Raw genomic sequence first — 72089 nt, 5'->3', positions numbered from 1 at the left:
ACCAATTAGCATCAAATGTAGATGAGTGGTTTGAAAACGATACTAAAATGAGTGTATACAATATATACAAGCTTCAAGTTCCATGAACCAAAGATTTTCAGTTTTGGCTTCCCTGCAGAACTGAGTTTTAGATTAACTGCCCATACCCACGCCAAACTCCTACCTTTTTATTCCAGCTGGATGGCCTTGCAGGGGAGTGAGCAGATATTGTCAGCTGCCAACACAGCCGTGCTTTACAGTAATTCAGTAAATTTTCATAGGCAGTATTTCTTCAGTCTGCACTTGGACTAGGCTAATTAGAGGGAATTTAACGTAGATTGATACTACAATGAATACAGCAAAGCTGAAGGAATTGCAGATACCATCATAATTCATCTGTCTATGAATAAACTAACAAACAAGGCACTGAGTACACTCAGTGCTTACCAACTCCAGGCTCTTAAGACTCATTTCTAGTGGCATAATTTTCAGACAGATGATATAACATACAAGGAAATGACTGCATGGAATGAAAGAGTTGTAGATGGGTTTTACATTACTTATCTAGGAAGAGTGTAAAAAATTATGTGTTAAAGTTATGTCTTAATGAAAATCTTGGGTGAAAAGCTGACATCCAACTTTTATAAATAAACCATTCATGACTGTTAGCAGGGGGGAAAAAAAGCAAAAAGCATTTTATAAGAGGGAAAAACAGAGTACAAATGGTGCGAAAATTATGCTTCTAGACTTTCTCAGTAGTGTCCCATGGCATATGAGACATTCTGAACAAAGCTGAGTTACTACATTTTAGTTTAATTTTTTACAATTCTTAGCAGAATTCTAAGGACAGCGTGATAACCAGCACAAGGACGGTAATCTGTTCTGGCTGAGCAGCACTGAGCCTCCCTGAGCAGGCAGCTCCCTCACCCAGCATTATAACCACTCAGGAATGTGTAATTCCCCATGTAACGTATATACAAAGCTAACTTGTATACATTACAATGGTGTCTGCTTGAGATGGTTCTGAACTTCACCTCTAATTTTCCCACTAACTCTACTCCAGCATTACCAGGAACGAGAAAGGGGCCAGATATCGAAGAGGACAGCAGCACAAAGAAGGCCATGCCATCAACTCAGATATAACGATGCGTCACTTGTGGCACTTTAAATAGATCTTAAAATTCATGAAAAAAAATTTGCTGATGTGAAGTTTCACTTCTACAGTCTTCTGTAAAGCATACGTCAGCGGGACTTCTGTGATGAGCAGCTCTAGTAAGCGGGCACTCCAAAGGTTCCGCTCTACTTGTGCTGTGCCGATTGCGTAGAAGCCTGACAGACCGCCGAGGGATGACTGTAGGTACTTAACACTGGAAAGGGGTAGGAGATAATTAATTATTTTCCACAACCTTTCTCTCCTTTCACTCCCGATGGGACGGTTTTGCGGCGACACAATGCAGGGTTTGTACTCCCCATTAGGAGAGCCTGGAAGAAGCTAACGGGCCGCTGGGTACCTAATCAGCCTCTCCCAGAGGCGAGCAAGGGACTTCAAAGGAGGAATGCAAAAGGATGCAAAAGGAAGAGCCCTGCTTAATTAGTGTGCAGCTAGGAGGGGGGCAGGCTTGCTGGAAGACACAAGGCTAACTGCTCCCTGTTAAAGTCCTTTAGTGGAGAGGTAAGCCTGGCAAATACATTCGTTTTTTTGGCTGCCAACATTCAACTTCAGCTTGCCTGAGTCCTGGCAGCATGGAAATTTTTTCTGTATTAGTCGTTCACAGAAAGGAACAAAGAACCTGCTGTCAATACATCCCAGAAGCAAACCAAAATGGAGCTGCTCTGTACATGTAGGTCAAGTTTTACATACGCCAAGTGGCAGAGGCTACACATTTTTAAAATACAGCTTTTTTAATCCCTCTGTCTGGTCGTGCTGGGAGGTGCCCAAGGGCTGGGCGGGCAGTGGAAGGACCAGGGGAACCCTGGCAGAGCTGCAGGTGGCGGTGTGCTGGGAAAGGGAGTGAGGACACGGTCCCAGGTGCACCCACTGCCAGGCACACTGCACCGAGCGGTGACCATTCAGGTGTTCTTCTAATGAACAGTGAGCAGCAAAGGGTTTTTAAGCAATATCTTCATGTAACCTTTGTGCTTTTTTAATAAAAGGCATGGAAAGGTTGGTTTTTGTCTTGATAGATTTTCTTAGATTTTTTCCTTGCTTTCTTTTTCCCTAAGCAGTATCAGAAACTAAATCTGGTCCTCGGGGACTTGCCTGTGAGAGCTGGATGGCAACCGAGAAGAGGAATATGTTCTAAGATAAATATATAATCCTAAGAAGCTCATAAATAAATACTTTATAAAGTACAAACTGAACCTGAATTTTTCTTACAAAATTCATAGTTCACAGAACTGTGAGCCACAGACACTTCATCCGCATCTTTGCAAGTAATTAAAAGATAACCAAGATAATTTTTAATGCATATAGGAAAACATGCCTGCAACTTAACTGTCTTTAGCAGAAAGATTATGAGAAAAGATTGTCCCAGAAGAAGCTTGTAATAAAGAATGTCACTACCAAAACAGCTGTTTTCCTCCTAAGTGTTTTAGGTACGTGTATAAATGCCTATATTTAAATAAAAATATTTGTCCTCTTTGTGCTACAATCAATTTTAATTTCAAGTGTTCTCCCTCCCTTTTTCTCCAACTGCATCTCAGATCTAAGTTAGTATAACTACCTACACCGCTGTTAACAGAATATACCATTTGAGTATAGAGACCAATACTTTCTTAGAAACCTTTTAATTTCTTGCTTGCATCGTGCTGTGTTGGAAACAAAGGAGATTGATTTGTCATAATGCCCAGGAGAATACACGGCATCAACAGCTGAGGAGAAGGGCACAGAAGCTTTGGAGACATTGAAATAACAAACACAAGAGCTTAAGAACTGCATCTATACAGTCTGCTTGTGTTATGAAACCCACTCACGTCTAGAGGATACCACTTTGTTTTCAAAGACCAAATGAAGTGCACAGTCAGATTTATTATATGCTTCAAAAAGAAGAGAGATGCTCTCTGAATAGGGAATCCATGCTCAAACACAGCAAAACAAATGTACAATTTTGCTTATTTCACATTCTTCATACTGAGTATGAAGTATACACACGAGCCTTTCTATGCAGGTTAATTCATAGGTGGGAAAACAAAACTTGTGTTAATAACAGAAATTTTAAAAGCTCAAGCCCTTAGAACAGAGGCTTTAAAAGCAAAAAGAATCAAAATTTGCTGCTAACCACAGGGTAACAAAGAAAGAAAACATAATAGGGATGTGGTGACAATGTCTGTTTCTTCATCTTAAGTCTAAACAAGTAGGGCATGATCGACATATTAAAAAAAATAAAGAACACAATAGGCAAAAAAAGGCTAAAAATGGAAAGATTAATTGCCATCTCTCTTAATATTTACTATAAGCTTTTTGACAATCAAGGGCTTTCTGTAGAAACAGCCAGCTCTTGGGTCTTAAAACACAATGAATTTAACCTAATTTGGGAATGTATGGTCTTTGTGTTAAAACACAGAAAGGAAGGAGAAAAGCATCATGATCTAAAGAGGGTAAAGGAAAGATAACATGAGGGGAGTACTGTTAAAACTGGATGAATTATATTTTCATTTAGTACAGACATAAATTTAACATGAAGACTGCCTTTAAATCATAGCTTATAAGTAAAGGGAACAGGCAACCTCTTAATCTATATTAGCTTCAGGTTTTTCAAAAGGATATTTTTACCATTAAAATTTTAACTTATATCCTTTTGTATTCCCTCTTCACTTTATTCATTTGCTTATACTAAATAGTGGAGAAAAACTAGAGTGAGCATGTAAAAAATCAAGATGGCGATTTAACATCTTTTCCTGAAACACTGTCTTGTGAAAAACTACACACAATGTAAAGCTAAAATCTCCCAATTTAAGAATGTATTTTGCCACTTAAACAAAATGAATATAATATACACAAAGTTGTGATATGAGATTTCATTTAAAAAAAACAGTGCTTTGCTCTCCTAGCTGTGTCTTAGGAGGGAATCTACTTTCTTTCATAGATATGGCTCCTTCAGAACTTGCCTAAAAAATTAAGGACCTGCACCTTACTGGAAAAGTCCTTCAGGGTCCCTTGGCAAGCTCAGTAAAACTAGGAAAATTAAATGCAATACCCAGCAAAGTTGCAACTCCAGTTATTAGAATTTGTGCATTTAAAATACCAACACACTTTCAGTTTGGTACAGTGATGGTTCCTGAAGGTCTGTTCCAACAGACTGCTGTCAGCACCGTGTATTTGTTGAAGGCCACCGTGCCCAGTTCCCACCGGTGTTTTAATTGGAAGCAGATCCGCTTCGGGCTGCTCCTGGTAGCATCGCTGGAAGCACAGGCCTCTCTGCTTCCCATTTCCTGTTCTGTTGTATTTCTAGCATCAATGCAAGGCAAACCTTAAACAATCCAGAACTTTAGCTTTTCTAATCAACTGAAAGCAATGTTAAGAGTAAAAAATTTAAATGCCTTCCTGGGGAAAGCCTTGCTTGCATTTCACTCCCCTGTATTCCTCAAAAAAGGCATCCATACACAAGCACACAAAATCAATAAATACATATGCAGAAAGAAGAGCAAAAATATACGCAAAACACCAGTGTCAGCAAATGCAAGTAAGAAAATATGCAACTCTTACTTGGTTAAAAAAAATCAGATCAACATGAAATTTCTTTTTAACAGCTTTTTAGATGCCTATTACTTCGGATTACAAAAGCTGTAAAATTGTTGAAGTAATTCCTATCATTAAAACATATATTTAAATTTATATTTAAATTTAGAACACCCATTCAGCCACCAGCCATTGTAGGTCTTTAGTCTGCCTAACTATAATGAATGACTATTTAAATACAACAAAAAGATAAAACTGTATTGGAAAGGATCCTTGTGCAGTTCATTTGATGCCATGGCCCACTTCCAACTAACAAAAGGTTGAACAACTAACAGCACCCCCCAGAAATAGTGCTATTTCACAGCTTTCAATCCCAAATCCTGCCTTTGAAAGTCTGGGATAACAATCATCACAGCGTGGCCTTAAAAAGATCAAATCCAGTCTCCAATGGCAGAGCTGGGGAATTCTCAGCTGTATCACAGCTCAAGTGTCCTCTCTCTTGTACAAATCACTGCTGTCCTAGGGAAATGAAATCTTTCAGGTATCAAGGTCAAAATACCCGGATTAACGCAGTAGCTAACCATGTTACATTTCACTGGAAGGGCACAGGGGAAAAAAGGCATCATTGACCCACCATTTCTTCAGGGTGATGATCTTACATAACTCAAAGTAACCCATATTTTCCAGAAATAACCATAATTCTTGATTGCAAAATGACGACTCGGTCAATGAACCTGTATTTCATGCTTAAAATAACTTCTTTACGAAGCGTGTGCTTCTTTTGTGATTTCAAGGAAACTCCGTGTAGAAGAGTGCGAAGATCAACAAACAGTCAAAAACTTTCCTGATGATTAATAAGCACCTTTGAAGTGGCCTCCATCAATATTGTTATTTCTGGAATTCCAAGTATGAACTCTGCAAACAGCCAGACTACACATTTCTATTCAGTGGCAATAAATGTCAGCTAATTTGGTACCAAGTACAACAGGATATTATTGTTTATGTATGGTCTTTATCTCACAGTTAAGGGAAAATCTGCCAAATTCCACAAGTTATTTCCCCATTGAAAGGAATTTTAGAAATAGATGGAGGCACTGTGTCAGTGTGTAGTTTTCAATTTTTTTTTTCATTGGAATAAAAATGTCATCCTTGCAAAATATACTTCAGTTCTGAATAGATTCATTAGCCTTTCGTGTTTGATCTTAATTTGATGACAAAGACATTAAATGGATGTTGCATTATACTGAATGCAGTTTTGACAATGGGTTCATTCACCCATTGTAGTTTCTAAGAGGAGGTCCTTGTATTAAAATGGCTTAAAGATTCAAAAAATCATCTCAAAAGGCGATTAATTAACACGTTAGCTTAAAGAAATCCTGTCACATTCATTTGAAGTTTCTTTCTTAAAAAAGAAATCAAAACACATTTGTGCATCGCAACACCACTGGCTGGCCTCTGCGAAATCGCAGTGTATAAATTACAAAGCAAGCTTTTTCACAGTAAACACAGAGCTGTGGACAAATCACAACGATGTCCTCTTCGTCCCTAGAGCAGAGCAGAACTAAATGCATATTCAAAATATTCGAGAACTGTTACTTTTTTTATTATTTATTTTAACTATACTGCAGCAGTAGTTGTTTCAAACTTCCTATCGTACAATCATGCTGGAAACTGACTATTGCAAATAATACCTTTATCAATTATTGGACTATATAAGCTACTATTTATCTTTCATTGCAAATTGAGATGGATTTTAAAGTAGTAAAGTAATCAAGCGATATTAATGAGAAAAATGCTGATTTAAAATAAAGTGATTTAAAAAAAAATCTTGCTTACATCCAGTTCCTCGTTTTTTTTTTTCCTTTTTCACTCAGTAGCCCTAGTATGAGTGTCTGAACACTAATGCTGTAGAGCAGTAAGTACCAAGTTTATTCTCCTTTTAAATACTTTGAGCTAGATTTACACTTTTGCAGCCTATTGTATTTCAAAATAATACAGTCAATCAATATGGCTTTGGTTATAAAGCTTGATTTGAGTGAAATGATCCGTCATTGCTATTCATATTAATCCATTCATGAAATTACTTTATTTCTATTCCTAGAAATAGCCAGTTGCTTAACAGTATTTAAACTGGCATACAGTAGCACACGTCTCATATACTGTACCACCACCTGACATAGCATGCATGCAAATTCAAAATGCTTTTAGTTTTTATTATTCAGACACTCATTTTGTATTTCTAACTTTGCTTTTTTTCTGCAGCATAGGAAATTGTTTGATCACAGAGATTAAAGAGCAATATATGACCTGGGAATAAATACCCTAATACGATCAGGACAATATCGAAGGTCTGCCTCACTCTTCATTCAAGAAAAATAGAAAATTTTGTAATGAGGAGGTATTACTAATGTGCTCATAACTTGCAATTATAGCCTCTGAAGTAAGATAAGATTTGGTGGCATTCTAGCCAAAGCACAACTGAAAGGTGAGGCTGTGTCCTGCATCTGTTAGACCTGCAGCTTGCTTCTTTCAGAAGACATTAACATTCCTCGTACCCACTCTGCTTGATATATTTGTATGGCAGTCAGCTCCCATATAGCTGGCACCATAAAGATCAAAACAGTTGCTTATTACAATATGCAAAGAAAAGGGAATTTTCTTATCTACCCATACACTACTTGGAGTCTGTACCACGAGAGGTATCTCTCAATTAAATATTACTTTTTCCTTTTTTCTTTTTCCCTCTCAAAGGTTGCAAACCTTGTATGTGATTTTTGTTGTGCCTAGGGGAATGGGTGAAAAATTACAAACATTGCCCAATGTATAACTAGAAAAACTGCCCTACAGTGGGTGGGGGAGTTCAGAACTTGGCAGCTGCTGTGTAATCAAAAGCTTTTACAAAAGCTAAAATAAATGAGGCTGACTGATCCTGGGAGTTATATTCCTGCAGACATTATAAGATGTTCAGCTTTTCAGACAGCATTCACTGTGGTAACTGTCTAGAGGGAGTGCACTGTACATCCACTGAACAGGAATAATTCACAAGAGCTCAAGACATTTGAAGCAAATTTGAGTCCACACTTGAGAAAGCATGACATGTGGCTAAGAACTGAAACTCCAGCTATTTGTGGGTTCTGTTTTCTAATTTCTTTGAATCTAAGTCCTGTTGACCAAAGAAATGGGTGTGGTCTATAAGTCTAACTTCCACAGGTGACAGCAATATGTAAAGCATCTTTATTGATTTATATATAATGGCAAACTGCAGATATTGAATTGAATCTTAATATAATCTTAATTTTTGCCAACTGCATTTGACTTTTGTTGTTGTATTAGGAGAAAGGAAGGAAAAATAAACTCACTAGAAGGAAAAACAGGATTAAGTTGCACCTTGTAAGACTGTAATACCTGCTCAGTGATGTCCCAAAAGGCTCCTGTAAGGCTTTACAGACCATTATTGGTTTCACTGATGTCACTAAGGAAAATTCAACTTTCATCCAAACTCTTGTCTTTCAAAACATCCTTCCTAGCTTTTGGGAAAGTACAGCTCCAAGACGCTGTCCCTGCTGTTTGGTGTCAGGCAATGTAGTAATGGGGAGCTGCTTCCTCAGGTACACCGGCACCTGATTAGCATGGAAAGCGCCCCCAGCACTCCTGCAAGCTTTAGCACATGCTTACAGCAAGAGTAAGGCTTCACAGTAGAATGTGAATTTTCAGTCTTGTTTTCAACCCATGGTTTAATGGAACTTCAAAATGTGGAAGCCATCTGCACCTGGGCAATTGGACAGAATTTGGACAGAAAACCTGTATACGCTGCCTGTGAAGAATTGCTCAGCATCAAGCAGATTCAAGCTTCTTCTTTCTGCTTTGGGACTGAAGCTAAACAGCAATAATAATAATGCAAATAACTTAAGCATAATCATGAATAAGTGCTTTTTAAAAATAGAAAATGAATCCTCTCCTAAATAATGGATTATAATTTTTGTATTTATAAGTCATATGTTTATTTTCAGGTGTTTCCTGTGGTTCATACTGAGTCATGTGGCTCCTATACCAACAGGTGTTCACACCAGACCAGACTTTAAAAATATATATTTTTAATCTGATATGAAATGCATAACAACTCCCAAAGAAAAATCCAACAGTATGACTGGAACACCCACGTAACTTCTTTTTTTCCATGTAAACAGAGACCTATGATTAAAGTCTGAGCTCCCATGGTTCTGATGCGTACAAGTATGTATTACACACACAGGCTCAGCAGGCTCTCATTATGCAGTCACAGCAAAGAAAAAGTAAATGCCTCAATGAACAAGGGAGAGGGGGGAGATTTTTCAATGGTTCTGTTGAAAGGCTGCATCAACTTGGGGAAAAGAGAAATTATTGCATTCTCCTTTTTTATCCATGATTTGGGATAAAATTATTTGTTGATAATAAATAGCGGAAACACTACTTCAGCTAAAAATGGTTTCTGGAAGTCATAAGCTTCAAGAATTCCTTGCCATTCAAAGAGTAACTACACAAGTATATAAAATTAACTAGGTAATGTAAAACCTGAGTAAATTATTAATTCAAGTTAAACCAGAAATAACAACCTGCTCTTTAATATTTTGGGGTAAATGATAAATGTCCAATTACCCCAGACACACAGTCACTGAAAGGTAGAATTAATCCAGGAGACATGGTCTGGTTCTTTATTTTTCTTCTACAGAAGACATAAATTAACCCATTGGTTTTAGCTACCATAAATAATAGAGATTATGTCAATATGCACACTTAAAAGAAAGTTACTCTCACGCTATGTCCTCCATTCTTTCTCCAAAGCACACAGCATACATTATACTTTAAGACTTTGCTCTAGTAGTGTAGAAAAAAACAAGCTACACGCTCCATGTATCCTGCTGCATTCAACTTTAAAGTAAACGTACTTGCCTCATTCACCTGATTGCCAGAGAACTGCTAAGTGCCCAGTATGCCAACAGCTACCAAGACATCCAAGATAAACACAGCCCTCATGTGGTCACTGGTATCCTGAGAGCTCCTGCTTGCATTGTCCCAGCACCTGAACGTCAGGCTGGGAAAGTCAAAGAAGTGAGGCTGGATTCCACTGCAGTTTATTTCACTTGATTCTCCCCCTACATCAAAATCATAAAAGTCTGAACCACAGATATTGCATTGCCTGTAGTGTAGTGTGGAGAGCGAGAGCCAAATGAGAAACAGTTGTTCCTATCTCATGACAATCAAGATTTCATTTATTTACCTACTTAGCACTATAATGATTTTTTCCCCTCAAAAAACACAGATGAAACCAACCTCCTTTTAGAATATGTAACAGTGCACTGATTAGGACATTTGACTGCTGTGATAAAAATAAAATAAAATAAAAATAAAAATTCAAGCCCCTAACTCAAATAATACATTAAATAATAATAATAAAAAAATCCAGCAGTGGAAATTTGGAAATTTCCTGCCATGTCTGAAAAGAGAAGACACCCTCAGCACTCGAGTCCTATCACAGGCATGAACCTGGAGTTCCCAGCACTCCCCCTGTGCAACTAGTTCTTCTGGAGCATTTTCTCCACTCCTGTGAATAAACAAGTACTGACAAGTTTCTACTGAAGCTTTTCAGAAAACATTGCTCCCGTTTGTAATGACAGTTCAACGCTTCGGTTTAGTGAACTGCCTACTCCAATTATACTTGAGAGTGTATTTTCACAGAGTCAGACCTCTCATGTAAACCAGAAATCTTGGTCTTGACAAAAGTGCCTCTTAGTGGCCTACAAACAGCTCTGGCTTTAAGAACTCTGGCCATTACAACACCCAATTAGCCAATTCCTGACTAACACAACCAGAATTACCTAGCAGTTTGGCGGCTTGCATCGTGTGAAACCAGGCCAATTACAAAGAATATTAAAAATGGGCTCTTTTTTTTTTTTTTTTTTTTTTTTTCCTCTCCTCTCCAAGGACCTGAGATAACCAATATTTGACATCTTCAAGGAAGCAGGTTAAAAAGATATAATAATCACTTACTATAGTCAGGACTGTACTTCATGCTCACATCTACAAGCAATCCCTCCTGATATAAATGAATGCTGTTTATCCATACCTGAGGGAAGACTTTATTTTTAAGAATGCACATACAGATTATATATTTAAATTAATGAAGCTTGTAATGTATGTCAAGGACAAATTGTACGGACTTTTTTTAAAACTAGTTTTAGTGCTATCTGCAGCAGTTTTCACACATTCTTAAATTAGTCCGTGGACATTTTGAAGGTTAAAGAACAATGAACTCTGAGAACGTTAACATTAAGTTCAATGTGAAAAACAACATAAATCATATTCTGGCAGAGCGGCATTTCATTTTTGCCAGGGGCAAGGCAAAAAGCGTAAAAGCAACTGTGTTAAATGGAAACTTGTTACGTTGAAAGTAAAGGGAAGGAGGAAATAGTAAGAACTAAAGCTGAAACTGAAAATTACACATTTATCATGGCTGTTTTCTGTGGTGTCTCTCCAATGCAAGCTTTACAACCAAAGGACTCCAAGACAGAGCATGTGGTGATTGGTAAATTGAAGAAGCGGTTGGCAATAAGTTAACTCCAAACTTTGGAGGTGTGCTCTCAGTATGCTTCTGGAAGAGCAAATGCTGCTCAGCACACCAGGAACGTCCGCTGCACTCATTAGTGCACACCGAGTACTCCATAAATTATTCCGCTGCCATCTTACCGCTCATAGACAGGACTAAGACAAACAAAAAAAACCAACACTTAACTGTTGGCTTTTTGGTGCCTGTTGTTGATGTGTTTACCTTTACCTCAAGTCTTCTTTTTATTAACAACATAATTGCAGAATTATTTCTGGTTACTACTGACCACTCTTGCTAAATGCATTGCTTTCTGAATCTTCTCCTTTCTTAGTGCTGTAATATCCATGCTTTGGGTTGAAAAGAACCATTGGAAGCCATTTAGCCAAACACCCTGCTCCAAAGAGGGCTAAGTGTTAGTCTAGTTTGCTCAACTTGCCTGTCCAGGCAAGTTTTGAGATACTCCAACAGCAGAGAACCCACAACCTCTCTGAACAACCTCTTCTACTGCTGAGTACCATGTTGTGAAGGTTTTGTTTTGGTTTGGTTTTGTGTAACTGTTGTGAAGGTGTTTTTTTGTTTGGTTGGTTGTTGTTGTTGTTGTTTTCTTTTATTTTCTTTTTCTTTTCCCACCAACTCTAATCAAAACCTTCCTTGTTGCAACTTGTGACCTTTGATTCTGGTTTGTTCTCATCTTAACAATCTGAACCGTTTTCCACCTTGTTTGATTCTTCCATGTGTTAAGAGTCCGTATGTTTACATTTTTATAAGAAAAAGGTCTGATCAACTGTTGAAATGCAACACATGTTAAAGCTGCAGCATGTTTCCATCATACAGTTGCAGGAAGTTTTGCTGCAGCCTGGCAAAGTAGTAGAGCGTGCACAGTCTTAAGCACTTGAGTAGTCCCACTGATCTTCAAAGGGATTATTCACATACTTAAGTTAAGCACATTATTAAATATTTTGATGGATCACAGTCTAGGTCACTGTTTCAGTATAAACTTGGGCCAGGTTTATATACCAACATCAGAAGATATTTTTTTCGAAGACTGTACAACACCTAGAGTTGAAAGTTAGTGACTACATGTACAACTACAAGGCACATTCTTCATAAAAGGGATTTGTTCTAGTTCTCTTGCATTATGGATATGTAACAGATATATGCAGTTTTATCACACTGTAACTGTAGTAATTTGATTTCAATATGTATGTAGACAGATATACAAAATAAAGTAAAGCTTGCTCGTTTAAACTATTTGCAAGTATAACTCAGGGAAGACTTTAGCTTATTATCTGTACATATTCAGTAGCTACTATAGAGAGACCAAAAGTACTGAAAGCAAATCTACCCTAGGTGTGTAATGAAATTTTAAACTTATAAGCAGCTAAGCACTGTCAAATAGAAAGACCATAATAAAATTATTAGTGTACTGCAAGGTGATTAAATTTACATAATGATATTAATGACTGGCTTTGATTAAGTGCTGGGGTGGGGGGAGGAGGGGGAGAGAATCCGATAAAATACAAAATCCCTAACTCTCATTTCTAACTTCATCATACTTCGTGCTTAGATTCAGTTGCAGTAGTAATAACAGCTGCTTTTTCATCACTTAAAATATGGGATAGCTGTAAATCAAAGATCTTTGAATTCTCACTGTGTACCCTCATAGTAATTCTGGAAAAAAAAAAAAAAAAAAAAAAGGAAAAAAAAAATAGAAACATTACCCTTACAAGTGTGTTTTTGTCTATTATTTTCTATGTGGTTCATTCAAATAACATCATCCACAATAGCACAGTCAATGGACAAAATTCACAGAACTGAAAGATTTCTTCTATGGTCCAGACTTCATTGAAAGGTTTAAGCTTTCTTATATTCTATATTTCACAAAGAATTTCAGATTACAAACTAAAGTAAGATTATAAAGTCTTTGATTTACTTGAGCAAAAGGGAGTGGAACACAATATAGGAAAAATACACCAATACCACATGGCATGCATAATTCAAGACAAGAACAGGATCATACTTTTAGTACTAAACATGTTTTTGTTCAAGCAAGTAAGCAGTTTACTTGCAATAAAGTTGTCCTATCTCATGAAACAGTTTGCATGCAAGTATTCACCTTGGAAATAAAAGGCAATGCTTTTTCAGTTAAAAAGTATGCACAGCTATTTTAAATATCACAACCAAAACCATTATGATTAAAGTAAGGAATCCGATTATCTTGTTTTGACTAAACAGAGCAAAAACTGCTTAATCACATCACTCAAGTAGGAGAAAAATGCTTGAAAGAATTTAAGTGCTTTTAAAAAGGACTAGTAAAACCATTCTTACCACTTTGAAGTGAAACTGGAAGAGAAGGGAGTGCAGCATAAGCATATTATCCACTAAGTCTAGGTTGCTTTACTCACTGTGAGAGTACTAGTTTCCCTGACATAATTGAAGAAGAGTGCTTTATTATATGCATTTTTATGAATACGTAGCACAAGCACCATCAAGTGCCTTGCACAGATCCCCACCAAAATATGAGCTGTTAATGCTCTGCAGGTTTTGCAAGGTAACATCACATCCATTCATCGTCCCCAAGACATCCTACTGGTCAGTTTCCGACATTCATAATTTACTGCCAGTCATTTACAGAGATCAAAGGTAGCTGCATCGTGCCAAAAGCACTGTATATGCACACTAAGTAAAGTCTCTCACCAGAAATTGTGCCTGGTATATAAATGATCTAGTAAAAGTTCCTTACTAGTCATTTATAAGCAGTTCTCTACTTGCAATTCAGTAATTACTTTGGTATATTAAGACAATATGAAATAGATTCTATTTCTCTTTCAATTGAAACATCTAAAATTCCTCCTAATTTTCATTTTAAAAAAGCTAAAATTTACCAAGTCATAATTTGAAAATCACAGTGAAAGAGATGCCTTGAAATAATTTTATTAAATTTTACAAGATAACCTGTCTTCATGTGGGAAATAGCTAACCTAAAGTGTGTGTGTTGCTTGTTTGTGCGTTCCCAAAGGATGTAAAACAATATGTTCTTCATTCTTTGATGCTGTCACACACACAAAAAAAATAAAATAAAGAAAATGCCAGCAAGATCCTGTAATTAAACAAATAAGAGCAGGTAAATCTCAGCAGTGGCTTGCAGAAAACCACTGGTATTGCCTTGTTGCTGTAGTTACAACTTCTAGCAAGGCCACAAAAATTCATCAACTGTAGGTCTTTCCAACAGAAGTATCAGCCAAGTCTAAAAACAATACTGTACCTTATTTTCATACAGTGTAACAAGAGCAATACCAGTCACATTTTCCTCTTTTCCTTACAGATGCAGACAATGCTAAAAGCATTGTCAGACCAGTCAGACCACACGTAGATTCCCCAACTGCCACCAATAAAAGCTACGGCTAAATCCCCTGATAGCAACTTGCTGATATGAGCAGTTCCAGATCTTCCACTGGGGGCCATATGTGCAGGATGCGTTCATACTCCAAAAACCCGCAGTCTGTTGAAGCAGCAAGTTTTGATTACTATTACAGCTGGATTTTTATGTGCTAATTAGTTTCACAAATTCAACGTTTGCACATTTCAACAGATTCCTACGTAGGGCAAACAACCAAAATCACACTGACAGAGGAAGTGCTTCCCGTTTTTTTGGCTTCCTACTGCTGGACTCCTCACAGTGACTACTATTTGTTTCAGAGCAACCTGTCACCTGGGGACAGGTCATTTTTTAAATAACCTGACTAATAATTTTTAAAATGTGATATATTTTAATAACTTGATAAAGCACGTCATGTTACAAGTGCTACACACGACTACAGTAGGCCGAATGGCCGCTGGCAGCTGAGGGCTGCGGGCTGAGGCGGGCAGGCAGGCCCGCCATGCCTGAGCAGGCCGCCCGCACTGAGGGACCCTGTGCTCGCCCCCAAGTTCCTGCGATGGGGCTTTCAGCTGGCACCCAGCCACCTTCATTGCCCAGAACACAAGGGCACGTCTCACACAGGCCGGCATGGACAGGCTTTAACACCTCTGGACCTCTTTGTCAGGTGGCTAGATGTGAGGCAGAAGCACTACAGCTTCTACGGGAAGCCCTGTAGCTGTGCTTGCTTGGAAACACCTTTCAGCAGCAACCTGAACTAAAAATGTTTTGTGACTAAGGCGCTGGATTAGCAATAAGCAATACACGACCTTATTTTCCAAAGCCCTGTGCATTCATACTCATTTTGGGATGAAAGGCAGGTACAGATTATCAACATTTCTTGTCTTCTGATGCCTCTGCTTTCTGTCTGTACTTTAGGATAAGCCATCTTAGACAAATAGGAGTGTTGAAAATGTGTTCATTAATGCTTATGAGACAGTTTCATAATTAGGTGTTGGAAGATATCTAAGGACTGTGAAAGATATTGTTATCATTTTTTGGTTAGATCTAATTTCTATTATCTTCTTTCTGGTGGTTAGACACCAGGTTCCAGCCCCAGAACAGTTCTGCTGAGCACTGCTATCTACTATTTTTGCTCAGTGTTTTAAATTAATCCACTTCAGTTCTGGTCTAGACTGCCACCATCAGCATTGCTACATATCCCATTAGGCAGCTACAGCAATGATTTATTATTTAATGACAGCAATGTGGCAGAAGTGCTGGCGTTATGTTTCTTAATATCTATTAAGAGTTCAATAAAACAATCTGCTGAAGGTCTTCTTGTTTCTCTGATGTACAAAGATATTTTCTACAGATAATACAGCAGATCACACAGTAGTAAGTATGAATCTCAGCTGGAAACTTCTATGCTTTGTTTCAAATCTGTCAACATTTCTCATGTATCTCCTAAGAAACTATTTACTGTTCTTTCCTGCACACAAATTAAATAGTTAGTACATTGTAAAAGACTTAGAATGGAAAATAAAATGCAGACATTAGTAAAGTCAGATAAACATGTTAAGTTTTAATGCACCTCACTATATCTCCTTTCACTTTGCATAAAGAAGCATGCTAAGCTTAAGGACGTAATTCCAGTGCAGATACACGAATATTTGCCTATCAGTTTGTGTTGTGTAGGCAGCTCAGATACCTGTAAATGGGCCTGGAAGGCCTCTACCCTCAGTGCATAGGTTCATAGTTTGCAGGAACAAATCAGGTACCAAAGCCATCTTACTGCAACCAGAAGCCACAGAACTAGCCATAAGGTAACACATATTTCTGTCATCTAGGCAGTAACTATAAGGAATTAAATTATCATCCAGCAGTAGGGAAATTCAGGATCACAGAAATTAGGACTTCACAGTAGTAAGACCTACACTACTGAATTCATTGCCAGGATTAAAGCTGACTGTCGGCTTTGCTACATTCAAAACAAAATGCAAAACCTGCTTCACCAGCATAACTTCTTCACAATAAATTATTCTTATAGAAAGTCTTTATTCTGTTCAAGTATTGTCCTGCCTTCTTAAAAGTCAGGGAAAAAAAAAAAGTAGAGATGCACATAAAGATTTAAACTTGAGTATGTACACTTTCAAAACAGTCAGATCCTATAATAAAGAGTACAAGAAAGACAGTAGAAAAAAAAAATATAAAAATATATATAAGCTCCAAATTCTACCTTTTCTGGGCCCAGCTATAATTTTCTTGCATCCCAATCAGCCATCTGAAAAGAACCCACAAAAATCCAAGGAATCTGAATTTTGCTTTGAATATTCATCAGATGCTTGTCACCATAGCAAGCCTCTGTGTTCTCACTTTAAAGGAATAATACCTTGAAAAGTACATCTTCAGAAGAAGGGAACTTTCCAGGTACAAGTGACTTTCAATATGGTGTTGCTACTTGCAGAGTCACTAACTTTCTGTGCTTCAATTTCCCATCTGCAAAATGAAACTGGTAAAAGATATTCTGCTCAGATAGCATTAGTGTTACTTTGTGAATAATACGTAATTTAGAACTCAAAAATTAAGAATTCTAGACACAACTTGACCTCTTTGACAAGGACTGCAATCATAAATAAGGCAGAATTACTACATTTTACTTTTTAAGCAATGAACCGTCAACGCAAGCATAGGATAGTTACCATTCAAGCTTTGTTTAGAAAATAAGGGTAACAATGCCTCTTCAGGTAGGGCAGCATCATTAAAGAATACCAGCAGTTTACTGGGGACACACCCAGTATGTACAATACAAATGCAATTATATCAATTTAATTCACTACACAAATCCTCAAGATTTGCGGTGAACTAACCATAATAATACTCTCCAGCTATTTTAACATAATTCTTAAAGCACTTCAGTAACGTGTTCCCCTTTGATGATCTACTCTGACTGCCCTACCCATTAGCACATACTTCTTTCAAGATGGGTACGCGCTGCTCTGTATTTATATTTTACAAATTGAAGTGCACTGTGACAGCTGAAACTTGGTGGGAAATGAGAGTTTCTCCCTCTCACAGGCCAGATGCTGTTGATCCCCAGAATCTTGCTTGTGTTCCAGCTGTAAGCGAGATCAGACCCCAGTGGGAGCTGGCAGCAACTGCTTCTCACAGATGCCTCTTCTCAAGATGCCGCAGCCTCCGGCTATCAGATCTTGGCCCTTTGCCGGCCCTGCTCTGTGCCACTCACAAGGCGCCTGCTTACACATCATCGTTCGAACCTGTGTGGTGGGTTGTTAATCCCTGCTTTAGTGCTTCTCAGTGTAAATGGTATTTTAAACTTCATTTCCTTGTGACAAAGCAAATATGATTAAGAGTCTAAAGATAAGCACAAATCTCTGGTGCTCTTTTACTCTAGGATTTAGCGATCCCGATTGACCAAGCCATCACAGCTCCATCTCACACAACCCCCCTCCTTTTTCAATATAATACCTTTAATTTGGTGAAGAACCATCCAGAATAAAACACTTCATTGTCTTCTTACTCCTCACCTGTCCCAGTAATCACAATGCGTGTTTTCTTGAGGTACCTGTAGCTCTACAGGCAGCACGACTGATTTCTGGGACACTCTGACAAACGGCAATTTTCACTTAAGAGATCAGTGATAAAGTACAAGCTCCCAGCAGCTAAGCCACTTCTCATTATTTGAGTTCCACTTTTGGCAGGAACAGCCAGCTTGTCACAGATCAAACTATCCGTGCCTTGACTTCTGCAGTGCCTGAAGTTCTGCCTAATCCAGAAACTGGCAGTACCTTAACTGCGATATTCTTACCAACTGAAATCCTTATTTACAGCTTTAGTATTATCATTTTGCACTTCGACTTTGATTATATAAGGAGTAGCTCAGTGTCCTACCCAGTCCATGAATTGATTAGCTTAATTAATACATGGATTTGGAGTATTCCTATCTATTTCACATACACTCACACACAGCACTGCATGAAGAGCACTTAGACATTTTATCTTCAACCTTGATGCTGACTATTTCAAAATTGCCTTAACGGTGTATATGTTTTAAATAATAACTGAGTGTCCAAAGCTGGCAGCCAAATTCACAAATTCCAGCTTTAAGACCCAATTTGCTATAAGTAGAAAGTAAAAGGCTCTGCAGAAAGTCTTTCTTTAACCATTTTATAGTGCAATTGTCTCCACTGACTTAAAAAGAAAAAGAAGGGGGTGGGAGAGGCTGTATCAGGTACAGTTGACGGAATTACTGAAATCTACTTTCAGCAATGTGAAAGGGTTCCAAAGCATTGAAAACATCTGTCCTCACAGTATGATTATAAGGCATTCAGATAGTTCAGCAGCCACCGACACTAACTTGGAATACCTGAAGGTATTGTGAACCTGCAGAAAGCGATCTGTGACTCCATGAAGGGAGGCCTAAATAGCTTGAGGCAAAAAACTCTGGATTCAGACTTAAAAACTATGTTTTTAGAAGTTAGGTATTCAGCTTTGGCTTAACAACAGTATTTGTGGAGGAATTGCCTAGTGGGCCAGATACCAGAGAAAGTTTGGAGAAAGCTCTCTAATCTACCGTGCTGTCTCTAAGAAACCTATTTTAACAAGAATTAGGCATATCTAAAGAAACAGGCCCGGTTTTGTAACCACAAAACCTGGTTGTCTATTCGCAATTCTAAGATATTTCTCATTCATCACCCTGCTTTTCCTAGTATATACATGCAGAACTCATTCAGACAAAATTAGAAAGAATCCTGCAATTTATGTGTGTTTTTTTTTTTTTTGTTTGTTTGTTTGTTTTTTTCCCCTAACTAGAAAATACGGAAATTATTACAAAACAAACAAACAAACAAAATAACGTACTTTTTCCCTACACTTTGGATACTCCAAAGTGTCAAGCCAAGGGCTATTATCATACTGCTTCTTATGTAGAGTACAATAAATGAGAAAGCTTGTGAATGATAACTTGATAGGGCAAAAAGTATTTGAAAGTGGCTCAATCTTTATTTTTATTTATTTATTTATTTTTAGCTCCCCTCCCCCCCTTTTTTTTGCCTTAATTTGCACTTACTTTCAGAGAGCGTAGTATATTATGATCTTAAAAAAAAAAAAAAAAAAAAAGGCATTTACCATATTGTTATACAGTACAGTGGATTCTTGATGTGAAATCCAAGTAAACAGTTCAAACTAAAGCTGACTCCAATGGCTTAAACATACTGAGCAGAGCAAATTAGTTTTAGAGACTGAAACAAATATAGATATACATTAGATGTGTTTTTAAGAGCTTCTGTTGGCAGCTTTCTTTTAATGGCTATCAGGTTTCTCATCCTTTACATTTTTCATTACCAACACTTCAACTAACCAAGGCCTGTTATGTTGTGCCAAGCAGAGTTATCCAGGCGAGTATGGAAGCAAAACAGCAGCCTTACAGTGAGACTACAACAGAAGTTGCAATTGTGAGGAATCAATAACTCTTTAAATTGCTGAGAATTATGGCTTCTAACTTAGGTTTGTTAAGACAGATATTTACAAAATACATAGGCAATTGTTACGATTTCCTAAGATATCTTTTTGAAAATACCAGGACTTATTCATAATAAATTGATGAAATATTTCAGGACTCCTTCAAAAGTGTCATAACCATAAAGCTAAGTGGCACTCAGACTGATTGCCGGACAGAATCTTCCATCTTTGGGTTACAGAACAAGTTTTGTTCAGGTTGCTAGCATCACATTTGACTCCATTAGAATTTGCAAAATGCACTTAAAACTCCAAACTTTACATATACATAACTCTTCTCGCTTGCTCTATTTCATGTTGATGAATAATACATAGCAAAGGGAAGGTAAAGGCCTGCAATAGGAATGAAATAGCCAGGATTTCCTAGAACTGTATAAACAATTATCAAGATGGATGTCTCTATGACAATATTTTAAAAAGGTCACTTCAGCAAGGTTTAAATGGAAACAAACTGAAGAACAAACACTATTCTGAAGTCATGTTGACAACTTTGACGAATAGTGCTGTGCAGAACAGGTACAATCTAAAGCCAAATACGTCAATGGCATTAAAGAGGTGAAGAAATGGTGCATTTCAAGAGGCAAAGAGCAAAATAAATTTAGAAAGAATTTTTATTTAGAAATGTCACATTGAGAGCTTGAAACAAATAAATGATAACTTAAAGTTGATAGCGTCCTCTTAAGAAGCACCATATCTTGTGGTAAGGTTAGATGATTCTTAGAATGGAATCCATAATTTTCAGTAAGAGCCTTATGCAAAAAATGGCAATAAACCCTTGCTGAAGTCTCCTAAGACACATCCTTAAGATATATAGCAATTCTGAATTTGTCTAGAGGATAACTCATCATATTGACTCAATTTCTAAATATATTATAAAAAAGGATGTCTAAAAGGGTACAGAATTCTTATAATTACAATGAGTCTTGATTGTGGCAGTCTAGTCTCTTAGCAGAGTATCTTTGGAAAAAGAAAAGTTAAAAGACATCGTTCTCACATTATAACAACATAAACATCAACATTTTCAGAGAAAAACACAGTAGGCAATTAGATGTAGTGCAATGCTGTTTGAACAGGAACTTTGATGGACTCACTTTGCTCACTAACCAGGTCATATAAGGTATTATCAACCCCTCAAAAGCAAGTTAGCTATATAAATGAGAGAGAATCAAGCTCTGTAACCCTACTAATGTTTTTCTGAATTTATAACCACACAAAGAAATCTACACAATTCTTGGCTCTTGTTTCGAATGTTCTGAAAAAATGATGATGATTTCTGGCTAGTATTACCGGATAGCTGAAACTCTTAAAAGGAATTGTGACACTGGGGTATTGAGTCAAGGGTCCAGACAATGCTTTATAATGAATCAATAGCAATCACAATACAAAGCAGAAATTAAACAATTGTAATATTTGCCTCTTGACAATGTCAAAAAGATAGGTATGGAAAATGAAAATTTTGCATCCAAAAAGAATCAATATAAGGTTAAAAAAAACCTGAAGCATAACTCAGCATCTCTACTTAGTTAATACTTTTGAAGAGACTTCCTGTGTAACCTTGGTTAGATGATATTATCTTTTGCAATTTCATTTCTCTTTGTCAGTTTTGCACAGAAACTGCCTTCTTGGAGTGTGTCAGAAGTTTTCTTAAATTGGTTAGAAACATTAAGCCACATCTCCAATTGAAATTAATAGGAGTTTTCTTAGAATATGTTCACAAAAACAAAAGTACGCAAGCCCAAATTTTTCTGTGTTTCAGACAAATGGACAGCCAAACTGGTGTGATTACCTGGCTTGTATCCAACCAGTTCAGAGATCAGACCAAAGCAATGCATTTCTAGCCACTCACATAGTTCTGAAAAATCTCTGTATGCACTGCTGTTACAGAGGGGCTCTGCTATTAGTTCTGATTTCCAGGTACCTCTGTAAGAAAAAATACTCACACTTATAAATAAATATCCTTTGTTCTATCTCACTCATGTCACTATTTATTTATTTATTTATTTATAAGTATTTTCCAAAATAATAGGTTTTATAATTAAATTTTATTCTCATTGAAACTAGGGTCTGTATACTATGATGAAAACATTTAAGATAAAGTCATCTTGATGGATCACATGGCAGTAATCTGAATCTCCAGTGCATGAACAGAAGTAACACAGGAAGTCTAGGATGAGGACACGAGTTGAACAGGTGCAAAAAAAAGTGTTTTACTGAAGTTAAAAATAAGGAAAAAATAAGCAAACCTAATATTTCTAAAACCTAAGCAAACTAAGCTAAGAAAACAAATATTTCTAAAATAAGCAAACCTAATAAATCTAATATATTTTTTCTTGTAGTTTATTCATCAAATGTTGGCCTTTCAAATACTATATGGGAATGATGGATGAGTGATGACTAGAATTTTTATTTATTTATTTATTTATTTTAAGTTGGGAAAAGACCTTCCACAAGCTACCACCACTGACACTTGGAAGCTTCTAAAACCTGCAAGGAATTTAAGACCTTGTCCCATGACAAGACTTCTGCAGTGACTTCATCTTGTAGTCACTGCATCCGTAGTAGTTATTACTAGCTTCCTTGGTCACCTGGCAATTCAGCATGTGTGCGTCCATCCCTGTGGGCCTGTGCGTGGCATGAGAGGTGCTTTTGTCAAAGGAGAATTAGCACACTCATGTTACTTTCAAATAGGCTTTCAGGCAAATGTCTATGAAGTTCCCAGTAGGTTACCACAACTGAAATGGCTGCTTGCTATCTCTGTACTTAAACACACTCGAAATCCAAATATTTGTGACTTGGTGCTCAGGAGGAACACCTTCTACAGAATCCCTTCCCAAGACTTTGGGCAGATGGGATCTGAAAGTAAGCAAACAACAGATTCTCAAAGCTCTTGTGATTAGGAGAGGTTCTGGGCAAAGCTTAAAACATGAAAGTAAAGGCAAAATATAAAAAATAAATAAAATGGAAATGATGAAACAAGGTAAATATATATATAAAGTAGCTGCTAACATTTAAAATGGGGGAGACTCTCCAATAAACCAAAACACAACAGTGGAAAAAGGAAAAAGCAGTGACAGAAAAAAAGCACTTATGGGTGCTTAAATATATCATTACCTCTCTTCCAACACAAACAACCATTTCACTTGAGCCTGCCCTGCAAGTCTTGGTGGTACTTACTCCCAAAATATGGTAAGTAGAGCAGCAAAGCTGGTAAGAAGCAGAATAGGTCACATGCTATAAGGGGACTGTAATGATGCTTCAATTATCAATAATTTATGTGAGCATTCAGTTTTAACATTTCATGAGGATTCATTGTCACATCACCCAACACGGATGGGAGAGGCAAGGCAGGAAGATAAAAGCAAAAAGAAATCGTGTGTGGGGGGGAAAGGGACAGAAAACAACAATCCTTTTTATGGTCCCTTGCTTATTTAGATGCTGAAGAGTAAAACTGAAATTGATTGACTTCATGGATCACTTAGCTGAATTTGTAACTAAGAGAGAGACCACTTCAGGAAGACAGTCCTGTGAAATTCCTGGAAGCTACTGCTTGAGTTATACAGGTTCCAGATTATACAAACCACTATTTTCATATATCACACAGCCACTTTTTTAATATGATACCATTCCAGCTTACATTTCATTTAATGTGTGTACATTTTTATTTTATCTTTATATATATCTATATACACATAAACAAGCAGATACACTGACACACACATCCTTGTTAAAAAGGACAGCACAAACGTGTACATACTGTGCCTAAGTACAAGCCTGGCTGTTTTGTTCTGAATGAAATTGGACTCTGCATGTCACTGTGCACACTGCCAAGTACAGCAGGTATCACAGGCAGCTCCGTGTTCCCTTGCCTCAGGAGGATCGATTCTTTCTTATGTTTCTCCAGGCAATTTCCTTGCGCACAGCTTGTTCTTTCAAGAGTATTTGAGAACTTGGGCAGGGACACTTCTGATACTGCAGAAGAGAGTGGTAACTAAGATTCATTAAGGATGGCTGCACAGCTTGTGAAGGCCACAAAAACGTTATCCCATTTTTATCTCATTTACTGTGAGGTAGAAGAACCAAGCAGTATCCTCTAGATCAGAATCCATACAAACTGGACTCTGTGCATGCCAAAGAAATATGCCATCATGGATTAATCAGTTTTTTTCTTACAAAAAAGAAATCACTCTCTCACAGATACTGTACCCTGTGTCTACCACAGAATGGCAGGCTACTGAACGCTGGTGGGCTGCTACAACATAAACTTTGAAATTCTATATTGGCATTTTAAAATCATTGTTTATTCAATGATCTGAAAGCTCTTTACCAAGTATGAATACTTTAATAATCTCTTCTTGCCTCCACAGTACAGAAAGGTAAATGTTATGTTCAGTGTCAGAGTCAATTTCCTTCATTTAGTTCTTTAGTAAAACCATACACAGATCAGTACTCACAGAACAGTAAAAAAGCTACTGCTGTTGATATTCCAGGAAGATACCTGGAAATTCATTTTTTTCTTTTTTGTTCATTTCTATCTGCATACTTCTGTAATATATCTATTTTGGACATCCTGTTTGAGGAACCTGAGATAACTATATTCATTAAGAAAATGAAATAATCTTTCAACTTTTTATGGAATAATAACAAAGCTTAAATGATATGGATTAATGTTTCTGGTTTCTTCCCAGTGTACTCTATTAATAGGTCATTTGTATTGTGTCATACGATGTATTTATTTCTACTAATTTTTTCCTTTCTGGCATTAAACAGTGTTAAATAGAAAAAAAAAATTATTGAAAGAAAAGGATCAGGACATAGAAGATCATGTTCATGATGTATATTCTTGTCACTGGCTTGAATTAGTGCTGCTGCTCATAAGCTGATTTAAAAAAAAAAAAAAAAAAAAAAAAAGCACAGAAAGGACTCACTTTAATAATAAGCTGGAGAGGACTTAGTAACTTTCCTTGCAAGTATGTTTGTTAAAACATACAGCTACACTAATATGTCATACAACTTAAAAAGAATAGTAATGAATCAATAGTTTCTTGTTCTTATAACTTGGATAAAAATTGTGCATTGCAGAATTACAGTTTGGAGTGGGTAGGTATGCACATTAAACACACCAGTACTTAGCAGCTATTTGTTTATTCTTTTGTTCCTGAAACTTCATAGGAAATTACTGCCTGTCTTTGGTAACTGGTAATTACAAGAAAAAAAAATAGAAAAAAGTAAATTCTACATTACTGAAATGGAAGTAGGCATTTAACAAAATAAATAGAACAGATACAGCTTACAAGTTACTAAGGAAGTTTGGTTTATTTAAGCAGAAAAATATCGTGTCATGGAGAGGACAATGAATGTTTCAGGCAGCTTGTAATTTATGTTACAACCATTTTAAACAGCAGGAATATGTAATAGGTGATGGTCAGGTAAATACTGGGACTGTGAAGCCACTACAAAGTCTTTCACAGCAACATGAAGCCATAGCTCCTGAGGTTAAAAACCATTACAGCTTTAGATTTGAAGTACTGGGTGAAGAAACACTTCACTTGTGGAAATCTAAAGCCGCAAAACCTTGGTATGCTGCATTTGCCCCGTGCCACTTTCACGGGCACTAACAGCATGTTAGGCTCTACTGTCTTCAACTCTGCCAAAATTGATATATCAGACATCAAGTAGGTTTAAATATTTATATCTAGATCTGCTATTTTCAGCCTCTGCACAGATTTAACTACATTTAGTTTTTACTCTGGTAGTTTCTGTGCACACTCGAAATTCAAGCATGCCAGCTGTTTAAATGCCGCAGAGGATTATTATTACTTATTTAGTTCTATAGATCCATTCCTCATGCATGCAGAAGCCTAATGAGAAAGTAGAGCAAAGCCACCTTCCAGAGGGGGTAACACCTCCTTTTGACGAGGCTTGTAGTGAGAGACTTGCCAGCTCCATGTTCCAGATAGCGCTCTGTGACTGACTCATTCCACAAACTTCTGTCGGCGCTCTCAGCAGCGAGCTCATACATTAAAAATGTTCAGATTTTCACAGGCAAAACTTATGTAGCCACATTTTTAAATGTTGGCCTTCCTTTTAGCCAATGTTCACAGAAGGAATCAAAATATTTAAGTGATCTATACTGTAAGATGTCAGTTGTTATATAAATATAAAAATATCGAATTCAGGAAAAAAACAACAAGCAAACAAGACTGAAATTTTGATTTTACACACTAAATTCCTACTCAGAAGATCTCTTTTCAAGGTGGTTTGATCATATAAATGCCACCTTTCATATTAAAACCCTATTTACTGATATATAGAGGTTACTGATACAACACTGATAAGGGAAATGCACAGCTTAATCAAAGTTTAAATTTAAGAACAGACACGAACTTCTTCATACAAAGTATCAAGCTTTTGATAAATGCTTAAGCTGAAAAAAAGAACTCAAAAGAAACAGAACTTTAAGAAATAACAGGATAAAATAAAAAAATGGAAACAAAATAAAAGGAATAAAAGAAAGCAAGCAGAGATACTGAACTTACAATTGCTGTGGCACTTGAGTTGACTTTTTACAGAACCCCTGTGAACCCGTGCCCTGTCAGGGAGCACTACAGGCACCAGGATCCTGGGCATCCTCAAGGTAAGATCAAAGCTTGAATTCTCTATCCAAAAAAGACGCTTTGACCAGCCTGGTCCAGAGTCATATTTTCTGTCACACAGCCCTAACTTCCTCTTTCTTTACAAGTGAGCTCCTGATCTCACATACTGTTACTTCTGTCATTAATATCCAACCATCTCCTAGGGAAAAACATTGGCAGCACATTGGGAATGAAATTATACAAAATATTAATATTAAATACAGAATATTTGTACCAGACCAGTCAGTCTAAAAGACTATCCCCTGCTTTTAGGGCTTTCCCCAAATCTGTGAACTGGAACCACAAGAAGAATTCAGAAAGAAATGTTGGCCCCCAGCAACACATTTCGGATCAACACAACGCTGATCATAGCATGACACAATTTAGCTTTTATTAAAACAGAAGGAAGTAACTTGGCAAGATTTTGCCTTACTAAGCAATCACATAAATCAGATCTGTTTGAGAAAACAGATTAGATGAGCAGTAAAGTAATATATTGATAGAAAAGGAACGAGAATTTGCTGTTCAACAAGAATTCTCTCTCTGACAAAAAAAGCCTAGGCACAACAGGCATCCAACATGCCATCGCTGTTGTGAGGTTGCACTGTCACTTTTTCTGAAGTGTAACAAGGCAATGAGGGCCTGTTAAAAATGCCAAAAGCATCTGTGTGTGAATAGACCTTAAGCTACATTTTGCTTATTGGACATCGTCAGTTTGGTGCTCTCAGATACAGTGGATACAGGTTGCATCTATACTGGTGTTTTAGTTCAGGTTAGGATCTTTTGAAGCAAGTAATTGTAGGACATGAACCAGACCCTGTGGGATTAGATCAGAGGCAGTGTGACCCCCTGCAATACATACCCTGTGCACACCAGTCACAGCACCAGCTCTACACCTTGGTAGTTTGTGATGTAGGCAGGCACAACAAATCAGTCTAGCAAATGAAGAGAAGCAGGAAGAAGATTCATGGAAACAAAGCATTTTAGATTTTTGCTAACATCGATTCTGCAACTGATAGCAAATAGAGGACAGCTGCAACCATGCAGATATTAAAATCAAGAACATTTCTTTCTTTAAGAAGTACAGACTTAGAAGCATTCCCATTCATAATCATTTATTTATTTGTTCCTTACTGTCAATTCTAAGTCATATTTTTATGTGGCAGAAATAAACTGCCTGCATGATGATTGTTCCTTTATACCCAGTTAAGCTGTGGAAGTCTGCAAGACAAGCATCCTAAGACACAGTTCTGATCTGACTATGTTAATCACATTAACTCCCAAAATACGGTTTTTATTTATTTTAAAATCAGTAAAACCATTAAAAAGCAAACCAAACATAAACAAACAACAACAAAAAACCAACTGTATCATGCTTCAAATAGACGACTACAAAAGTTTTTCATAATATCAACTTTTTTGAGACACTATTACATCCAGAGACAAGAATAATTCCATCACCCTTTGCATTATGCCAAAATTCTCAAACAACCTGTAAGACTGGGCAGCGGGTAGATATCACATTGCCTTTCAATTTCAGCTCTACCATCAACATAACACTAGCTGCAGAAGAACCATAATTCCTCTTTATCCCATATATCTGCTGTTATTTTAGTGTCATCTCTCAGAAGACAGAATGTTTCTTCCACCTGAAGTAAACCAGCACATGTGCTGTTTGGGAACCATGAAAGCAGAGCAGCTGCTGCAGACAAACACCATCTCCAGTGCCAGCACATCAGGTATATCATGCCAATTTTTGGTCCAGTAGTGGCTGAAACACTGGCTCTAGAATAGCTCACTGCAACATAAACGTTCTTGCCTTAAATAGTCTAAACATGGACATCGGTTACTTACTAAAGTATCTCATACTCATATCCAGTTATGAATGTCTGTAACAAAGCTGTGGGCTAGAATTAGCCTTTTTTTTTTTTTTTTCCTCCCCTCTCATCATTAAATTTCTACTGCCATCTAATCCAAAGAAGCACTGGAATGCTTTCTTCAGATTGAGTATGAATACAAGCCATGTAGCTAATGACACAGCGCATTCCTCCTAGAAGAGTTGGTTATGTGCCTTTTCAGAGCATCAGCCTAAATCCTTTAGGCTTAATCTCAGTACATTTGAGAAGCAGAGCTTTCACATACCCCACAGGTATTTATATTTAACAGCTAGAGAAACAATGTGAGAGATGCAAACTTGCAACACTGGCAGCATAGCAGGACCAGGACTGGAGCCCTGGTAGGATCTCAATGAAGCATGTAGTAACATGAAGCTCTTACACAGACAACAGTAGCTCTTTGTTACCCAAGCGAGCACAAGAATGCCGCAGTCTGTGGACACAAAGTGTCAGTGTCCTCCTTCCCTTTAATGCAAAGGAATTAAATTATCTAAACGAGATACTTCCAAGTTAATTTTGCAAGTAATGAGTAGTTCATACTACTAAAATCATTTGTTGACCATGTTCTAATCACCAGCATTTGTGATCTAGCAGGACAAGAATGCTGTCTGTGGAGAAATGCTACTAGTGTTCAAAGGAAGGGCAACCAAGTAGTGTTTGAAAATGTGTTTGCATCACTCAGCAGACACATCTTCAGTCACAAGTGGCTTGTTCTGGTCTACGTGAGCTGTTCTGTGGGTCGTGGTGCCACCTAGGGGAAAGCTGGAGAAGACCAAGAAGCATGGGCACAGAGAAGACAGCAGCATTAAGTCAACAAAACTCTTAAAATTTGGTCCAGCTCAACTAATTAGAAGAAATGAAGTATGCACGTTAAACAAAACCTACACGTCACCAAGAAAGAAAAAATTACTTCTTCTGCATTTCTATTACTAGATCAAAAATTTCTCAATCACATAAAACAAACTGCTTGTGGGGAAAAATATTTTGACCAATTAACTCTGAGCCAAAAGGCTTTATGCAGATAAAACACTTGACACCCAGCAGCCTACGTTAATAGCACATCATCAGCATATGCTGCACATTACGTGCTAATGCTAATTTGTGAAAATTGTGACCCCATGCCATAAGTGATGAGGATCAAACATGTTCTGCTAGAAGATCCTGTGGTGTGTATCTCCAGTATTAATACTAGAACAAGTGCCGAAAAGACCTTTATGTCACTATGGCTCTGAATACCACACAATCTTGATATAACAGACCTTAAGCGGATTCTTAATTCTGCAGCTGAAAGACCAAAATGCCAGGCGGAGCGTGCAGAATGTTGGAAATGAATCTAAAGCTATTGCTCCAGGTACCTTCTTCCTGACAGCTAAGCCACAGTAAGAGATTCATGCCCCAGTTTCCCCTCCATGCACATTCTTTCACACAACCAAATAGGGACATTTGTAAGCAGGATCAGTGAAACAAACGATCAATGTTTAAAATATCCTTTGTGGGTTAAAAAAATAAAAATTAAATCCCAAAACTTTATATATATTTAAAACATGTGGAATAAATCCTTTTGCCATAGTTTCACATATACTTTGAGCTAGCAGGAAATGACAGTGAGAATGAAATCCAGAGTAAAATTAAGAGAAGAGGGGTAAATGTAGAAGGCTGGTAGAACTCCTTCAGATGGAATTGCTACCAAAAGAATACCAAATCATACTTCACATTGATGTCCTAAAAGGCAGAAAACAGCAATAGATGTTCATATGTCAGCACGTCCTACCTTCTTGTGAATGACTATTACTAAATAGTGACCACTCAGTACAAATAATTGTACCACACTGTATTGTATTTCATGGTTTATCAACACCTGAAATTTCAGTTCTGTCCTCCAGTCACCTGGAACACACTGCACTGCATCTTTACAGTTCATTTCAGAAGTGGGTAACTGATCGCCAAGTATCTTGACCTGATTTTGACCTAAGATATCCCAGCACTTATTGCTGTGTACTGAATCATGTAAAATCAGCTACTAAGCAAATTTGACAGGAAACACAGCAATGCTTGCCTATCTAGATGAGATCAGGCCTAAATCCCTATAAATGATGTACTAGACATTATTTTAGCTCCACAGAAAGCAGTAACACTTTCTGCAGAGAGAATTTTGCAGTCTTTATTCTACCATAAAATTAAAATAAGGGATACCCTAAGGAAAGCAAGTTTAGAGACACAAGAATGAAGTATACTTTACAGAAATGTAGAACCAAACTTGTAGAATTTCCTGTTGTTGAATTTATCATATCAAAATACTACGCCAAAATTAGATAATTTGGGATTGATGTTAGCATGTGAAAAAGCCACATTAGCCAAAATTACGTGAATAAACTAGATAAACTCAGAAACCAGTTATGTCATGGAAAAATACCAAAAGTAACACAAGAAAAAGCACGAAAGCTCATTACATACTTGCAACTCTAAACAGATTCAACAAGTTCCTCAACTAACCATGCACATCTAGTGAGATGGAAATAGCTCAAAGCTAAAAGACATTTAAAATAATAACCCCGTAAAAACTACAATGACCTTAAATTCATGTCATCTATTACTTTCTTTTGTCATTATGGCATTAGATAAAAGACTAGAATGACTCCATCAGGAACATTCTGAACACGGTGTTAGAAATATCCAGAAAAAAAAAAAGGGGGGGGGGGGGTTATGAGAAGAGTAGGAACTTCATAAAATGGTAATAAGAAAATTGAGGTCTCAACAGTTAAACTCTACCAGCTATAAAATAGTTCAGAATACAAAGCAATCACTGAAGGTCTATTTGAACTGTTCACCAAAAACAGCCATCATAAAAACTACCTGATGGGCTTATAATCAGAAGAAAATCATCTAACCATGCTGTCCAGTGCACTTAAAGAATAATACAGTAACAGGAAAAACTTTACTGGAAATATCTGTTATTCACATAGTGAAAGACATGGACAAAAACATCATTTTAATCTTACTTTTTGCTGTATGAAGTTCCTCTGCCTTTCTTATGTAAAGGAACAGCCCATCTTGCTCTCAGCAGAATTCTAGCAGATTTCTCTTCTCTTCCTTTGAGGTCCTGCAATTGATAAAATTATTTTGAGATTTCTCACAGTTTAAGATACACTTTAATAAAGCTCTGAAAGTCACTGAAATAAGAATTCAACATCAGAATGTGAGCTTGGTGATAATTCTCTTTCCCCTTTGTAAATCTTACCAATTTTTCCTCTTCCATCTCTCCCAGATTTCCTGCTTTATTCTCCTGCTTTTTTACTTCTACTGCAAATTCACTCCTTTTTGTGAATATTCTCACCTCCCCGCTTTCTTTTTCAAAGATGCTACATGCATGGAAGAACTCCCCAAATACTTCTCACATTTATAACACTGAAATGCTGGGTATGGCTCCAGCTACATACAGATACAAGTTCATTTTGTATCTTCTGTACATGCAGAAATTCAGACAGGCTCTCAACTGATTAATTTGCTGCACTTTTCACAGCCCGTCTGCATTCAGCATTAGCAGGTGTCTTATGAAGGTCACTTTATTTGTCTCTGACAGAAATTAACTGTTATAACAGATGTGTATGCAGCTGTAAAATATAGGTTCATTAACTCAAACTGGACACGTATGGCAGGGGCATGCACCTGTTTCAAGCCCCTTCTCTTCCATGTTAAGCCTTTCCTGTGCCATCACTTGATTTTTCTTGTGTTCACCAGGCCTTCACGTATTACAGCTCCTTAGTCCCAGGGATGGCCTACCAGGGATCCCAGAGAAACTAGTGAAGATAAAACTTTTATTATTAAACAATAACCGTGCAGTTCAAGCTAGAAACACTGCGATACTGCTGCAAAACATCCATTTTTAACCGGCAATAGCATACAAACAAGGTTGTGCAGAACAAGCGGGGAGGTGAGAGACCAAGTCTGGTTAATTCCTGAGGTGCCGGGGTCGCCAGCTCCCGCCTCCCCTCAGCAGCCACCTCAGCGGGGAGCCGGGCTTCTCGGGCTTCTTCTCCCCTCAGCGGGCTCGAGCCGTTACCCCCATTTCCCCGAGAGGAGCCGGCTGGGAGAAACCCGCTATTTTTGTGCAATTGAGGAAAACAATTTCCAAATAAAAAGGAAATGAACGCACGCTTAAGCATGTGGCGGCCAGGTCAACCCCCGTCAGCCGGCGGGCGGGGCGCAGCGCGGGTCCCCCCTCAGCACCGCCCACAGGCGGCAGCGCCGAGCCCAGCCGCCCGCCTCCTGCCGCGGTGCCGCCAGGCAGCCTCCCTCCGGCCCCGGGGACAGGTAGGAGAGGAGGCCGAGGAGGGCGGGGAGGCCTCGGCTCCTCCATGGCCGTGAGGCGGCGGCGCGGAGGAGCCGCGGCCCTGCGGGGGGCCCCCGGCCGAGCCCGGCTCCGCCGCGGCGGGGCGAGACCCGACAGGCCCCGGCTGCGGGGCGGGCAGGGCAGGGCCGCGGGTCCCCTCTGGCGGCCGGCCCCGGAGCTGGGCTTGGGCTGGGGGCGGCCGCGGGTTTCCGAGGGCTGCCAGCTCGTGTGTGCTCGGAACCAACAGGTGCTGATGCCCGGGGAAGGATGAAGCTCGGCTGCCTCTCGTTCCGCCAGCCCTACGCGGGGCTGGTTTTAAACAATGTCAAAACCATCGAGACTCGCTGGCGGCCCGTGCTCGCCCGCTACCAGCACCGCACCATCGCCGTCCACATAGCCGTCAAGGACTGGGAGGACGAAGCGTGGCGAGATATTCTTCTGAGCAGGTTTGGTATGACGGCAGAGCAAGTGCAGGACTTGTTGGATGAAGGGGAGAAGTTTGGCAGGGGAGTTATTGCAGGTAAGCAACCCTGGGTTATATTTTCCAAGCAAGCATTTCATTTATTAGCGTATTTGCTTCAGTCACACGCCTGCTGTTCATGGCTATGCTCATTATAACATTGCTTTAACACTTGCTTTGAGGTAGCGCTGACTGAGTTGTGGCTGGGGTCTACTTCAATTCCCCATCGCTGTAAGCTCAGCTCTTTGGGGAACATTACAAATTAAACATATCCTTTTTCTAGTGTGCTGGAAATTGGTGTCCTGAAGTATCTGTGACCTTTAGGATAAGGAGTTTCAGTCAGGCCACTTGGTATATTGAACTGTTTTAGGGTCTTGCGTTCTTAAAATTATCTTTGACACCTAGAACCTCCTCCTTGGAGTCTGCTACAAAACAGGAAAAATGCAAGAGAAGAAAGTATCTGCCTGCTTAATTGCTTGCTGTTACCTCAGGCTGTGGAAATTGCATCAAGAGAAAAACAGGAGTATGTTTCACACAGCCCACAATACTGTAGAAGACCCTTATTCTTTCTAAAATAGAATCAGACCTCTACGAAAAATGAGGAAATAAAATAAATTTGTGCCAACTCATACAGTAAGATAGTATGAAAAAGGTTGGATAGTATCTTATTTAATGATAATAAATGTCAATTCCACCTTTTTTTCATTTTTGAGCTTACGAACTCTTACTGAAACAACTTTACTGTACTCATAGTCAAGTGGAGTTATGACATTTTATTGCTTTGCATGTCAGATTATTACATAAATTCTATTTCAGTTCTACAAATGCTTCAGCAGTCTTGTTATTTGGGCAGTAAAGAATTTTATTTCTGTAACAAAGTTAGGATAGAGTGGTGCTTTTTATATTATGTTTCAGCACAATATAATAATGTTGTTGTACTGAATACTTGCAAAGTTTGTATGAGGTACTCATTTTGCACTTTCCTTTGTAGGTGTCAATTCTTTTCTCATGCCATCTATCTTGTATTCTTATTTGAATATTTTTAGCTATTCCTGCAAAGTTAATTATGGCTATTACATGTTCTGGAAAATTGTTCCAGTCCTACAGCTCTGGAAATTGTTAGTTATTAAAGTAATATGTAGATTTGTAGCCTTCATTTAAATTGCATGCTAAACTGTGGAGTAGGTATAAGAGCTTTTTTGATCTTTATTTTAAAATTTTTAATCATTAAACATAGAAACTCCCTTTTGTGACTTTCATTAAGGTAAGTAAATTTTATGAGTAAAATGGGTTCCAGAGAGTGGGAATTTCCACATGGCTTAATGATTTTAAGATGTTAATACAATAGAATCCTGATATGAGCAGTCAATTGTATTTTAATGAAGCTACTTCAAGCCAAATGTAGCTCAGTTTTTGGTAGCATCTCTGTCTCATTAGATGCAGGCTTCTTTTAACAGAATCATCTATTGCTGTGTTATTACTGCATGCTTCAACTGTTCTTGAAGCAGCTTGAGTCTTAGAGGCTGTCTTCTGCAGCGATTGACACCTTGCTTAAAGCATGCATGCTTTGTACTGCAGCCTTCTGGTAATGTACACTAGCTGCTTTATATGTCCTCTGGGAGGTGTACTTGTGGAAATGTTTTTTCTAGGAATTCAATCACCAACTAACTGTTCTCATTTTATAATACAGGATTAGTTGACATTGGAGAGACATCACTATACCCAGAAAATTTACCTCCTGAAAAGGTTTTGGAGCTGGAAAACAAAGCTGTCCTTAGTAATCTAGATCAGAAATACTTGACTGTTGTTTCAAATCCTAGATGGCTCCTGGAACCAATTCCTGCCAGAGGGTTTAGAGGTGTGTGGCAAGTGAACATCCCTGATGAACTGATCCCCTCAGAATGATAGGAGTTGCCCCATGCTGTATTTTTTCCTGCCTAAATGCAAACTGGTTATTCACAAGTCACTATCTTGAATACCAGTCAATTACTTAGTATTCCTTCCAGTATGAATCGTTTGAAGTAGCAAGAATTGCTATTTTGAAGCAAGATCAGGATCTCATTTTTATGACCCTTGCTGGAAATTACTGCTGTTTTAGTAGATTTTTGATATACATGCAACTGTAAATAAATGTGAGTTTTCTAATATATAGTTATTGTGTATCAATTTATAATGTGACTAAATACAAGCATAATGTTGTATGAGGAGGCATATTATGAAGAAAGATCTGAAACACTCTCCAGAGAAATGGTGCTTGAGAGCAGACTTCTATCATTGTTACCGGCTAGGATATGTGCATATGATGTACACCCACACTGTAAAAAAATTAAAAAAGACCAGATTTTCTCATTCATGGGTTAGGTATGTGTGCATAGGATGGAGGGAGCAGACTGCAGTATATGGCTCTGTGACCGACAGCCTTCATATAAAAATCAGATCTCTCAAATAAGAAAATGCTGTATTAACACGGACCAGTTCTAATTTTGAACATTTTCTGAAGTTATACAAAAAAAGTGGTAATGAAGACCAAGTTACCATGTTTATACCAGCTATAAAACCTGTAACTAATACTTCTGGTGTAAATTACACACACAACACAAGAGGAAAGAGTTTATTAAATTGCCAAACTAATGGGAGAACGGTGTACACGTTGCTCAAAAGGAGCTAGAAAACTGAACCTGGAAAAGCAACAAAAGCAACACTTAACTCCCAAGCCAGTGCAAAAGTTGAAATACTTACCTAACAATTCACATAGCTAACTCAAAAGCATCATTTAAAAGCTGCAATACATTCCATTCCACCCCCCCAAAAGCTTTCCAGTCTTGCCTTAGAAGCGCAAAACTCCTGTGCTTTTGCAGTTAAGGTAACGATTGTGGCTGAACAGGAAAAGAAGGAAAGAGGTACTATACCAAGACATCTCCAAAGTACTTTGCACAGACATGAAAATCAAGTGTATATTTAGGACCTGAAAGACACTTGGAATAGCATAGGCAATTCATACAGGCTTTTTAAAAAAATACTTTTAGATAATACTTATACTGTACAGGACGAGACTTTTAAACAATATATTACACTGCTAAAATGTTCATATAAATACTATACAGGCAAGTGTGCAACCAAGCCATTAGGAAGGTTCACAAAATCTCTGTCGAAAAACCTCAATTTATCTTCTAGATCTGATTTCTCTGATCCAAGCCACTGATCAAGCAATAGCTATTTTTAAGTAATTGGGACAAGGCATGAGATGAGCTGCATTTGTCTTTTGATTCCCAGTTCCAGTTTAACAGGCTGTTGCCATCTTAATCTGGCATATCGATATTTAACTTAGGAGGTGGAATTACGTATTTCCCCGGACTCTGTGTTATGACCACTCCAGTCTTTTTTCGAAACATTGGTGCAATTTTTGGTGGCTCGGGAACTGGGGTTTCTTCCGCTTCTTCATTATCTTCATGATGAAGATCATAGGAAATATTTCCATATTCTCGCAAGAAGGGGAAAATTTCAAGCAGGAACTGGCAGAAGTCTTTGCGAATTCCAAACCACCCTAAAAATAAATCATTTCACATGATTACAAAATTGAAAAAAATGATTTCACATGATTACAAAATAGGTAAGAATTTAATTAAAGAAATCAAGAACTGCTTCATCTGCCTACTTCAGTTCTCAATTGTTTCCATATGAACAACTTAAAATTTATGTTAGTGCTGCTTTTCAGTGTCACATCTATCATAACAACATTGAAGGTCAGGTATCTACACACGTGCCTGCATGTGCGTATGTATGTATTAGAGCTAAGCCACCAGAGCAAGAATCCACAGCATCTCGTGTATTAAGCGGTGACAGATGACATCAGTATATAGGCAGAAAGAACACAAAAGGCCTTGCACCTCTCCAGCAATCAATGTCACACAGGAAGACTTTCACACCAAATTTCATTTGATACACACAGGTTACAGGACCAGAGAGGCTGTGATGGCATAAGCTGACACTGATTGGTAAGTGTATGTGCTCAGTATTCCCCCCAAATTTTTGTTGTTTGCTAAATATGATGTGATGACATGAGCATTTCACCCTTGGTATTATCTACGCTAGATTAAAACAGCAGTACCTCTTTTGTTTGTCATCTATTTTTTCTGCAAAGATTTTGAAAGATAGCATTCAATAAGTGGCACCTGTAACTCAGATGGCACTCTTCTATTAACCAATACCAAAAGGTCAGCATTGAAAGGAACAGCCTGCCCACCAAGGCAAATTTTTCAATGAAAGAAGGAAAGGGACTGAGTATTTGCCAGGGAAGATCCTATACAATCCATCTTTTTGCAGAGATCATACTCGATGGCCATTGATGTATTTCACTTAGCACTCTTTAGTGGTGGATATTCATGCAAGTCTTCTGAGGATCACTTCAGATTTTTTTAATTTATTTTTTTTTAAGTTTACAATCAGTGCTTACTAACCCTACAGAATATAAGAGGGATGTTTGGCTTTCCAAATGACTGATTTGGCTACAAATCATCAACAGCATGCTTTAAAAAAAATAATAAATGAAGTTACCCAGAACAATTTTCCATACAAAAAAAAAAAAGTAAGCTAAATGTGAAGATACACACTGAAGAGAGAAATTCTCAACATATTTCACAACTGGACCAAAACGAAGTTTATGAAATTAATATCACAGTTGGTTTCTTTCAACTCTGAAAAATCCTAATAAGTTTTATTGTCTTGTCACAAAACAATACTAACTGCAATTTGGGTAGTAAGAACTACTAAACTGCACCGAGTCAGTACTGTTAGATGGCTAAAAGGGCAAATGCTCTTTCCAGCAATGGTAATTATTGAGGGAATAAAAAACATGGTAAATTTACACTTGGCCACCCATGCAACTGAAGTCATATCTAAGCAGCAGAGAGAACTAATTAGCCAGAGAAGACAGAGAATACTCCTTCAGGCTACTACTGCCAATTACAATGGTAGGTGGTAAACTATTTTCAGAACCCAGAATAGAAAGATCTTAGTCATGTCCCATGAGAATGAAACCCCCAGGAACAAGGAAGGACAAAAAGCTAACTTAAAACCCCACTGGGATCTCAACGCATCCAAACAGAAGAGCCCATGCTTTAAGATCAATAACAAAGACCAAGATACACTATAAACACTGAAAACTTAAGAGAACCATCTCAAGGGAGCAGTAACAAATGCATCTAAACTATTTTATGAGAAATAAACACAGCACAAAGCTTCTTAAAAATAGATGTCTTAGTAAAATGCATTTTTGTCTCGAGTTTCACTCTTAGTTTCCATGATTATTAAGTACTTACAGTGATTTCCTCCTTTTTGCCCGAATGTTGTTGCCATTAAAGTTATCAGTGAAAGCCAAAGAGGAACAAATATGGGTATAAAAGAGAAAGAATTGTGCCCGTCTAGTCTGTGTACTAGTAAAATCTAAAGGAGAAAAGAAAAAAACAACATCAATTTCTAATATCCATTGTAATTCCCATTTCCAAGCATCGTTTAAACAGTGATCTTTAACTTAACACATTTTTTAGGAAAAACAGCCTCCACAGAAATATGATTTTACGGTTCCAATGTGAGGCGTTTTACACATGAAAATTCAAAAGCACAAAATTCTTGGTTTTCCCTTCGTATTTGCATTTAATATTTTATTCCGAACAAGATGTGGTATCTTCATTTTGACGAGTTCAAAGAGAGCAACATTCACCCCTCTCTGAATAAAAAACAAGATATATAAAACCGTACACTTTATCCTACCTCAAACGTGAGCAGTGGGACTACAATTGTCATCCAGCTGACTGCCATTGTTATGTGCGTCCTCCGTTGCTCAGCAATCACATCCATGGAGCGCAAGAACAGAACAGACCACACAATGTAATAGAGCACCACGAGACACAGAAAGGACATCAAGATCCACAATGGAACGCAAACAACCTGAAAGATAAATTAAAGAAGTTAGCTGCTTTTTCCACCCCAGCCAGTGATGTGTTTGTCTTTTTTTTTTTTTTTTTTTTTTAAATAAAGCAAGTCCACGTATTAAGCATAAAAAAGAATCAAGTGTAATGGTCTAACTAATTTAATCTCTAGCAGAAAAGCTTTGCAAATCACATGCATTGTTATAAGCCATATCAGCTCTTTGGGGTTCCTCAGTAAGCGCTGTAAACCCCATCAAGCTGAAACAATTTAAAATTAAGTCAATAGAGTTAAACTTAAAAAGTAAGTTCAAACAGTACTTGAAATTGACTTTAGCAAGCATTTTCTACATTAGACACCTTACTCCAAGTGTTTCTAAATGAGATCAATTCCACATTTTTTTGAAAATAGTAAGGGCAGTCATAATCTTGACAGGTTATCAGATTTATGGCAGTTTACACAAAGCCAGACACAGGAACAGAGCTTTTGTATTCTAAAGCTACTTGGAACAGTAAATCTCAGCATATTTTGACAGTGACCACAGGAGGTCAATTTCAATGCATGGTAGCATAACAAAACAAGTTAATTACCACACAATATTCACCAACACTTGCCCTAACTCACCAATCATTTTTCTGGCTGGTTTAGTATTGCAACTGGAAGCTTTTCTTTAGGATTCTGCCCTCCCCCTGCCAACATTTGACCAGAAATTAATTAATTACAGTTGATGGCATGTCCCTCTTCCCCTGAAGAAAGGAATGCTCTTACTCAAGGAAAAGCCTTTCCCTTGACTACTGAATGAAGCAGACCATCAGTGAAGGACTGTTAAATAAGTAAAAGGGAGATCACAGACGCTGATCATACATTAACTGTTCCCTGTAGTAAATATCTGAATGAAATTAAGTATTTAAACAAGTTTAAGAAGAAAACACAGTTTACATACAAGCCATGGCCATCTGATGATCTCATCTAGTCTGAGTGCAATAAATATGAATTGTAGAATATTGACTGAACACAAGATTTCCAGCTAGAAAAGAGAAAAAATGTTAATTAACACTTAGCATTCTAAAGTTCTCTCTGAAATAACTAAGGAATGTTAAATGGCTTTTCTGACCCTATACTTATCACTACAATATCATTTGCATGTATATTAAATATTACTAAGCATCCCTAAACTTGAGGAGCTGTGATCCCAATATGGTAAATGCCAATGCAGGTATCCCCTGAGGGAAGGCCTTCCTGGTATTTAAAACAAAAATAAAAGCTCTACCTACAGCACCTATGAGAATGAGCAGAGAAATAATAACAAAAAAAAAATCAAACTAATCAGGTTGGAGAAAAAAAGAACACAACCAAAATAACAAAGAATCAGAAAACAACTTCAGCTGTTTTCCTCAGGTAAGAAATATTGCTGGAATTAAAGTACTAAGAAATCCTTAAATTCAAAACTATCAAGTTTGTCTTTCTTTTAAGATGTATTTTAGTTGTTGTGGTAATGTATTAAATATATGTAATTTTCAACTTAAACTAAGAGCAGTCCGGTTTTAAGTCAGTTTTAGGAAGAATAAAAGACAGCATGTAAATTCAATCATTTACTGTATAATTAAATGGAGTTAACTAGATTTTAAGTAGTTTTGTAACGCTAGCTTAGTCAAGAGAGTAAATGACTAGAAAACACCTCAGAAAACCCACGCTCTAGCATAAGACCAACCAAGCAGAAAAACGCAATGGCAGATAGAAAGAATAAAAATACTAACTAGCCATCAGAGGATCAATTGTTAAAGTTTTTTTTCTAAGAATCATGTTAACATTTGAGCTATGTATGGCAAGCACATGTATGGTTGGAGCGCCTAGGCTCAAAATTTAATGAATTCAATATGTCTTAAATAAATGTTGCTTTATTGACTATAAAAATAGTAACGTACTAAAGAAAGCTTTTTCTGGCCCCACCATGATACTGATATATGCTACTAAGGCTGCCACAACTGTGGAAGTTCTTCCAAAACCAAAAGGATCTCTCATTAGAGAGGAAAGGAGCTAGAGGTAGAACACAGAAAACTACTGTTTTATACCTGCCATCTGCACTCCCAAATGACAAATTAATCACCTTGATTGGGAAGGTAAGAAATTTGCAGCCCCAATTACATAGGGCTTTGGAAGTTCAATTCTGCCTAGGGACAGTGCTTACTGTCAGTGGAAGGTGGTTTTTTTGTTTGTTTTAGTAATTTTCGGTTTTTACATGTCTAGTATTAGTTCATATTGCACAGTTTGTAGCAGGTTCTTTTGACATGCAATAAAAAGGCAGATTTAAAATGCCGCAGTTTGGTAGTTGAAAAAAATTAGAAGAGATTAGTAAAAAAAAAATATATATTATTCCCAATCCTAATTTTGCACTGTAGTAATCAGTGCAAACAATTAATTCAACAGATGCAGTCATCCATATCACGCTTTACTGAGAGGCACTCTAACAAAAGACTCCTAGTCTTCCATTGTCCCAGTTTTTATACATAACAAAGCGTTACCTCCAGGGACCTGTCATGTCGGAATCCCCATACACAAGCTGCCACTGACACGGGAGATACGAAGAATAATGGCATGAAGACCAGAAGCCAAAAATGGGTTCCTCTTTCGATCCTGTCACACACCAGAACTTCAAACATCAGCAGTAGCAGGTGGATGCCTACTGCTATTAACATCGCTTTGAACTCCACGCATGTTTCTCCTTCTGCTCTAAAAGGAGGTAAAAGAAATATTCAGTTTACATGCCAACAAGAAAGCACGCCATCCTGCAAACGTCCCAAGACATTTCATTTACGAGAATTAATTTTTGGATATTAACCCCTGATTTTTAAACAAATGTATATGTTCCTCCCAACTAGCCACTATTAGAATACACTGCTGATGAAGCAACAGGACTTGCTCCTCATTTTTCCTTCAAAAAAGGATCAGCACTGATGCATTTAAAGGTCTGGAAGTTACTTTATCCTAGACTCACAATTAAAATATCACAGTTAAGCAACTTTGACAAAAAATGAAGAGGAATTTACAAAATTTGTTCCCCAAAACATCTTACTTCACAAATGTTACATACATACAAGTGTGTTAAAGTCTGTGACTATTTCTTGTAAAACTGCAGTTTGTCTGAGAATTCTCCATCTTTGCTATATATTCAAGAATCACCAAATATCCCTGCATCTGTTTGCTGAGATTATACACATGACAAGGCCAAAAAAAAAATCCAACATTCTTCAAGCTGATCTGTACCTTTCAGGAAGCTGATTTAGAAAGTAACCCAATTAAATATAGCACATTCCTGGTACCTCTAAAGATACATATCTGCACAGATTATATTAAAGCAAAGAATTCCCAGCGTTCTAATGGAAAGATGCAGAGAGTCACCCCATGAGAAGTTTTAGCTTCCTCAAGACAGTATTCCTGAAGACTGTGATAAAGTGCTGCAACTAGGACGAAGACATCCATATCTGCATAACACTGCTTGCATACATTATTTGAAATGATTATCATAACCTGTATGTTAAAAGCAAACCTTCTGGATGGTAGATCTTATGTTTTTTGAAAACCTATTTAGGAATTTGATTCAGTATGGAAAACACACACCGTTCCCTTTGTTCCGCAAAATAAATATCCTCAACTTACCGATACTGCGGGTTCCGGGCCCACACTCCTGTTCCCACTGAGGCGCCCACAATCACCATTAGCTTCCAGAGCCAGATCGGAGCAAACACAGCCCAGTAACTCCATTGAATTTTGTCATCCAAACGTAGCGACAGCAACACAGAGAAAAGCAGCAGACAGGCATAAATCAGAAATTTGCTAGGAAACAAACAAACAAACAGAAATTATGGCATGCAACTTAACACAAAGATTTTAGAGGACAAGGAAATCAGTCATAGCTAAAATTTAATCAGAACACTTCCAATCCAAAAATGTGTGTCAAAGTTCTCTGCAAAGAATCAAATTGAATCTGAATAGTCAAATATTTCATCACAAATATCGCATATCATCTCTTTCACTCATAAAACCATTGCTTCAAGGGAACACATCAAAAGCATTCTTGCATGACAAACTTAATGAATGGGCTCCTATAAATAGCTTCCTCCCACAAGGATCCACTCAGGGGCTGGGTTATTAGAGGCTCAGAAACATGCCAGTCGTACACTTTCTGGAAAGCGCATTCTTTCGTACAAATCAAATGAAATAAGTTAAAAACAGCACGGATAAAGTTAAATAAATTATGCAGCTTAATTTTGAATGTCAAAGACTGATTGAAGATGAAAAGCTGTTCAGTCTTGTGATATAAACACAGATTGGTTTTCTACTCCCTTAAAACAAGAGCAGGTTAAACTTTTAACGAAGTTACTAACAAAAAGTCTGATTTCTAACTGAGGATCCTTGCTCTAAGTTTAAAACAGTTACGCTGATACATTTTATAAACAAGTCAGCCTAGGAATGAATCAGTGTTTGCAGAATACTTGCAAACTGTGGCACCACAATAGTTTGCACCCCCAGAAGTCAGACAAAATAATTACACAGCACACGATTTCCTCACACTACAGGAAGGGGAAAAAGTCATCCACGCTTAGAGTGCCATTCAGCAGAGGATCACAGATCGCTTTAGAAAACACATCATTATGCTTCAACACCACTTCAGCGAGATAATTATATGTATTTTAAGGCCTGGATAACCTAAAGAACAGTAAGCGCTCGCTGCAGAGTAGAGCAGCGAGTCAGGACTACTACCTTTACTCCAACAGCATAACTCACCCTGCCTACTTCCACCCTCATCAAATAGCGATAAAATGCCCATTAAATCAGCACCGCGTTTTTTAGATATCAAGCTGCTTTGTTTCTTTTCAGCACAATTTCAGGTGCCCTTTAATTACAAAAAGCTGCTTTACTGGGTCAGCACCTCCTAGCATGCCTGATGGAAAGACCTCAGGACGGGCTGATAAAAACCAAATCGCTCTTCACAGCAGCAAAGAGATCCTTCAGCTGCCTCGGCCATTCACACGCTTCCAGTGTTCGGTATTTGTGTAGTTTGTGTTTTCCCTGGTTCCTCAATAAAAGCAGAAGTGAAACATCATGTGGCTAAATACCAGGGCCCCCTGAATGTTCCAGTAAGCGTCAAAACATTCAAGATTCAGTTATCTGCATTAGTGGAGCATTCAGCTTGCTCATTCATAGAATCAGAGTGGTTTGGGTTGGAAGGGACCTCAAAGCCCATCTCATTCCAGCCCCCTGCCACGGGCAGGGACACCTCCCACCAGCCCAGGTTGCCCAAAACCTGGCATCCACAGCTTCTCTGGGCCTCACGGTAAAGAATTTCTTCCTACTATCTAATCTAAACCTACTCTCTTAATTTAAGCCATTGCTCCTTGTCCTATCACTACACTCCCTGATAAAGGGATGAATAAAATGAATAAATTCATCATTTAGACTGCATCCAAACAAGCTGCAAGCATTGCTTAGCAATAACAAAGCCTAATAAGCTTCTGAAACTTCCTCCCCCTACTTTTTCATTACTTTCAGGCACATGTATTTTGAGCGTTTGTCTCACCCCCTCTGCAGCAACGCATTTCCTGAAGCATTTGTTATGCTTCCGCTCGTCTAGACAACTGATTGAGCGCAGCTTTCTGTAACTGCGATCGTGCACGGCCTCTTTCATGAACAAGATTTTCCAGGGCTCCCTGCGCTGCGTGCCAACCTGCAGACGTTATTCCGAAGACTTTATTCCACGGTCTTAAAATATCTTGTAACAGCAAAGCCAATCTGAACTAGGTCTCTTGGCTTTTTTTTTTTTTTTTAAAGAGTTGCGTGCATCCATAGCTATTTGGCAGGACTGTGTAAGCCCAATTTGGGGTGACTATCGCCTTAGTTTCCAGGGACAGGAGCCCAGGATTTTGGGTGATTATTGCCTCAGTTTTCAGGGACAGAAGCTGAGGATTTGGGGTGACTACTACCTTAGTTTGCAGAGCCAGGAGCCCAGGATTTGGGGTGACTACCACCTTGGTCTGCAGACCCCGAAGCTCAGCCCAGCCCCCTCCGGTTCTCCTGGTGCCCCGCTCCCCGCAGCTCCCCCCCTCACACCGGGTGCCCGCCCCAGGCCGCTCTGCCTCCCCCCACCCCACACGGCGCAGCCCGTGGCAGGAGGCCCCAGCGGGGCTCCCCCAGCGCCGAGCAGGGCCCGGGGCCTCCCGCGGAGCCTCAGCCGCTCGGGGACCGCCCTCACCTGGGGTTGAAGTCCTGGAAGAGGCCCCGCAGGTTCATGGCGGCCCCGCCGGCCCCGCTCCGGCCGCGCTCTACCAGGCGCGCATGGCGCAGCCGCCGCCGCCCGCCCCGCTCGGGCCTGGCCTCGCCGCCGGCCCCCGGCTGCCCGCCCCGCGCATGCGCAGCGCCCGCCGGGTCTTCACCGCGCCGGTGCCTCCGCCGGGCGGAGGGCAGGGCCCGAGCGGGCTTCGCGGGCGGCGCTGCGCATGCGCGGTGGCGGAGCGCGAAGCCTCGTCAGGGGGTGGCTGTGGGCAGGGCTTGAAGGGCTGGAGGTTGCCTCAGCCTTCCCTCAGCTTTCCATGATACATAAGGGGGGGTAAAAGGGAAAGGCAGTGCTCAAAGGGTTGAGAGCTGCTTCAGTGGGGGTTCTGCAACTGGTCACATCAGCCTCTGAAGTGTCCTGGCATCAAAGGCATGGGTATTGAGTGGAAATTGTGGGAGATGAGAGCTGGGGGAGTGACTAAAGGCTCTGAAAAATGTCACGAGGAACTGAGTGAATCTGGCTGAAAGACACCGAGGTCACTCGATTACACTAAAATTGTCCTCACGGAGAGAAAATGCTAGGTACTAAAAGACTTCAGCCGAGCTAGGAAGGCATAATGAGAATCAAGGCTGAGGGCGTAGGCTAAACAAGCTCTGGTTAAGAACCAGAGATGTGTTTTTTCATTCTAAGTAAAACTAATTAGCTGCCAGAACAAACAACGAAGAAACAGATTTTCCATTTTTAAATGAAGTTTGTGCACCTGTCCAGAATATACAGGCTAATCAAACTCAAGTCAATGGGCTTGACAGTAACAAAGGTTATGAAATTTTAAAGTCGGTCAGGACAGATTATATGACAAATCTATACCATGACAGATCATCCGGTGATTGTTGTAAACTTAAAATACCGGTAGCTCCTTGCTAATCAAGATTGCATGGCAAGTAAAATGCTAACAAAAGGAAAAGCAATCGTATCTTGACCTCTTGAGCTCTCTAGCTCCAACTAGAAATACAAAAAAAAAAAAAAAAAAAAAAAGAACCGGAAAGTAAATGGTCTAAGTCTTCATCCAATGCTAAATGGGCTGCTAATTTATACCAGCTAAGAACTTAGGCTTATGTGCAGCTTGATGATTTATTAAAAGCTGTAGCTAGTTGTAGCCTTCGACAGCATTCATCAGCTAATACAGATCAACTCAAAAATGCGATTAATCTAGAAATATTCACAGCAAATTGCAGGTGTGGTTTTAACTCTGTTGGCAGCAGCACAGATACCTGACTGACTTCCACACCAGGAGCTTTCTGCATATTTTCAACTCCAATAAGGCAAGGGTATGTCACAGCACACGAGAAAGCAAGGGCAGGTTGGCACAAGCAGTGGTAGTGGGGAGGGTGTGTGAGAAAGCTGGCAAGCAATCAGGATGAGCGAGAAGCATGAAAACATAATGGAAGGAAAGTGAAGGCAAGGCAAGGCCGAAGGTTAAGCAGGCTCCAGAGGCTGATGAGATAAAAAGAACCCATGTGATAGGACCTGTGGCAGGACAGCACACAAGTGTGTAAGAAACTGAAGAGTTACCAGGCTTAAAGAATTGAAAATTAGTACTTTGTTTTTCATTCTGCTTTTGAAAAAGTTGAGCCGTACTAGTTTGGAAAAGAGAAGGGCTATGCATAATGTATTTATTCAAGATAAAATACATCTTCCACAACACATAAAGCAGCTCCTAGACAAGGCAGTACCTGTGGGCATTACCCTCAGCCAGATGCAATTATAAAACAAAGTCAAAACAATATTAACAAGGAATTATCTTAACTTGAAAACTGTTAATGATTTAGAAGCTTAATAAAGCAGCATGCCTACTCTAAGAATATTCACGTAGGAGTAAATCAAGAAAGATTTCTTCAGCAGTTACAATGTTTGGCTGACTGCCCAGGCAGCACAATTGTTCCTACAGGGGACAAAGAGCTAGAAAATAAATCGCAAGCTACAGAGAGACAAAGCTTAAAAAAAAAAAAAAAAAAAAAAAAGGATAGAAAGAAAACAGCTCTTTGCTGTCAGACCCAACCTGCAGGTGCCACAGCTGAGAAAATCTCCACTTTATCTGCCTCTTCCCTGAAGAAATGTGTATCAGTTTAACCCCCTGCGGGATAGTGGACTTTTCCCCAAAGGAAAGGTTAAGATCTGGCTGCTTAGCAGCTGCTGTCAGATCTGACAAACGCTCTGGGTGACATTGCTTGCAGGGAGAACAGAGGTGTTTCACAGGCAGAACAACAAAGCTGGGCTGTGAAGCAGGGGACACAGCAAGCACAGAGAAGATGCTGTAAGAAAGGGCGGTGCAGTGGGGGCCCTGGAGGTTTCCCTGGGGTGCAAGTGTCCATGCACCACAGACACATCCATTGGTGCATCAGTGCCTCTTCACTGCGCCCAGCTTCCCACCCTCCCCTGGGGACATGCAGCCCATCATGTCCCCGGTGGCCAAAGGCATTTTCCTTGCACCCTTCCTTTTCACCACCCTACTCATCCTTTATGCGATCCAGTACCTTATCAGGGATGGGGACAGTGGCTGTTTCTGAGTGAGGGGAGCTGCCCTGGGAGGCTGGAGCCAGCACCAAGCCCAGGGCTCACAGGTGCTGCGGAGCCCAGATGAGCACCTTTGTGTGCATGTCTGCGTACATAGCTGGCAACTCTAAGTGGCATTTCTAATCAGAGCCCTTTTTTTTTTGTTGTTTGTTTTGGTTTGTATTCTCCCTGACTAGTAAGTTTCTTTAAGTAGCTTTTAGCTTTCCAGATGATCTTTTATTTTGTACACTTTATTTGTACCTGGGAAGTTTGGTAAAGAATGTTAACTTCCATTTGCAGGGTTGCTGTGAAGTTCCAGACCACAGAGACACAGTGCAGAGCAGTTTGAGACCTGGATGGTGAAGGTTGTGTTTTACTGGGCCCAACCAAAACTAACAAAAACCAAAACACCATGGTATGCAGACAGTGGACTCTGATATCAGTCACTCCCATTCAACAGTTCACCTTCAGGTAAATCCAATACCACAGAAGTAAAAATTATTTGCCTAATCTGAGCAATTAGTCTACATGTTCCTTCACAATGCCATCCAAATGCGTATAATGCTGTGAGAAAACAGCTAATAGTTTACAGCACCTAACAGAGCTGCTAATGAGAAAATGACAGCAATACATTCTCCCCTGATAAAATAAACAGTCCATCTTTCAGTCCGAACTTGATTGCTTTAAGATTTACAATGATTTGTTTGCCTTTCTTCCTGGCTCATAGAAGATAGGAGAGACATAATTAATTGTGATATCTTCATCCCACCCCACTTTAAATCATCTGTTGAAGCTGTGACTTTCAAATAACCCAAAACTTACTATATCATAAATTCCTGTTAAATTTGTAGCTAAGTTCAGGTGAGATACTCTTGTAGCTTAAGATAATGATTAATCTAACTGTAACCTGTACGCCTGAATACCACAGTTTTCGTGTTTTCTGTGTTTTAGTAGATTGCTGTACAAAGTTAGAAATATTATCCATTAATAGCTGTTTTTACATAGCCACTAGTCTAGGCCAGCAGCCTTTCCACCTCCGCAAGTGTGAAGTATATTAAAATTTTATTGCTCAGAAGAAGTGCATATGAAATACTGTGTTATTCCTGTGCATACACATCCTCTTGTATGTCTGTGTTCTGCCAGTGTTCTACGCCTGGCACAATCAAGCCCCAAATTAGAGTACTTGAGTGAAAAGGCTCAATTAAACCTGTCTGCCAGAAGATTACAGCAGGGGATTTATCCCATGTGGATGTCACTGGAGAACAGCTCCTTTAAGTTTACTTGGAAATGAAGAAGAAGAATACCTGTACCTTTAGGCGGGTGAGAAGATGTCAGAGCGCGCTCCGAGAGAGCAAGACAGCAATATTCTGCCTTCTTTGTGGTTAGTAAAGAGCACGATAATGTAATGATATAAGGATCACATTCTGTATTAATCTGATGTAAAGCTGCTGGCAGAAATGATATTTGTTACTGTTGTTTAAAGACCTTTTAAGTTCACCATGAAAGCGAAGGAATTAAAGGCTAGATGTTTCATATATAAAAAACAGGAAAAAAAAATGAAAATACCTTTATTTACACAAAAGAAAAATGTATTTACTTGATAATCATGATTTGTCTTCTGAGAAAAGCTAGGTGAAAAGAATATGTACATACATGTACTTGGAGTTGTTTACCTGAGTGACAGGACTTGCTTTGCTTGCCTAAGGGAGCCTCCACAGCAGGCACCCAAGGAATAACACTTGCCAGGCTGAATATGCTGGGTAGATAACGTGCACTGAAATGGAATAATTTTAAATTTCTGTGCTGCTACTTGTACAGTCTTGCTGATAACATTACCTGCTTAAATTACTTAGGCTAAAAAATATTGCAGAGTACAGATCTAGCTTCTGGGAAGGAAGGCTCTGACTATTCCATTCTTGTATACCTCAGTGGAACTTAAAAGAGAAGACTCAGAAGTTCATTTTGTGGCCTCTGTCATACAACAGGCATTATGAGTGAACAAATTTTGAGCAGAAAGGTATATGACCTTTATATGTACCTGGAGCTGAGTAGTCCTTGTAGTCCTGGACTAGTCCTTGTTTTTTCATAGATTTTGGCTGAAGAAGCAAGTGCCTGATGATCCCCTCATGCCAGCCCATTCAATTGCATGTTTTAAAGAGGACTGTGTGTGAATCAAGTATTTCAGTATTTCTTTTACATTCCTGTATACCTGAAATGAATTTCTGTGAAGGTGATTAAAAGCTGTTCAGGAGGCTGGAAGTGGTGCAAAATGTAAACATTTGAAGAGTATACTGCTGACAATTAATAATACTTTTGACTTGTCATTGCTCCTGAGCAAAAGCTTCCCAAAAATTGTCCTCCACCAACCATTGACCTACCTGGAACCTATTGGTGCAATGAGTCACAATTGGCTTTCTCCCCTTTGATGTGCTTCACCTTTTCTGCTCTGATCAACAGTTTGTGCCTGCAGGTTGGTAAGCCCTTGAGCACTTCTGTGGGACGAAGAACAATCACTTCATGTTGTATCCCTCTGCTTAAAGTAACTGTGCAGGAAACACACAAACTTTTGGGTGATATTGAACTGTGAAGTTATTAAATTCTTCAGTACATCAACATTTCTAAAGAATGCTACAAGCTCTTATTTATGCTCACAGTAAGGCTCTGATATTGATTGATACAATGGGCTGTGTTTTACAGATTAAAATGAAGCAGAAAGACTAAAGGCTCTGACAGGCCCCTCTATCAGCAGGCTTAAGTTAAAATATAAGGCCAAAATCTGTCACGACCAAGTGTGATTGCAATGAAAAATGACACATACGTGCTATTTGTAAATATATATTTTTGTCAATATACATTCACTGGGCATTGTAACATAACAGTAAAAATGCCAGTGCTGTGTCATCCATGCGACAAAACTATTGAGCTAATGAAACTTTTAGCTATTCAAGTCAGCTGTATTTTTTTATATTTATTTTTAATAAAGACAGTATTCACCAATATAAAGGTGTTTTTATACCCAATCATCCTTTTTGGTAGAGTACGTGTAGTGGTGGTTTTGCTGTTTTTACTGGAAAGCAGTCAAATAGTTTCCAGCACCATCACTAGTCAAAAATAAAATAGCTGCCACAGATCCACACATTACCTGTCTGCATACAAACACCAGCCCTGCTGCTTTCTGCTTCTAGAAACCCTAGGGCAGATTGGTTACCTAGCTGTAAAAGTCTGTAAAATGTGGGAAATCGTAGAGCAAACCTCTGTATGTTACTTCAGTCCTCCACAGAGGACATTACCTCAGGAAAGCTAATTTTTTGGCTTGAAGTAAAAGTAACCTGTCAATGATCATTAGGGGCTTTCTTAGGTCTTTCAGTAGTTTTGGGTTTCTTGATTGCCAGGGCTGGATGTTGTAGTTTGGAGGATGTTGAGGAGAGTTGAGCAGCAAAGCAAAGCCTAAGTGTTGTCTGAACTTGAAGACTTAAAAGATTTCTCTTGAATTTACATTTTATGTTCATTTAAAGGAGTGGGAGGCAAATATGGAGAGGGGATAAAAAAAAAGCAGCATGTTGTCTACTTTTTTTTTTTGTTAAGACTTCCTGTCTGCTGCTGGTTGGGGCTTGTATACTAGGAATTGAATCCCCTGTGATTTATGTTGGAGACGAAACAGACATTTCATTTTCATTCCACATGCCTAGTACATCAAATTAGTTCAAAAAAGACATCATGTAGTGTCTGTTTCATAGTCAGTGCCATTACTGCTTCCATAAGCTACCTACTCGTAGTCATTCTGTATAAAAACCATAAACCAGGAGGTTCCCTGTCCTTGGCTGAATGAAGTTAAGTGAAGGAAAAAAAAAAAAACCACAACCTGAATCAGCTTTCTAATTTGTCAAGCTTGCTTTTCTGTTGACAGTCAGCCTTGACACCTTTCTAACACACATGATAATTCATGTTTCCTGTTTGCTTTACGGATGTCTCGAAGTGTCACTGTTAGATTATTGGAATACAGTAACGTTTAAAGGAAGGGTAGCAGTTCAGTAATAATTCACTTAGGTGGATGACAGCATAGCCGTGAACTGTTTCCAGGATCATTACTCCCGCTCTATGACAGAACAGTAAATTGTTTACAAAAAACTAATCTCTGGGCTTGAAAATCCCAACTTGAAATTCTGTTGATGTTACTGTAGGCCTTACTGTTAACATTTACTCAAAGAATAGAGATTTACTGATAATTGGCAAAGAACATATCACTCAACCTATTAGAGAATCCTTAGACCAGCCTGTAATTTTGCACAGTTAAAACCAGTAATGATCTATTATCTACACAGATGTGATTGTCATTGGCACAACATGCAGCTGCCTAGTTTTGAAATTAGGGCCTTCAGTTTCAATCAGGATTTAAGTAATTTTTGTGAGAATATTGTTTTGTGGTTTATTTGGCAAATTAGTTTAAGGACAAATGTTTTAAATCATTTTATTTGCATTTATTGGGTATTGTGCCCCTAAAATCAGTATCCTCCAGTCTGAAACTATTACCTATAGTGTCATGTTAGTTAGCTAGTTACTGTTTGTATTAACATTAACTAAGATTGTTATTCAAAGCAAATCATACAACAAAAAACTATTAATTTTGTAAGCTATTGTGCCAGCAGGATGCTAGAAAACGTATTGTGCAGCTATTTGGCCAAAACAAGATTTGATGCAATGTTTTAACATCACCTGCAAAAAACGCATCTGCTCTAATTATACTCTACACTTTAATTTTAATCCGTTCTGCCAGTTTCATTCAGTACTTGTCTTCCTGTCGAGAGGAAGTTCGTTTAAAGTATTTATGCTCCACACCCCTTTGCTTATGCGGTCTTTCTCCTGCTTTGCCACAGCTGACAAATTACTGCTCACTGCCTGAGCTCTCTGCCACTTCTTTCCCTTCCACTGTGTTTAGAAGCTGCTGAAGTAAAGCTGGAAAAGTGGGTATTGGATTATTTCTCTAAAATAAAACCCATCGATCTCCTAGTAGTGGTGATTTCATCAGTCAGTGCTTGCCTTCCAGGCCTTCTTAATTCTGTTAGGCTTTGATGGTGGATAAGAACAAAAATGTATATAATGCTATATTCTTAAAAACCAAAACTGAATTTCTAATTTTTGGCATAACCACCATACCCAAATGATTAGTAGGGTTGCTACAGCATTGGAGATTTCAGCACATAGTGACCAGGAAACTACCCCTGAAGTGGCAGCCCAATATGGCTCTTACAAAAACCAGTACTGGTGGCATCCTTATTGACTCAAATAGAGTCAAGGTGAGGTCTGTTTTGTATTAACTGGAGAACACAAATCAATCTGACCTGGCTTTAGATTTCTTTAGTTAGAGCATTATATATTCATCCAGGAATTTAGATAAGATTTCTTTATTAAGTGTAAGTAAATCCAGAACTGGTGAGAATTAATTTTTACTGATTTTAACAGCTCCTTGAATAGTGTCACTACGTGACTTATTCATTGATATTCCTGTCGTATCCCTTGGAGAGTTTTGTTTTTTTAGATCAGTGTTGAACTTTGTCTATTCAAGTTAGCACACTGCTGATTTTCATATTTTCTTTCAGCTCACACTTTGTTCTTGTTTAATTGCCAAAAGTAATAGTCATCCAAATTCTCAACGCAGCTAACCAAAGTGCAGACTTGTGGCCCTGCAGTACTTTATTCTATGACTAGAATTAATAAAAGGATTTTTTTTTTTAATGGCAAAGCAGCACATTTTTTTTTGTTTACCATTACAAAAGTGTATTTGTAACAGAAGTGTTCTTATATAAAGAGCAAAGAACATTTAATTTGCAGTATTTTTGAATAGCAAATTGTATAAGTTTACCATTGGGAAAAATACATTCAGTGGTTTATGTAATAGGAATACAGCTTTCTCTGATATACCTTTAACTATTGCATTTCATTTTAATGCATTAAGATAAGACTAATGATATGGATAGAATATTTGATATAAATTCCCCCTGGTTTTGCTCTAATGTTTACTGTGTGACTAATAGCACCGCCTCAGTCCAAAACAAAGTAATTTAACTTTGTAATTTGTGTTCTTATCACAAACATATAGAGGTGCTTACCATTAAGTTTTCTATCTAGTAAGTTTAGCAACTGCAGTACAATTTTGGTTGTTTTCTCTAAATTGTCTGTGATTTTGTCAACTTCAACATTTTTTAAAAGGCACGTCGTCAGTAACTAAATCATTCATTTATAGAGCAGAATATTTTGATTCACTACAATTCAGAACATTATTTCAAGTCTTTACGTTCTGTCAAAAGGAAATGTTCTTTTGATATGTTTATATTTAGTAAATTCCCTCTTTCCTGTAACAAAAACTAAACAACTTGGTTATACTTTTATAAATGACCTGATGTGTTTGTTTGTCAGATGTCAGAGCTCTGACAGAGGAACTTCAGTTAGAGGGGGACACTGCAGGTTGCATCTCTGCTTGATCAGCCCTACATGTTATGAAGTGAGAGCAATTTGAGCTTTTCACATGAATTAACAGGTCTAGGTAAAGGCTGACTTCTCACCTATTATGAAAACTAAAAGCTCCTGTCTTTACTAAAGATCTGTATTTTAAATAAGGAGATCTCTCTAGGAGTTGAACCTTTCACCATAAAGGACAAGGTCTGTAAGGTGAAAGAACTGATTGTCCCTACCACATCATGCCTAGGAAAATTGGTGGGAGTTCTGAATGCAAGACTAAGCTTCCAACTATTTCCATGCCTCCTTTTTAAGGAAAAGGCACCTGGTAATTTTACCCAAAGCATTTTTCAGATTAAGAACTTCAGTACTGAGACAGGTCAGGTGTTCCAAGAATCTCAAGCATTTGCACATCCAGATAACGCTGGCTTCAAATGAGATTTCTGTCCATGACTCCTTGTGGTTCTTTCAGAAGCCAGATAGCACAAATAATCTTAGCATTGTGTATAAGAGGTGAGTTCAGTTCAGCATGCCTTGCAGCCCTGTACTAATTTGCAGCAATAGAATGTGTGGGTTTAAAATACTAGCATGGTGGTGTAGTAACACTGTGCAACATCTACTTCATGCAGTGATGCAGGACAATTATAAATCAGGCTTCATCTTATCAGTAATTGGATATAATATAAACTCCTCCTGCAGGGTACTCAAAGGAAAGGATCAGGTTAAACGTCAATATCCACACGGCTTTTACAGAGATACAAACACTAACCAGCAACTTGCTGCACTGTATTCTTTGACAAGGACCTACTTATCTCTTTTGTCAGGTTAGACAAAAATAATCCTTGGGTTTTGTCTAACCAACAGAATGACACACACACTTCATTCTTTTAGTAACCCAGCACAATCTATTTGATCCTGCAGCTGTACTAAGGATAGTGCCGGTTTGTGAGCACCCTGTTGATTGTTTCTTGACCTGTTAGGTACTGAATTGGGTGAGTTACTGTTGGGGAAACAAGGTTCTCAAGTGTTTTTATTCTGGTGGACCAGAAAACCTTCCGCAGGACTTGCTGTGTACTGGGGCCATAGCTGGCATGTTGGTGCAATGCTTCTGGAGAGGTAGATTCATTTTTTAGGGCATGAAACAGTATTACTTCAGAGGAGCTACGGATCACTGTGTATGGTCTCCTGAATCAGAATTTGGAAACTACTGAGGTAGTAACAGAACCAGTCTGCTACTGTGTGCGCAGTAAATTTAGACCACTGAAGAAATGTCTACAGTAGCTGTCAGAAATAAGATTTTTGTAGCTCTGAAACTTCTACCTCACAGATCTGTTTCCTAAGGTGAACTGTGAAAAAGGGAGATAAAGGAAGAATCTGTTTTTGTCAAAATATATTGTTAACTATTGCAATTTCTATGTCTTCATTGGCCTTACTACTGTTGTGTTTTATCAGGCATAAATAACAACTGTCATTAAAGAACTAGACTAGCAAGTCCTTGCTCATTTCCAAAAGACTTTATCATAATCTCAAGCATTTTTTAGTTCCGCCTTCCTCTGCCTAATTACACATCCCTTCCCATCCTCCCCTGTACCTCCCCCCTCCTGATACAGCTTTGCATCCATGTTTGTGCATACATGGGAGGCAGGATCCTCATCTGCACAGAAATCACCTTTCGTGCTTTGTAAGTAGAATTACACTATACAAAACATCACCTTAGTTAGAGAGAAGTAGTTGTGTACTTTGGTATCCTTGTCATAAATTGCTAATTGCAAGGTTTCAGTGTTTGAAACAGAGTTGCTTGACAGAGAAGGTGACCTCCCTGCTAGCAACACCAGAATACTGATGAGCTTATTCACTTCCCTTTGAGGCAGCTGTAACAAGGGGCAGTTCGATTTCACTATTAGCAATAGACAGAGGTCAGGTTTTTGTAACTATTTTGTAGCTACACTGAGAATACAACCCAAAACACCTCCTAAAATTTGCAACAACTATTAATCCAGAAGAGCAAATGAAGTAGCAGAGTTTGTAAATGTTTAAGTAACAGATCAGTCCTTGCCAAAGACATGCATTAAAGGCTTCAGTAGCTTTCCATGATATCTTGTTTAAGCAGGCTTTCCTGTTCGCAGGCCTTATCTCTTTGTTGTACTCGTATTATTTGAGAAATTGCCTGTCAATGCTTATGTGCATAAAAGTTATTTCTCAAGAGCGATGCCACAGTGTGCTTGCCTTGTCCACACTAAGCACTCGGGACAGTGCGATCTCTTTGAGGCTTCCCTGGATTAAACAGTAGGCACACTTCCTGAAACGGATGCAGGGAGGGGTCAGGAATAACTCTACTTCCTCAATCCATCATCCCTTTCCCGGCCAGTACATCAGAGCTGGGAGCATCTAATTCGCCACAATTATGGGCCAAGCAGGAAATGGGAGAAACCATGACTGAGGTGTGGCTTTGATTTATGGCTTCTGGTGGCGGTAACAGCCTCACCCATTGCCCAGTACGCTGAAGTCAGTCTAAGTAGTGTGTTAGAGACAGCTCTGATAATGCTTGTGCTCCGGAAAGCTTGAAGGTGAGAGCAGGGAAGATCACTTACCTAGGGCTAGGGGGAGAGAGTGGCAGGTGAGCAGATCTGCATGACTCACTTCAGACATGGAGAAGTGACCATACAAAAAGCATGTCAGACCATTGTAGCTGATGTTCCTTGCTGAGATGGTCAGGGTTATGATGAGCCCACACACAGTGTATTACAAGCTTCAGCTGTGCTTATAGAGCAGAAAAACACACTATCCCGTTTTCCTAAGGGGTTGGCAGAGCAAGCTAGTTATAGGAAACTAGAAGGCATTCAATACCATTTGCAAACATCTGGAAACATTGAACTCATTAATTGTATGTTTTTCCTAATTGGTTTACACTTCCTTGTTCTTAGTTTTTCAGAAAGTCTGCTCTCTTCCAAGTTATTCCTGAATATTTTAACAGCATAGGTTGTGTTACAGAAGTTTGTATACGGAATTCAGTTTCATAGCTCTGTCAAGTACAGAACCAGCTCAGAGCCACAGGAGAACCCTATTTTACACACTGATACCCACTCCAGTGAAAGAAGCCACACATTTAGGGAACATTCATGAATTCGGTACAGGTTTTATTGGAAAGTTCCTGTAATTGTGCTTCAAAGTCTCCAGATACAGTTTGGTGTGTGCTTTCTTCTTGTTGTGCATTGGACCTGTTGTGAATTAATTACACCCACTGCATCTACTGCCTGGCTCTGAGTAGTCTGCAGGCTAAAACTGCATAAATCCCTGACAAACCTTCCAAGTCTTCATATTCCTTGCAGAAAACATTTTGAGGTAGAAAAAAATATATGGGAAAGCCTGGCCAGTAGGGCTGCTTTTTTTTATAGCTATTTCTCTTAGTGCGGATAACTTGGAAGTTCCAGAGATATCACCATTTGCACACCTGCAACAGCACAGAAAGACTTATCCACCCACCCAATGAGGCAGGCTCTGCTATCTCTGAACTTTACTCTTAACTATTGATTTAGTTTGAATCTGGGCATTTGTCTCAGAATCCATGCTGCCAACATTTCCATTTTGATAATTAAGAGCCACCAATACAGTTCCAGAGCACAGAAAAAATAAAGTTATAGATTCCATTATAGATTAAATGATTTTTTTTGCATTGCTTTTCTGTAAGTAAGGCTTTTCCCTTGGTTTTAGTTTCCATACTCCAACCCTAAAGATGTGGATATTTGCCAGTATGTTTCAGAGTTGACCTGCCATTTGTAGTCAAAGGAGCACCTGACACTTGTGAAAAAAGAAAACACACCTGCCAGCATGGGTCACATCACCACAGTAGTATTCAGATGCAAATGAGTGAAAGCTTGACACCTGTTTTCAATACTGGTATATTTTTCAGCACTTCACCTGCTTGTTAGGTGTTTAAGAATACATAATTGTGGTCTTTTAACTCTTAAAATCATATTTCTGAGCTGTCCTATTATACCATTTTGGTTTTGGATAATTTTATGGTTGCAGACTGGGAAGCATCTTGTATCAGTAACTGTGAGGTTATGTTGTACAGGAATACCAGCAATACCTGTATTCCTTCTTCCACAAGGAAGAATTGAAGCCATGGAGAATTTAAGAGCTTTCTATGAAGTTAACTCTTGCTGAAGCTTTTAATGTTGTAAAGAAAGAACAATACACATCCTCCTGTCTGCTAAAGCCAGTACTGGTCTTTGAAGCTTTGTTCAAAAATTGATCACAACCTTATTGTCCTCCTCTTCTACCCCTCTAGACCACCAGAAGAGTCAAGCTGGAGAAAATAGGTCAGACATCCTAAAAGCAAGGCTCTGCCTGCCAGAAGTCACAGCAACAGCAGTCCCAGCAGAGGTAACAGCAGAGCCAGCCCAGTTCCCCCACACCTCACAAGCAGCAAGCCCTACCCAAGGGCCTGGTGTCAGGGGCTTGCACAGCACCCACTGCACAGAGCAAGTATTCTCACCAATACCCTGCCTAAACCTGACCTCTGATATACCTTGAAGTAATTCCAGAAATGCCACACACGTTAGGAAAAGCTCACCAGTTGTGGAAGCAATTAAAAGATAGGAGCAGAGTTAAACATGACTCAGAGCTTCCCCAGGTACAGAGCCCAATGCACCCGACTTCCCCATTCCTCAGGGCTGCTACCTGCTTGGGGTGGGAGCAATTATCAGGATAGCGTTAAGCACTCCCCCTCCTACAGTACTATAACAGCAAGAGCCTGAGGACTCCTCGAAAGACTAAATAGTGTTAAAAATCACACAAACATCCCTTGCTTCATAACCTAGCCTCCTGAAAGCCTACACCAGCCACATACCTCACCCAGCGAGCCTTCTCCACACCCCTGGAGGCGCCCCACTCCCATTAAAAACCCTGTGGGCGTCCCGCTCCCCTTAAAACCCCCGCGGCCCCGCTCCGCCCTCTACCTACAGCCCCGAGCCCAGAGCTACGCGGGGCGACGGCGCCACCGTGCGGGGCGCACCCGGCTCCGGAGCCGCTTCCACCACAGCCCCGGCGCCTCACAGGGAGCCCGCCCCGGGGCGGAGGCCGCCGGCCCGGCCCCGCGACATGGCGGCGGCTCGGCTGGGGCTGTGCCTCTGCCTCTGCCTGCTGGCCGCCGGCTGCGTGCTCGCTGTGGAGGCTGCGGGGCGCCCAGGTGCTGCGGGCCCCGGGGGCAGGGGGGGCGGCCGGGCTGAGAGCCCCCGGCCCGGGCAAGGCGGCGCGGAGGTCCCGGGTGAAGGGTGGTCCCCGGGGGCACGGCGCTGCTGGAGGGCTGCGGGCTGCTGGGGGCACCAGAGCCTTCCCCACGCTGGCTTTGGGGTTTGAGCCGCTCAGGGCTTTGGTAAAGCTGCTTGGGAGGCTGCTGCTGCTCATCTGAGGTGCTGCCGGCAGCTTGTGTGGTGGTTGAACCGCCATATAGCTCCCCGCCTGAAGGGGTGTTTAAAAAAAGGGGTATTTAAAAACATGCACGTGCCATGCCAGATAGGTTTGTTTATTTATTTATTTAACCTTTCTGTTTGTATAGCGTGGCAGTATCTGATGTTCACCGTCACAATCCTTTTTCCACTTGTTCGTAAAGTTCAGAAGTAGGTAGAACCATAAAAGACTTTCACCGCTTTTTCTGTACAAAGCTGACGGTAGCCGAAGAGCAAACGTGCTGTGGGAGGAAGCGGTGAAATTAAAAGGGAAGTGAAAAATACCATAGTTCTGCCTGGGCCAAACAAGAAGGGAACCTCTGAGTTCCTACATGTTGAAGGAATGAATCCTAGTATTTACCTTATAAATCCCGGTATTTATCCCTACAAAGCCATTAGATAATTTGATTAAAAGATTCCATGATTTTTCTCAAGTCCACTTCATGGTTAATATTTGATACAGAAAACTTCCAGGAGGCATTAAGTCTGCATGCGCTAGCTTTTATGTACTGGAGCTCAAGCTAATATGGCCTAATTCTGTTTTCTCTTAGATAGCATGAATGTCTTGTTTATAGTTGTGGATGACCTACGTCCTGTTTTGGGTTGTTATGGAGATAAACTTGTAAAATCACCAAACATTGATCAACTTGCTTCTCAAAGTGTTGTGTTCAACAATGTGTATGCACAGGTGAGATAGTCAAAAATGTTTTATCTCTGTGAAATATACACTAGTGTTATTACAGTAGGTGTTAGGCATTGCCTGTTAGGCAGATCTTTGGGGGAAAAAAAAAAAGAAATTAAGTAGTTCTAGTGGAAAACAGATGGTTAGGCGGAACTGTAACGTATGGACTTATCTTTATGAAGGTAAGAAACAAAACCAGGTCACTTGAATGCTTGTATTTCTTTAGCACCTTGGAGGAGCATTATATCACTCAAACACTTTCACTATTAACAGTAAAATGCTGCTTTACTAAATTAAAATTATTTTCTTTCATCATTCATGATAATTATTTTACAGTTGGGAATTTATATTCTTAATAAGGATGCTGTTCATCCCAGCTTGAAGTAATATAAAACATTTTGCTGCGGTTCTGAGCTTTTGGATGTTTTGCCCAGCCATGTCTAAGTTTGTAGGTTGCTGGCGATATATTGTGTTTTGCTTTATGTTCTGGTTCTCTTTTTGGATGTCTCTCTCCTCAGCAAGCTGTGTGCGCTCCAAGTAGAGTGTCATTTCTTACTGGACGCAGGCCTGATACTACCCGACTGTATGATTTCTACTCCTACTGGAGAGTACATGCAGGAAACTATTCCACAATGCCCCAGTATTTCAAGGAGAATGGCTACATGACCATGTCTGTAGGGAAAGTTTTTCATCCTGGTATGGTTTGAATTTTCCTCTGCTTAAAATACTTTTTATATATTCCCATAAACAGACTTTACATATAAGTATGAGCTATGTGATTCCTGTCTATGTGGATGACTTGAATTGTTATCATGGGGCAGACTAAATTATAGGTTGTCTTTGAATCTTAATCTTACATTCATCTGTAATGCCTCAAGATTTATTAGATGAGCATTATCTAACAAATATTTTCATGTATTGTTTAGGGATTCTGGGAACAAATGTTTGCAATTCTCAGAACATGTCTGGAAATTAGGTAACTGCTAAAGATGAAACAACTGAACATTGTCATGGTTCTGCATGTACACATTTCATGTTTCACGATTGGCTGTCTGGACTGGGAGGCTTAGAATATATGTCTGATACTCCCAGTTAAATAGGCAGTTGGTTCGCTAATTAAAAAGCAATAACACAACTGAGTTTAAAAAAATATAATACTTAACGTGATGCTCTTTCTAGTAATTCTTTATTAGAGAACTACACTTGTATGGATATATAGCCATTCAGTTGATATGATTAGGGATATACATATTATTAATCCTGCTTTTTTTTCTTTTTTTTTTTTCTTTCCTAAAGTAAGATTCTTTGAGAAGCTTGAGTCTCTTTCCCCAATAATAACATATTTCAGGGAAAATTGCCTTAGACTTTTTGACTTTTATTTCTTGGATATTTTCTTTGCTTTCTGAGTTGTCAAAGACCATTTCGAATATTTCTACATTTAGAATGCAGAATTCAAAAAAAAAAAAAACAAAACAAAACAAAAAAACACAAACCAAAACTGAAAACAAATTTGTTTGAGCTTTTCCTGATTTAGTTAACTACTAGAGCATTTCTTATGTCTTCACTCTTTACCCTTTTCAGGGGTTTCATCCAATTACCATGATGACTATCCATATAGCTGGTCCATTCCACCCTTTCATCCTTCTACTGAAAAATATGAAAATGATAAGGTAAGGGTAATTTGTGGGATGCTAACAAAATGTTTTTTGGGTACAACCAAGTTCTCCATCTGGAGCACAAGCCTATACTCTGTTTTAGTGATTGTAACGCTGCAGGGAAACAACTAGTCCAGTTTGATACTGTTGCCCAGACTTCCAAGAGAAGATCTATGCTTCAGTTAGGTGTGTCGTGTTAACTCAGGTGCTCATTCTTAAGTATTTAGAAATCAGAATTTGGAAATATGGTTCTGCAATATAAAGGTGCTTGCAAGTGATTTTAATTTGTGTCTAGGTCATGAAGTCTTTTATCTGAGAAGTGCTATTGTCAGCTTTCATACTAACCTTGTGCTGTTCAGTGACAAAACGTTGTCATGGGCTTGGTGAATTTAAATCAATTCAATAAAGAGCTGAGATGGGGAGTGGAATTCATAATTAAAATAATCTTTAAATGATCTGAAACTGTCTGATTCAATTTTCTGGAATGTTTGTTACTCTTAAGCGTTGCCTAAAAGAATCTGTTTTGCATTTATGCAAGTGCTGTACTAACATCCCGTGATGGAGGCTATACATTGCAAGGCTTGGAGGTCCAGCCATGAGGCTACAGGCAGTCTTGGTGATATTTGTTCTTGCATTTGCTGCTGAGAAATTCTGATTTTAACAACACTGTTTGCATCCATGACATACTTTGCTTTATGTTCATTAACAACTCTCCCAAGCACCCTGCTGAGGCCACCTTTTCTTGGCAGCCATGTAGTCTAATTTATCTTTCCTTGCTGACTGTACGTCAGCCATTGCTGGCACTTGCTCAGAAATTAATGAGGTAGTAGTAGGTTCAAGGCAGCTTTCTATGAGCTCTTGGGATCAGAAGGAGCAAAACTGCATGTGTATAGAGTAACCACGTTCTACCTTCTTGCCAGTAGGTCAGAGATGCTATTCATTATAGAAGCTGTGTGTTTTCCTGTGTGACTACTTCTGATCTTCTGGCCAGCTTTAGAGAGGATTCTGCTTTTCCTTAGACGTGGAAGCTGCTATGTATTAAGTGCATTCTTCAACCTCTGAAACTTTCTGTCTCAGTCATCAATGTACTTGGTGCTTCCAGTGTTTGTAGAAATTCTGAAATTCCATTTTGTATCCAATCTGCAGAACCTTTTGCTGATAGAAGGACTGAGAAATGAATTGGTTTGATAGCTACGGAACAGAGGATTACTTCTTTGCTTCTACAGAAATTACTTAACTAATTCTTTTTTCAAAGACTTGCAGGGGAAAAGATGGAAGACTTTATGCAAACTTGGTGTGCCCAGTCGATGTGACAGAAATGCCTGGTGGTACTCTGCCTGATATTCAAAGCACCGAAGAGGCCATACGCTTACTGAATGTTATGAAAACCCAGAAGCAAAAATTCTTCCTGGCTGTTGGTTACCACAAACCACATATCCCATTGAGGTACCCGCAGGTGAGGAACCTGAAGACTGTGGGGAAAGGAATTTAGACAAGTGCTTTTTTTCTTTTCAAAGCTGTTTCATGAATGCTTTATTGTTACTGTTTCTGGGAAGCAAGGTGAAAAACAGCGTTGGCTCAGTGTAATTTTAGCAGTTGTCTGTGTTGAATTTCAAAATGTTTAATGAGGGAGTTGTGACCAGTCAGCCAAAAGTCAGGCTCCTACCGCCATAGTAGTGTGACAGCTATTGCAAGGAGATGCTGTTTAGCTTGATGGAGTGTGACATAATGAGGTCTTACAAGATCTTGTTCTCTCCATTTGAGTCGGTATCAAAACTTCTACTTATTTCAGAGGAAACAATGTTGGGCTTTTTATTTCAGGGTGGCTTTGAGACAGGAGGCTTTTTTTTTTTTAATTTATTTTTTATTTTTTATTTTTTTAGGTACAATACCACTTACTAACTCAGAATTTTTCAGGAATTAGGGTTAATTAAAATACCATTGCTACCTTTTATACTTTGGGGCAGGTGAAGCCTTATAAACTAAGAATATTACAGAAGGGTCATGCAAGGAGAAACAGTTGCTGCTTTACGATGCAATTTTACAGGAGGCCTTAGAGCTGAGGATAATCTTTTATGTGTGTTTGCATTGCAAAGGAATTTCTGAAGTTGTACCCTTTGGAAAACATCACATTAGCCCCAGATCCCTGGGTGCCTAAGAAGCTACCTTCTGTGGCATACAACCCCTGGATGGATATCAGACAGAGAGATGATGTGAAAGCATTAAATGTTAGTTTCCCTTATGGACCACTTCCAGATGACTTCCAGGTAAGCCGTCAATAACTTATTCAAATGCAAGGGAGCAGGAGGCTGCTCTTAGATGTTCTTAGATGTTCTGAACATTTAAGTTTTTAAGGAAAACCTTCTCTGTGACTGGGGTCAGGAGGGAAGAGGTCAACTACCAATCAGTGATATTAGTGTGTGCTCCTGGTTCTTTCTGTTTTCTGTTCTTGCTGCTGATGGATAAGTGTTTGTGTATAAGAGAATGTATATTTGTTTTCATCAGCTGGATCTGCTTCTGTTTCAAGCCTCCCTTTAGTACATCTTTTGTAAGATTCTCTTTGCCTTCAAAGTGCATAAGTGAACATAAACACTCACTGGACCTTGAGGAGAGCAGATCTGATTGGTTTGCAACATGTTGCCTGAAAAAGCTTCTAGGAAATAGTTAACGCTTTCTAACTGCCCCCGTGCCTATTTACCTTCTCATCTGTGACATTAATCAGGCTACGGACACTTGAGAAACAGGCTTTACAAGTCAAATCCTTTAATTCAACAATGCTTATAACGCCACCCACTGGTTCTTCTATTTGTGTGGGGTGGAATGGAGGAGCTCTTTTTTTCTTCTCTCCTGTTTTCTTAACTTGCAGCGTCAGATTCGTCAGAGCTATTACGCAGCAGTTTCTTACCTGGATATGCAAGTTGGCCGGCTCCTGAATGCTTTGGATGATGTAGGACTCTCAAGTAGTACAATGGTAGTTTTTACTGCTGATCATGGTAAGCATTTAAATCTTCCTTTAGCTCACTGCTATTAACTTTTTAATTGTGCAACTCAGAGCTAGCATATGAATCAAGTGCACGTTTATATAATGTAGAGTGGAGCTGCCGTACCTTGTATATCTGGCTGGTGTGTCCCTAGCTAATGGACTGACACAGGCCTCTGTGACTGCAGTTTTGTTCCACTGCAGGCACCTCTGTCTTTAATCAAATTGAGTTTCCGATGAGTAATAGTGATCAGCGAATTATAAGGCTGTCTGGTTGAGCTTTCTGTATTCCCACCTCCTACCCCAAGGAGTGATTCCTGCTGGGAAGAGTGCTGTTAAAGGATTGCCACCCATTCTCCCCCTTTGCAATTTGTAAAGGGCCATCTGGTACAGTGGGTGACAGGCTTTCTCATTAGCTGCTGAAGTGTGTTTTCTTGCACTTGTCATTGCTGCATGTAGAACATCTAAGCTGGTAGCAATTTGATTTCCCCTTTAATAATTGGGGTCCTGCACATTCCAGATCCTGGTGGTTTTAAAACAAAACAACAACAACAAAAAAACCCACAAAACAAAAAACACATGCATGGAAAAAAAAACAACAAACTGTTTGAATTTGAACAGTGGGACAAATACCTCTAGCATTTAATTGTTTGTTTCAATATCTAGTATTCATTAAGATAACTCTCTGATGGTCTCCTTAATTGAGGTGGTTTAGCTGGCTTAAAACAGGATATGGCTTAACCAAAACAGTTTAAAATACACATATAATTTGGATTGACTTTTGTGAGTAAGTGTGCACTTGCAAGTTGTAGAGTAAAAGAATTAATACTTCAGGTACTAGAGAAACTCCAGATGTTCCTCCTGAATTGCCACTCTGACTTGGGCTTTCGTTTGTAGACTGAATTTCTCTTTTTCCTTCCTACGGTTACTGTAAACAGTGTTTTCAGTACTATAGCTAGCCAAGTGATTCAAAAAATTGACATGCCACAGCTCCTCCTTTATGCTGTTTTAATGCAGATTTCATAATTCTTAGTTAGGGAAGGGGAAATAGAGATGGGTTTAATTATTTCCTTGATATGAGAGCATTAAGTTGCAATATTTGTATGGCTGTTGAAATAGTTTTCACATTAGAGAGAAATCTTGTTATGTTTAAATACAGATTTGTTACTTGCATGTTAATATAACCTTGATAAGACTAGAGGCCTCAACAGCTAGAGTCAGTTTATGGTGAAAAAGAAATGACTACTAAATTACAAGCTGGCATCTGCTCTAAATTATACTCTGTGTCATCTAGGATGGTCCCTTGGAGAACATGGTGAATGGGCAAAATACAGCAATTTCGATGTTGCTACCCGTGTGCCACTGATGTTTTATGTACCAGGAATGACATCTGCTGCTGCTAGCCAACAAGGGAGGATCTTCCCCTACCTTGACCCCTTTAGCCGTAATTTAGGCTTGGTGCCTCAAGGTAAGTTTCCAGTTCTTTTATTTGCTTGTGGTGGATGTATTTAAAGAAGTGGTGAGGCAACGATATTTCACATACAGGCAACTTGTATGGGGAACCAAGATGGTGAAGGGCATGTTCTGTGTTTAGACTCAAGGTTTTACTTTGGTTAGCTATGCCTTAGTGCTCAGTGGTAACACTAGGTGTCTGCGTCTGTCCACAGTCACATTGTTGTTGTGTAGTGTAGAAGCCTAAAAGGATATTTGACCTACCTTTAATAGTGGCTGCTGCCATCTTTCCAACAGTGATAAGTCAACATTCTCTGTGTAGCATCTGCTAAAAATGGTGGCATTGGAAACTGTTTTGATGGAGGGAGTTAGGTTAAATGTTTGCTGGAATGTGCTTTGTCTTTCTGAAGAGTTCTTTCTCAGTGATGAATATCATTGTCTTGAAGAGTTTGCACATTTGAGAAATATAAGCACAAAAGTCTCTTCTCATTAAAATATGTCAAATTCATAGCCTAGTATCCTCAGAGCAAACTGACACACCTTAATTGCCTTATGTTACCCCACAAACCCAGTACAAAGCGCTTACAATAAACACCAATTTAATTGTCAGAGTAAGTTCCTAAAGTGTTCCACCAGTGTCCGACAAATCATCATGTTTCATTATTTGTATTCTAATGCTTCTTCTAGGACAAAGCAAAAAAGTGGTTGAGCTTCTGTCTCTCTTTTCGACGCTTGCTGAACTAGCTGGCTTGCAAGTTCCTCCTGCATGCCCAAAGACTTCATTTCATGTTGCACTGTGCACAGAGGGGGCAAGCATTGTCCATTATTTTAACTCCTCTGAAGAGAAGGTGGAGACGGAGGATGGTTGTGAAGACAATAACAGGTGTCATACTGAAGAACCTGTTGCATTCAGCCAATATCCCCGGCCTTCAGACACTCCTCAGTGGAACTCTGACAAACCAAAGCTGAAGGACATCAGAATCATGGGCTATTCCATGCGTACAATTGACTACAGGTATACTGTATGGGTTCAGTTTAATCCTAACAATTTCAGTGCTGACTTTGAGGATGTCCATGCAGGAGAGTTGTATGTGGTAGAGACTGATCCCAACCAGGATTATAACATTTATAACAATACTTTACATGGTCATCTTTTCAAAAAACTTCTTGGCTTCTTTAAGCACTAGGGTTCAACAACTTTTTTTTTTTTTTTTTTTTTTTTTTTTTTTTTTTTGTATAAAGCCTTTCTGTTGTACAGAGAACAAAGACTGAATTAAAATCCTGTTTGTATAAAAACACTGGCTAATGCTTTTGTCTTGTTTCAGCCCTTATTACACTGAAGTAGTCAGTGAAATTACTTTTGCATTCGTGTTGTGTGCTTGTTTGAAAACACATCTGCAAAGAACGCACAGGGTATGGAGCCCATTCTGTGAAACATCATGTTCTTCCGTGCTCTAGTGACTGAAAAAGAAATGTTATCTGTGCTGAAACGGCTGTGAAAGGTGGGAAAAGAGAAAAAATTGTACTTGAAAGGCTGTGCAGAAAATGTGTCAGTAAGATACTATCAACTTTACCTAAGAGACTTGGAGCTGGAGTAATCAAGGAGACATTTGATAGCAGTGAGAAACTGAGATGCCTGCTGTCATCAGCCTGGACTAAAAGGCAAATTTCTCGTTTCATTCAAAAATTTAAAGCGTTTATTTTGAAAAGAATTATCGGAGGTTCCGCCTTATAGGAGAGAGTCTGAATTTTGAGTTCATGTGAATGCAAGGAGTGCCTTTGTCACTGAAACACTGAATAAGACTGAGGGGTTGAGGTAACACCAGGATGCTCCTCTGTGGTTTGTAGTGAGGATCAGTCCAAAGAGGCCCCACAGGTGAAAATAAATGGAAACTTTTAGCTTTTGTAGCTTGCTGACGTCTAGTTGTTGAACTGCTCAGCATACTTAAGGGTTGTCATGTCCTGTAACTTCTCATCTCCAGTGATGGAAACTTGGATATTTGCTTTCTTAAATGCTAAGTGGGGTTTGGCAGTCTTGATTTGCACTAAGATGGATAAAAGCTTTTCATTTAGCTGTGAGTTTTTAGTGTTGTCTGGCAATGCAAGATGTGGAGCAGTAGTTGCCCAAGATTATGCTGGTAAGTATGTTTCCATGTGGCCGAATGAATTAAGGTCAGCATGTTTGGGAGCTTGAAGCTCAGAAAAATATTTTTGGTGAATATTACATCTAAGCTAAGCCCTACCTGCATGTCTTGCACACTGCCATGAGGTACACTCTGCTCTAGTGTGATGACAGTAATTTGTTCTGTGTTCTATCAGCCTGCTGGATTTCTTTAATTCCATTTTGGTGACCAAGGCTTTCAGAATTCCAGAATCTGTACCTTAGCAGATAAGAGCTTGTTCTGACTGCTAACTCCTGCTGCCTTCCTCAATGAACTGTTCCTCTAATTCCTGTGAAAAGAAAAAGCCAGCCATTACTTGTCTTCCTCAGATAAATTGACTTTAATATCCTTGATAAGCCATAGACATAACTTTATTTCATTAAAATCCATGTGACAGTCTTACTCCTAATTAATGTAGAGATACCCTCCATGAATCTGATTCTGTTAGAAGACATCAGTTATTTAGTGCCTTAAACTCAATTAGAAGAATATATTTCTTATGAACTTGTCATTTGTTTTACTCTGCCCGAGATGTTCTGTGTTCTGCAGCATTATTAATCCTGATGAAAACATATCTTTCCCTCACTTATGCATGTATACTGAGATCCTCAGCTGGGTGAAATACTGCAGCTGTGTGTAGCAGGCTCGATGTAGCTATACCAATTTCACACTGGTTGAAGATGTGTTTTATTGACAATGGTGCCAGGCAAAGATTTGGAGTCTGCAGCTAGAGCTAATTATATCCCTGACGTTCTTTCCTTCAAAAGAAAATCAAATATTGGAAAAGTTATTTTTTTGGATGTATTGAAGTGTTAAGGATTAATCTGAGTATCTGGTATGCTAGGTCAGTAATACAATATACATTTAAAATTGCTCTGGCAAATTGGTATTGTCTTAGACTTGGCTGCCTGAGCGTTGTGTTTTGTTCTTCTGCTAGAACACCTGTGAAAATACTCATCTGGGGACTTAAATTTATCTTCACGCTGTAATTTTAGGAACTTATTTGCATGAAAACATTCTTGTACATCCTGTTCCCTATGCCTCCCATCACTTCAGGCAATTTAATTTTTCAAGTGGAGATAAAAGTCCTGGTGGTAGGTGATGAGTACTTTTTTCCTCAAGTCTTTTTCTTTATATTGGAAGGGAAAAACTATCCTTGACCTTCCTTAATCAAAATGTAGTAGTGTTTTAGGGAAACATGAAACAGAATTGTCTCTGACAGGCGGTGAATCAGGACTGGTATCCACATGCTCAGAGCAAGGACACTGCTGAGTAATTGCACAAGCCACTGAGCAGAGCTGCAGTCCACCTAGCGAGCAGGTGCCTTCTGTCCGCTGCTGAGTTGAGGACTAACATTGTTAGGACATGGGTGAGGTATAGCAGTGAAAAAGCTTTGCTATTACAAGTGTGTGAGTTAGTTTTGTTGTGAAATTGGTTGAGACAAATGCAGCAGCAGCAGAGGCAATGGGAGAACGAATGTTTCTTAAACCAAGATACTGCTTCTACTGGAAGCAATAAAAATAAAGTGCTCCTGTGAACAGTGCCCTCTCTAGAGGGAAGGAGGATGCAAGCCAAGCATCAAGAAACAAATTAGATGCCAGGGTTGACCCTATTTCTCTGGATGGCACCAGAACAGCTGGAAGAACAGCATGATGCTGCATCAGCAGGAATCGGTACCTGTGGTACATGTATGGAGAGATTCCCTCTGGGGACCCCAGAGTAGCCATCGTAAGCACTTGGCACAAAGCAGAGTTAATAAACAGGCCTCTGTTAATAAGTTAATGTACAGGAGCAATTAAGCAATGGATTTAAAATCTTGGTCCTTAACCAGCCATACATCAGTCAATCATAGCTCATGGTACTGTTCCTAGGGTATAGATGTACAGAGGTCTAAACGCAACATCACTGTCTACAAAGCAGAATAGGAATCCTTCAGAAACGGAGCTGGCCATGTATTTGGGTGTTCTCAGTAACACTCTACTGGAATGTTTACGGCTTGCTGTTTGCAAAGGAAGGATTTAGGTCTAATTTCAGGCATGCTGTGCACGCTGGAGTGTATGGAAATGTTGTTGCTGCATACTGTGCTGTGCAACAGATTGGAATCCCCCCTTTGGCCTGTGCTCTGCATTTGCTGGGGGAAATAGGGTACATTTTGAATTAATAGCTGCCTGCGAGTTGCAAATGTTCTTGTCTTGTGAGACAGGCAAATGCAGCTGAATGTCCTGGTTATTGGTCAGATGCTGCTAATTAATCACTGTTGCATGTTAATTATGTATTAGTGACTTGCTGCTGGGTTCTGTTGGTCAAGTGGAGTCCCCTACTGGAATGAGTGTTCCACAGCATGAGGGATGGGATACAGATGTGCTGCCTCTAATGAGGATTTTTCTTAATTCCATGTTATTGCTCCCCATCAGAAATAAAACAAAACAAAACACATTATCACCATTGGCGAAGTGGCTGTAATGTCATGGTCAGACCCAGCTTCTGTAGAGCACTGCAGTCAGCTTACAGTTCAGCCCCGCAGGTTAGAGGCAATTTCAGATCATATTTTGGAAGTGGTTGCAACTGAGATCCTTAGTTGAATAAGGTGTTTTTTTTTTTTTTTTTTCTTTTTTTCTCTAATGGGTACTTAGCATTCAAATGTGAAATGCTACATAAAGAAGGGAATTACCCTCTTGGTAACTAGGTTTTCCAGCACTTTCAGTTTTCTAGGCTATAGACCTCCTTGCTCTTCACATCAGAAACTCCCAGCCAAGTTGAGATGACTGTCAAAACTTTTTATGCCTCTGTGTTTGACTGACTTCATAGCTAATGAAAATTATCTTCAGATCTGCATGGGTGGATCTTGACTCCAATGTTCTTCTCTGCCTACATGTGCAGATCTCCTTTTGAAGCCTGTGGGAGTTCTGCTTATGAAAGGAGAGAGACTACCAATGTCAGGATCTACCATATGAAGCAGCAAAGAGCCTTTTGCCCTCTCTCATTAACACCCGGTTCAATGCTGAGTCGTAGAACATTTTTATCCAGCAGTGTGTGAAGGCCCCAAGATGAAC

The 72089-nt window shown here is 39.1% G+C and overlaps 3 protein-coding genes across 3 annotated transcripts; 2 read left to right on the top strand and 1 right to left on the bottom strand.

Annotated features, from left to right (window-relative positions):
* Positions 1 to 32908: 32908 nt before the first annotated feature.
* On the top strand, positions 32909 to 35940 carry LOC309883291 (EOLA-like protein). Its single transcript, XM_082771229.1, has 3 exons — positions 32909 to 32974; positions 33241 to 33513; positions 35144 to 35940. Exons 2-3 carry the CDS (start codon positions 33261 to 33263, stop codon positions 35356 to 35358), a joined length of 468 nt encoding a protein of 155 aa, XP_082627355.1. The 5' UTR covers positions 32909 to 32974; positions 33241 to 33260; the 3' UTR covers positions 35359 to 35940.
* A 110-nt stretch (positions 35941 to 36050) lies between these two features.
* On the bottom strand, positions 36051 to 45835 carry TMEM185A (transmembrane protein 185A). The gene is made up of 7 exons (XM_082771228.1): positions 45629 to 45835; positions 43036 to 43212; positions 41901 to 42108; positions 40322 to 40405; positions 39223 to 39399; positions 38772 to 38895; positions 36051 to 36997 (listed from the first exon to the last, which is right to left on the bottom strand). The coding sequence occupies exons 1-7, from the start codon at positions 45664 to 45666 to the stop codon at positions 36753 to 36755; spliced, it is 1053 nt and encodes a 350-aa protein (XP_082627354.1). The 5' UTR covers positions 45667 to 45835; the 3' UTR covers positions 36051 to 36752.
* A 13908-nt stretch (positions 45836 to 59743) lies between these two features.
* On the top strand, positions 59744 to 68574 carry IDS (iduronate 2-sulfatase). The gene is made up of 9 exons (XM_082770489.1): positions 59744 to 59846; positions 60657 to 60793; positions 61306 to 61483; positions 62369 to 62457; positions 63698 to 63898; positions 64539 to 64709; positions 65309 to 65435; positions 66717 to 66890; positions 67562 to 68574. The coding sequence occupies exons 1-9, from the start codon at positions 59759 to 59761 to the stop codon at positions 68059 to 68061; spliced, it is 1665 nt and encodes a 554-aa protein (XP_082626615.1). The 5' UTR covers positions 59744 to 59758; the 3' UTR covers positions 68062 to 68574.
* Positions 68575 to 72089: the final 3515 nt, after the last annotated feature.

The sequence above is a fragment of the Aythya marila genome, assembly GCF_965140915.1.
Source record: "Aythya marila genome assembly, chromosome: 13".
NCBI lineage: Eukaryota > Metazoa > Chordata > Aves > Anseriformes > Anatidae > Aythya > Aythya marila.
This window is presented reverse-complemented; position numbering and strand designations above follow the sequence as displayed.

Bases quoted from the DNA above. Each gene is read 5' to 3' on its own strand.
- IDS (XM_082770489.1), top strand. From the start codon at position 59,759: ATGGCGGCGGCTCGGCTGGGGCTGTGCCTCTGCCTCTGCCTGCTGGCC. The intron at 59,847-60,656 runs GTGCTGCGGGCC...GTTTTCTCTTAG, and splicing joins GGAGGCTGCGGGGCGCCCAG to ATAGCATGAATGTCTTGTTT. The intron at 66,891-67,561 runs GTAAGTTTCCAG...TGCTTCTTCTAG, and splicing joins TTTAGGCTTGGTGCCTCAAG to GACAAAGCAAAAAAGTGGTT.
- TMEM185A (XM_082771228.1), bottom strand. From the start codon at position 45,666: ATGAACCTGCGGGGCCTCTTCCAGGACTTCAACCCCAG. The intron at 43,213-45,628 runs GTGAGGGCGGTC...TTTGTTTCCTAG, and splicing joins TTCCAGGACTTCAACCCCAG to CAAATTTCTGATTTATGCCT. The intron at 39,400-40,321 runs GTATGTAAACTG...TTTATCTTTCAG, and splicing joins TCATCAGATGGCCATGGCTT to GTTGTTTGCGTTCCATTGTG.
- LOC309883291 (XM_082771229.1), top strand. From the start codon at position 33,261: ATGAAGCTCGGCTGCCTCTCGTTCCGCCAGCCCTACGCGGGGCTGGTT. The intron at 33,514-35,143 runs GTAAGCAACCCT...TTTATAATACAG, and splicing joins TGGCAGGGGAGTTATTGCAG to GATTAGTTGACATTGGAGAG.